This window comes from Vitis vinifera, chromosome 14, assembly GCF_030704535.1.
Source record: "Vitis vinifera cultivar Pinot Noir 40024 chromosome 14, ASM3070453v1".
In the NCBI taxonomy this organism is placed as follows: domain Eukaryota; kingdom Viridiplantae; phylum Streptophyta; class Magnoliopsida; order Vitales; family Vitaceae; genus Vitis; species Vitis vinifera.
The window spans coordinates 21,371,395-21,443,483 of NC_081818.1; the positions used below are offsets into that span (position 1 = coordinate 21,371,395).

General features: G+C 34.3%; 3 protein-coding genes and 1 long non-coding RNA gene across 5 annotated transcripts in view; 1 reads left to right on the plus strand and 3 right to left on the minus strand.

Annotated features, from left to right (window-relative positions):
* The first annotated feature begins 20,264 nt into the window (after positions 1 to 20,264).
* On the plus strand, positions 20,265 to 22,945 carry LOC100249716 (uncharacterized). Its single transcript, XM_002280060.5, has 5 exons — positions 20,265 to 21,017; positions 21,105 to 21,205; positions 21,323 to 21,494; positions 21,570 to 21,692; positions 21,803 to 22,945. The coding sequence occupies exons 1-5, from the start codon at positions 20,832 to 20,834 to the stop codon at positions 22,787 to 22,789; spliced, it is 1,569 nt and encodes a 522-aa protein (XP_002280096.2). The 5' UTR covers positions 20,265 to 20,831; the 3' UTR covers positions 22,790 to 22,945.
* A 5,536-nt stretch (positions 22,946 to 28,481) lies between these two features.
* On the minus strand, positions 28,482 to 29,703 carry LOC100254839 (small ribosomal subunit protein cS23). Its single transcript, XM_002283580.5, has 2 exons — positions 29,286 to 29,703; positions 28,482 to 28,882 (listed from the first exon to the last, which is right to left on the minus strand). The coding sequence occupies exons 1-2, from the start codon at positions 29,532 to 29,534 to the stop codon at positions 28,601 to 28,603; spliced, it is 531 nt and encodes a 176-aa protein (XP_002283616.1). The 5' UTR covers positions 29,535 to 29,703; the 3' UTR covers positions 28,482 to 28,600.
* A 906-nt stretch (positions 29,704 to 30,609) lies between these two features.
* LOC100259949 (NADPH-dependent diflavin oxidoreductase 1) lies at positions 30,610 to 54,817 on the minus strand. Of its 2 annotated transcripts, XM_002280023.5 has the most exons (12): positions 54,276 to 54,815; positions 53,849 to 53,926; positions 53,642 to 53,746; positions 52,652 to 52,743; positions 50,947 to 51,131; positions 50,106 to 50,203; positions 46,619 to 46,693; positions 46,387 to 46,497; positions 38,290 to 38,424; positions 32,346 to 32,465; positions 31,489 to 31,705; positions 30,610 to 31,381 (listed from the first exon to the last, which is right to left on the minus strand). In XM_002280023.5, the coding sequence occupies exons 1-12, from the start codon at positions 54,423 to 54,425 to the stop codon at positions 30,852 to 30,854; spliced, it is 1,896 nt and encodes a 631-aa protein (XP_002280059.1). In that variant the 5' UTR covers positions 54,426 to 54,815; the 3' UTR covers positions 30,610 to 30,851. The 2 variants fall into 2 exon arrangements, with proteins under 2 accessions (XP_002280059.1, XP_059598489.1); XM_059742506.1 differs by lacking the exon at positions 46,619 to 46,693 and having other exon boundaries at positions 54,276 to 54,817.
* A 2,639-nt stretch (positions 54,818 to 57,456) lies between these two features.
* The window catches only part of LOC132255029 (uncharacterized), a 15,083-nt gene continuing 450 nt past the window's right edge, over positions 57,457 to 72,089 (minus strand). The window contains exons 1-3 of the long non-coding RNA XR_009467584.1: positions 71,158 to 72,089; positions 57,880 to 57,957; positions 57,457 to 57,787 (exon numbers count right to left, since the gene is read on the minus strand). The exon at positions 71,158 to 72,089 is cut by the window's right edge and continues 450 nt beyond it. This is a non-coding gene — a long non-coding RNA (uncharacterized LOC132255029). The remainder of the gene's footprint in view (positions 57,788 to 57,879; positions 57,958 to 71,157) is intronic.

Genomic DNA, 72,089 nt, shown 5'->3' on the forward strand with positions numbered 1-72,089 from the left:
TACAAACGACAGGACTCTCAACATGAACCATAAACCACGACTCTAAACCAAAATCGGACTCAACAAGGAAAAAATGACTCTGATGAACTAAAAACTAGACTCAACAAAACGAAAATGACTCTGATGACAACCATAATCAAAATGAAAAGTGCTCTGAGCTAAACTGCTGCAAAGTGATATACCCATGTCAACTGGACCAAGTCCTCAACCCGGAATATCCTAAAATACCATATGACCATCAGTACCATCAACATCCAAATCAATCTACTGAAGATTAGGAGGAGGATGAACTGCATGTGTAGAATGTGTAGGCATGGGATTGATGGTCACACTTGGCCCAGACAAGTTGACCAACCCTGAATCAATCAAATCCTGTATCGCATGATGGAGTGTTGCACAATGCTCGGTATCATGCCCCTAAATATGATGATATAAGCAATGCTCATGTAAGCGGAAATGAGAAGGAATAGGATGTGGCAAAGGTTGTAGCGCCAAAGGAACAATCAAACCAGCGTCTCTGAGCTTCTCAAAAGCTCTAGTCAAAGTCATGCCTAATGGAGTGAACTGTCTCGCGGGCCTCTGTGCATATGGTCTAGGTGGCGAGAGAGTAGTGGCTTTCGAATGTGGCAATCGTGGTTGCATGCTAGTCTGACCAATGTAAGGCTGCTGAACATAAACCGGTTGATATAGATACTATGGATGAGAGAAATGAGCTCTGATTGGAGGAGGCCTGTAAGGTGAGTGATGTGTGGGCCTCTGATGTTGATAGCTAATAGCGTCAACCTCTCTAGCTGCCGGTATGCCATCCCTATCATCCCAAGTCAAACCTCTATCCTACAATCTGATTTGTCTCATCCTAGACTCAAGCCTCTCAACCCTGGCCTCCTGCTCGGCCAATCTAGTATTGTTAGTAATAGTAACAATGGGAGGTGGTACTGTGACAATGGGTGGTGGAATGGTCTCATAATGATCTGCCAGATAGAATGGAATACCAAGTGAAGCCTCAGGTGGAGGAGTATGTGCTGTCTGAGATGCATGAGGAACTGTCTCGTCAGTGACCATGCCAACTGGATGAGGATCCTGGTGAGAACTCTCTATTTGATCCAAGCGTATACTAACTCCTGCCATGAACTCCTGGATAGAAGCAAGTGTAGAAGCTAGCTCGTTTGAAATCTCAATTGAACTATCTGAACTCTGATGTGAATATGCTCTAATCAATCGACCCCTAACTCTCCTCCAAGAAGGTGACTCTAGACTCAACCAACTCCTAAAATGACTCCCTACAATGCAAACAAAATGAATGAAGGATACTAGATAGAACCTTAAAAGACAACTGTACAACATGCAAGCACATGGTCCTAGGGTGGCAATCCGAAATCTGGATGTATGATGAGAACTCTGGAGTCATAAAGGTGTCCACTATGAGATGGCTACAAATGTGACTAGAGAATTCTTATCAATAATCCAAGATAAAAAAGGTGTGAGAAACACACTATCACGAGATCGATACTTCATCTATAACCACATATCCTTAACTCAACCTTCAACTCGAGCTCCAAAAAGAGTAAAAATGATAAGGTGATCAAGGCGAATCTCTAAAAAAAAGTGTGAATGTAAAAACGTGTCTTTCACTTTTCTATAATAAAAATATGAGCATTGAGTCAACAATCGAATAAAGGATCAAACGAAGAATGAGGTATTGGGCCCGTGATAGGTGTACAGTGTAAAAAGATGATCATGATCAATGAAGATATCTTAAAACATCAAGTAAGTGACGACAAAGCGAAAGGATGTGCCAAGCTAAGAAAGGAAGACGAAAGCCCTAGGGAGAAAACATGCTAAACTCATCGAATGAAAAGAATAATCTAAGGCGACATGACAAAAGGGATCCAATCGATACTTAAACTCATACTAATCTTTGAGCATTCTTAACTGGAAACCAAAAAAGAATACATTGGATCCAAATGGTGACTAAGGCAACTCTGAAGGCTCTCAGATGCACCCACGTGTGAGGAAGGAATCCTAATCAAATGATCTAAGCTCATCCTACAAGGTCAAGGTGGCCCTAAAATGAGATGAGTGGACTTTAAAAGATCCCTAGTAGAAGCGATCGTACCCTCCGCCGGTACGCAACCCTCTGCACACCTCCAAATAGACGGGGCACGTGCTTCCATGCAAGGTGGTCATCACCTCCACACATGCACTGCCTCGACATCCCAGGGTGTTTCCTATGGTAAAAGGTCTCACAACTCTCAACACTCAGTGGTAATCTAAGGTGCATAGTTAATGGTGTGGGTGCATTCAAAAATCTTACGAAACTAAAAGAAAACACAATGGCCACACAAATATCTCAAAACCTAACTATGGGTTATACAGGTCTTCAAAAGTTGGACTCCAATCAACATCAATGTATCGGCCACCTCCAGAATGCTCCCAAACATAGATATAGCCCGTCGCTAGACCCTACTCCTAACCTTTAGCTCGGTTAGAGAAACAAACACACACAAAGCCTCACACTTGCAAAAGTAAGAACTGAAATGAAGGAAATGACCGAAACCAGAGGGTTGGAGGTAAGGGAATAGGTGTGCGACCCGCACAGACAAACAACATGCAATCACACAGGAGAAGAGCAGTCATGCAAAACAGATGTATATCATCCAAATTTACACACAAGCTAAGCAAGAAATATGATAATCGAGATGAATATCTAGCAAGGATAGGATGCTCCAAGATGATCAAGATAATATACAAGCAAGAGAGCCAACACTAAGACAAACAAAACATACAACAATGTGAACATACATGTCAAAGTGAGCAAGATAATCATGGCAAGAGAAGATTCGAAGCACTAAGATAAGCAAGATAATCACTTAATATCATCAACATGTCAATGTCGCAAATGGATATGGCAATCAAGCATAGAAAATCGCCACATCAAAATCCTCAAAATGCTATGATCACTCAAGCATAGAAAAACACAAAGTGAAGGTATCCATCAACCAACTAATCAAATGCCACATTTGCCTCAACTTAAGTTCAAGTTTGACCCTCAAAACGTCCCTAGTGGAGTCTCTATTTTATGGACCCCATATTTGTGCTCGATGCGTTCCTACTCAATAGTGCAACTCGCTTTTCATTTATTTTGTGAAAATATGGTTTTTAGAAAAGACTAAGAGTCGCCACTTATTTTTGTTTTATTTTTAAAGGGAAAACAAAATAAGAAAGAAAAACCCTAAGTGTATCTCCTTATTTGGAAAAGCAAGTCTGTGAAAAACTGAGTCAAGTCCAGGGGTCAAGTTACCTATTGGGAAGGTACGGTGGTGAGTCGTAGCACCCCTTTAAGTCCCTAAAAACGAGTCTCTACTAAATAAGGTGAAGCAAGCATGACAATTAACTAGGAAATCAATAGATACCAATGAAATGATCAAATAATAAAATGAATCATGTATGAGAATAAACAAAGCAAGAGTGAGATCATACCTTAACAACAAGTAATAGTGCGTTATCATGGAAACAAAGTTAGCTCAAGCATAAAATTATCACATGCATGTCAAAGATCAGGACAAAAATCAAGCAATATTCATTAAGTATAGTCATTGACAATCAGAAGAGAAAACTCATATGTAGAGCTCCCACCAAAGCCTAATTTATTTTGCATGAATTAATCCCACAAATTCCATTGTTTTGGAATTATGAGAATTGTCTTCATGCTTATTAAAAATCAAGGAAAGCATGAAAATCATTTTAAAATCAAAGAAAATTTGTGAAAGTGCTTACCTGAAAGGAAAGATAGCAAGTTTATTTAAAACAGGATTTTTAGTGACTTAAAACCCTAATGAAAGATGAAAAGTGGTAGAAATAAAAAAATATTTGAAAATTGGAGTGAAATTAAAATTATTTGAAAAAGTGAAAATTGAAAATTGAAGTCTCGAAAATTGGAGTTTTGAAAATTAAATTTAAGAATTAGAATTTTTAAAATTATTTGAAAATGGAATTTTTAAAATTAAATTTGAAAGTTGGAGTTTTGGAAAATTATTTGAAAATGGAATTTTGAAAGTTAAATTTAAGAATTGGAATTTTGGAAACTAAATTTGAAAGAAATTGGAATTTTGAAAATTAAATTTAAGAATTGGAGTTTTGGAAATTAAATTTGAAAGAAATTGGAATTTTAAAAATTATTTAAGAGTTGGAGTTTTGCAAAATAAATTTAAGAATTGGAATCTTTAAAAAAAAATTAAATTTGGAAATTGGAACTTTGAAAAATTATTTGGAAAATAGAAATTTTAAAAATTAAATTTGAAAATAATTAAAGTTTGGGAAGTTAAAGTTTTGAAAATTAAATTTAAAAATTGGAGTTTTGAAAAATTAAATTAAAATTGGAGTTTTGGAAAATTATCTTAAGATTAAAATTTTGAAAATTAAATTTTTGGCATCAAAAGTTGAAGAAAAATAAGAAAATAATAAAACAAAGGACATTTGGCCTTAGCATCATTGACCAAACGTGTACAGGCATATCCTTAAGGAATAAACAAATAAATAAATAAAAACACCACAAACCCATTTTCCATACCCTTTACCACCATAGCCATCATATCCTATACCACTATTGGCAAGACCATACCCATAGCCAGGTGCACTGTACCCAGAAGAACCATAAGGTGGAAAAGCACCTCCTGCACCACCACCCATGAAACGACTTCTCTCACCAGGGTTGGCATCTTTAGGAAGGACCCGCTTAACTTCCACTTGCTTACCATTCAAATCATGAAAAGTTTTGTATAAAGTCCTATTAACTACATCTTCTGTTTCAAAGGAAACGAATCCAAACCACGAGGTCGTTGGATACTCTGGTCATACATTACTACTATATCGGTCACATGGCCAAAAGCTTCAAAATATTGACGAAATCCTTCTTCAGTCAGGGAGGGAGGCAACCCTCCAACAAATATTTTCTTGGTCTCGAGATTTCCACCACCTCTAAAGTTCCTTGCAGAACTAAAATTTCCAACTCTGGAAGAGGTTTGTTGTTCATCTCTTTCTAAAACTTAAGGTTAACTCTCTGAAAAAATAAAATGGGAGATTTGGATTTGGGAAGGATGGGTGTAAGGTCGGTTGTTAATGGTGGGTATGGTGGATATGAGGATGTGGACATGACGATAGGTATGGTGGGTATGGTGTGTATGAAGAGTGGCCAAGGATGCATGATTCCCATGTAGGAGCCAACGTAGTTGGGGCATATATCTGTGTGTATAAGAGTTCTACAGTTTTTCCATTTTCGACTGGAAACATGGTAAAGACTTCAAGGCTCCGACAATCCTAGAACCAAGATAGACGATCTTTGAGGATCTTTGCAATCTTTGAGGGTTCTAAACTTACAAGACCACATGCTTGAGCTATTCTTTAAACTGGAACTCTTAGATGGTGGTACATAGACCAATGCATTTCCACAACCAGATAAATAGGAGCAAAAAAAAAAAAAAAAAAGTGTGAAGAAAGAAAATTTCTAAAGACAGAGCAAGAACGAGAGACTTGAAGATTTATTAGGCAAAATCTCGTTTTATGAGTGATAAACGGGCTGAAAATCGGTAGGACAAACTGAAAGTAACAACATGACTATCAAAACACCAAACCTAAAGATGAATCCGATTATTTACAGAGGAAAATCAAGAATACAAAAGGGGACCAAAACAGAGCATTACATGCAAACAATGAGATTGAACCAAAATAACCAAGAAACTTTTGATATCCAAGATGAACAACAAAACAATGCTCATAAGCCAACAAAAAAATGAAATAGAATCTTAAGAAAAAAAAGAAAATATCAAGCTCATAGTGACCTTACCTGGAAGTCCACAACAAAAATCCTTTTATTCCTTATTTCCCCTGCTCCTAAATCATCTTGCTAATGCCTCATTTCAGCTATCCTTCTCCATAGCTATTGCCCCTCCAATGATCTTTCATATTTTGCCTCCCAAGCTATCTTCCCAAGCTGTCTTTCTCCAGCAACAACCCCGCTCCTCCATAACCATTTCAGAATATCCCCATGGCAACATGTCACTCCCTGGTTGCTTAAAAAAAAAAAAGCCACTGCTCTCCCCAGCCCACTCTCTCATATCGGTTGCCAAAAAACCCTCAAAAGTTGTCTAAATGTGTTCCCAAAATAAATAAAAAACCTAGACCAAAATAAGGGTGTATAGTATGACATGAGTGTACAATTCTTGGGTGATAAGAAAAATAAAGGAGTGATTCAAAATCGATTGAAATCTTTCACAATGGGTAGCCTTGTACACCCATGTACACTTAATATATTTTCCTTGTACAGTTAGTATAATACCCTTGTACAGTGATACAAATTCTATATCCCTCCTAAGTTATGTGTCCACGTAGGTGTGTTAATCATGTTTTTAATGGTTTGGTTGAAAAAATATTAGATAACTTAGGGTCAAATTTTTTTCCCTAAAAATCATTACGGGGGAAAGTATTAGAATTTCCACGTGAAAGTTAAATAAAGCGTATTACATGAGTGTACAATTCTTAGGTGATAAGAAAAATAAAGGAGTGATTCAAAATCTATTGAAATCTTTCACAACGGGTAGCCTTGTACACTCTTGTACACTTAGTATAATACCCTTGTACAGTGACACAAATTCTATATCTTTCCTAAGTTATGTGTCCACGTAGGTGTGTTAATCATGTTTTTAATGGTTTGGTTGAAAAAATGTTAGATAACTTAGGGTCAATTTTTTTTTCCTTAAACATCATTACGGGGGAAAGTATTAGAATTTCCATGTGAAAGTTAAATAAAGTGTATGACATGAGTGTACGGGGGTGACGAGGAAAATAAAAAGGAGTGGTTCAAAATTGATTGAAATCTTTCACAAATGGTAGCCTTATACACCCTTATTACATTTTCCTTGTACAATTAGTGTAATACAATTGTACAGTGGCACAAATTTCATATCTCTCCTTAGTTATGTGTTCGCATAGGTATGTTAACCATGTTTCTAATGGTTTGGTTGAGAAAATGGTGGATGATTTAAGGTCAAATTTTTTTCCTTGAACATCATTACTAGAGAAAATATTGAAATTTTCATGTGAGAGTTAAATAAAATGCATGACATGAGTGTACAATCTGTGAGTGATAAGGAAAAATAAATAAGTGGTTTTGAATCAATTGAAATCTTTCACATAAGGCAACCTTGTACACCTTTTATACGGTTAATGAATACCCTTATATAGTGACACAAATTTCATATCTCTATAGTGAATGTGTGCCTATAAGTGTATTAAACATGATTCCAGTAGTTTGGTTGAGAAAATGACAAAAAACTTAAATTCAATTTATTTTTTTGTGAATATATTATATTTTTATAAAAAAAAATACATAATTAGTCAATTCCTTTGTTTAATTGTGAACATATTATAGTTTTTATTTTATTATTAAAATAATTAATAAAAAATTTTAAAATAATAATCAATAAATGAAATTTAATTTCTTTCATCACATCATTTACCTATTACACCAGGTTGAGGACCCTATAGTGCTTTCATGCTTTGATTAGATACGTCATGAGTTCTAGACTTGACATACATATTCAGGCCTTATCTCTCACTCTTCATTGTGATATTTTCCACTTTGACATTATCTCATCATTTTTTCTAGCATCACATATCACTACTTGTGATATTCGTTCTCTGTCTTTTATTTCATCATTGCTTACTCGACATTATCCTTGTTTCACCTTGAGTGATGGTTTTTCACACGTCACTACATGGATGATTGCCACGTTCTTTCCCTTCGTTCATCCCATGGGCAGTGGTTCAGAGATCTTAGTTTGAGAGATTGTCTTGTTAGTGAGGATTCATGTTACATCTGTATGTGGAGAGGGTTTAATCATTTGGGTATATATTTTCATGGGAGATCATTCATTATTGATCAGAGTATGCAAAAAAAAAAAAAAAAAAAAAAACAACAACAACAAACAAACAAACAAACAAAAAACAAAAAAAAGATAGCGTATTCTTCATTGTATCATTCTCCATTGGGCATATGTATGGACACGCCAATTTGCTTCATTGAGTTTATGTGTTAGAGAGAGTTCGTATGAGAGTTTTTTTCTAAGATTCTATCTTGGTATATATTTTGGGTGAGAGTATGAGTCGCTCATTCAATTTTTGTGAGAGAGGCGAGCGAGCTTTCTTCAGGATTTCAAGATCTTTGCCCTATTCATCATTACATCCATTTTTATGTGACTTATCTCCATGCTTTGATGCAGGTTGACCATTACTCACTTTTCTATCTCTTCGCCTTCTTCTATCTTTATTTTTTTTTCCTCCATTTCACTCTACCTTATCTGATTTCTTTCTTTTCTCATCATGCATGATGTTTGACTTGGGTTTAGTATCCACACTTTATTCTTGCTTATTCGATTTGTCCATTCCTTTATCAGCACTTTTCGTGTAGGAACTCCGAAGTCTGCAACTCATGACGTTTTCTACGCATTTCATCTCATGCATGAGGGGTATGGGGATTATATCATTGGAATCTTGAGCTTAGCTTCCTTTCATTTCTTTCACCCTATGACCTTAGCCTACATTATGTCCCGTGTCTTAAGACCACCTTGAGACCATGACTTCACATTGTGTTTGACAACTCGCACGTAGGCAATACTCGAGATTGGTTGGAGATGATTTCTTAGAGCATGATGGGTGAGGAGCTATGATATGTTTTACACTAGGGCATACCCTTCTTATCAGTGATGGATTTTCGGAGGTGAAGTGATCTACACTAGGGCATACTTCATTCATCGATGACATTTTCTTTCGGGATGATGCCTTGCACTAAGGCATAGTCAGTTCACTTCTTCACTTGGATTATGATGGATTAGGAGTTATGGGATGGCCTTACATTAGAGCATAGCCATTTTCAAAGAGTACTTTTATATAAGATACAATCACTCTACTCGATATTCTACATTGGGACACACTCCACTCATTGATGGTTGATTTTTGAGATGATGGTTTATTTTGAGACACAGTTGCTTCATAGATTGTACATGCTGAGACATAGCTCTCTCATTGGCTATGGACTTCGGTTTATCTTGGAGCATAGCCACTTCAGATGGTTTATACTGGGACATAGTCACTTCATTCACACTCATAAAGCATGGGGATTCTGATTCGTATGGATTATGTTGAGATGTTTCCATTTTTTGGTACCAGGAGTAGAGATTGATTGATTTGTTGACACGCACTAGACACGGTCTTCCTCAGCAATTGTTGACTCGGATACACTACTTTATACTAGGGCATAGCTAGGGTGGAGAGCATTTTTCATTGGAGTATAGCCACCCTATCGGATCCTTTATACTGGGGCACATCCATCTTATGAAAGGAGATCAGGTTGATTCTTTACATTGGAACATCTGACGGGTGATATAGAGATCATTGGATTGTTTCATGTTGTCCTCATTACATACTGGGGCATAGCCACCTAGTCGGCTATTTTGGACATCGAGACTTGACTTTCTATTTACGATTACTGCTTTCAATAGATTATGAAGCTATTGACACCTTGGGTTTAGTTTTCTCGGCATACTTGGATGATCTCAGATACCTACCTACCTTTCATTTCGTACTCAGACATTTCACCTTTGATACTTTCATGCTTTCTATCTTATTTGAGTTTGATCATTACCTTCTTTTATCCCACACATCTCACCATGACACATGACCTCACACCCCTTTCTCGATTAGGAGAAGATGTAGATCAGTCCTCGATTTCTTTGATTGTGTTTTTGTACATCTTTTGGACTTTAGGTTCAACATCTTCCATGATGGTAGGGCCTAACAGATTGTTGATTTATTGGTGATGATGCTTTCATTTTGGAAATTGGCATACTAAGTGTCGATTTGCCTATTCTTTACATTTTGAGCACTGGTCATCATTGTTTTTATTCATTAGTTAGTTTTGTTTTGTTAGCACGGTATCATGATACATGGTCTTGTTTGGCATTACCTATTCGAGGTTGGACATTTTCATTACATGATGGATGAGCATATTTCATAGCACAGTAGTTTTGAGGCATTTCATATCTCAGTTTGTTCACCGTCATATACTGGGGTATACCACATTTTCTGAGAGCACCAAACCTTTCAGCAGACTTTCATTCACCTTTCAACTTAGTTGTCGACCCCTGTGAGTTGCATACTAGGGCATGCTCTCCTTCCCTGGGATCATCGGACCTTTCATAGGCTTCATTATCTTTTAACCTAGTTGCCGATCCTTATGAGTTGTCATACTGGGGCATATCTCCTCCTATCGAGTTTGCTTGCATCATTATCCTAAGTTATCCTTCAGCTTTGAGCCACTTGATCATATCATTCTTCTTTTCAGTATGAGATTGAGTTAGGGTCACACCTATATCGATTAATCATTCATCATATCAGTTCAATTAGAGTTTTGGGACCGCACCTATATCGATCAATCATCACCTTATTAGTTTGAGTTTGCATTTTTGGGACCACACCTATATCAATCTTTCATTCATCTTGTCAGTATGAGTTTGAGTTTTTGAGACCACACCTATATCGATTGATCATTCATCATGTCAATTCAGTTAGAGTTTTGGGACCGCACCTATATTGATCAGTCATCGTCTTGTCAGTTTGAGTTTGTGTTTTTTGAGCTGCACCTATATCAATCAATCATCTTTTTATTAGTTTGTGTTTAGTTCGAGTTGGGATTACACCTATATCGATCGGTCATCTTCATGTCAGTTTCGTGTCAGTTTGAGTTTTCGGGATCGCACTTATATCAATCGACCATCTCCCCATCAGTTTGTTAGTTCAGTTTGAGTTTCGGGACTGCACCTATATTGATCAGTCATTTTCCATGTCGGTTTGAGTTTAGTTTAAGTTTTTCGGGACCGCACCTATATCGATCAACCATCTCCCTATTAGTTTGTGTTCAGTTTGAGTTTGGTCTGAACCTATATCGATTGGTCATTCATCCTGTCTTGTCAGTTTGAGTTTTAAAGTTTTGGGGCATCACCTATATCGATCGGTTATCACCTTGTTAGTTTGAGTTTGAGTTTTTTGGGACCGTACCTATATCGATTAGTCATTTTTCCATGTTAGTTTGAGTTTTCGAGTTGGGACCGCACTTATATCGATCGATCATTCTTCATGTCAATTCAGCTTGAGTTTTTCAAGACCACACCTATATCGATCGGTCATTCATCATGTTAGTTCAGTTAGAGTTTTGGAACCGCACCTATATCGATCGGTCATCTTCCGTGTCAATTTGAGTTTTCGAGGCCACACCTATATCGATCGACCATCTTCCTATTAGTTTGAGTTTTTGGAACCACACCTATATCGATTGGTCATCTTCATGTCAATTTGTGTTCAGTTTGAGTTAAGACCACACCTATATCGATCGGTCATTCATCTTGTGAGTTCAGTTAGAGTTTTGGGACCGCACTTATGTCAATCGATTATTGTCTTGTCAGTTGAGTTGAGTCTTGTTCGGCTTCGAGCCACACCTATCCAGTTGAGTCATTCGGCCTTAAGCCACACTGTGGACCCCGCATTTCGGCTCATGCGTTTCCCACTCGATGGCGAGCTCGATTTTAATTTGAAAAATGATTTTTATTGATTAAGAAAATGACTTGGAGTCGCCACTTATTTTTGTTTTATTTTTAAAAGGGTAAACAAAATAAGAAAGAAAACCCTAAGTGCGACTCCTTATTTTGGAAAAGGTGATCTTACAAAAAACCGGATCAGGCTCAGGGGTTAGGTTACTTATCGGGAAGGTACGGTAAAGACCATAACACCCCTCTAAGTCCCTAAAGTCGGGTCTCTACTAATACAATGAAACTGACGTGGCAATCAACGAGAAAGTCAATGGATATTCACCTAAATCATGCACAATATGAGAATCAAAACACGCAATAGAGATTGACTAGAAAGGGAGTGGATGCGTACCTCGGCCACGAGCCACAATGTGCTATCAAGAAACGGGATTAGTGCACAATTAATGAATACAAAACATAGCTCATACATATCGGAGTGCAAAACGAAGCTCAAGCAAAATACAGTAAGCACGATAATTGACAGTCAAAATGGGTCAAACATAGGGCCCCCAACAAAGCCCGATTTATTGTTCATGAGCTAATCTCACAAATCCCGTGTTTTAGAATTATGAAGGAATCACTATTGCTTATGAAAAATCAAGAAGATCAAAAGATTATTTAGGAACTGAAATGTGATTAAAAACTATTCGAGTGAAAACTGGATTATTGAAGCTTATTTGAAAATTGGAGTATTTGGAATTAAATTTTGAATATTAGAGCTCCGATGATTAAATTGAAATTTGTTAAAGAAAATGAGAAACGGACTTTAGGAAATTGAACTGCGAGACCATAGACTTTTGAAAGTTGAATTTATAATAATGATAGTAATAAGGTCTTGAGAGTTTGAATTAATAATAATAATAATAATAAGATTTCAAAAGTCTGAATTAATGATAATAATAATAATAATAATATTTTGAAAGTGTGAATTAATAATAATAATAATAAGATTTTGAGAATCGAATTAATAATAACAATAATAATAGTAATGATAATAATAAGATTTTAAAAGTTGAATTAATGATAATAATAATAGTAATAATAGTAACAATGATAACAATAATAATAACAATAATAACAATAATAATAATAATAATAATAATAATAATAACAATGATAATAATAACAATGATAATAATAATTAATAATAATAATAATAACAATGATAATAATAATTAATAATAATAATAATAACAATGATAATAATAATTAATAATAATAATAATAATAGTAACAATAATAACAATAATAATAATAACAATGATAATAATAATCAATAATAATAATAATAATAATAATAATAATAGTAATAATGATAATAATTAATAATAATAATAATAAATGATAATATGCATCCATCAAGCCCAAGTCCATAAGCCTAAACCCACTAATAAGCCTCATCTTCATCAAGCCCGGTCCATAAGCCTAAATCCATAAGCCTAAGCCCACATCCATTTATTAAATAGAGCCTTGGGCTCCATCTTCAGCATAGGTTTGGGTCTGGGCTCCAAATTCAAACCCAAGCCCAAAGCCATCATGGGCAGCACTAAGCCCGTCACCAACACAAGATCCTTCACAGCCCCAGGCACCCTTCTCCATCTGGGCAACTCTTTCAGGCGAAGCTTCCACCGGCAACGACATAGAGGAGAGGGGTAGCGGCAACGACGCCGAGACGGTGAAGTTGCATGGCTTTCGAAGCCACGACACTAGCAGGTGGACGTCTCCGCCGATGGCGCCGTCGACCACGCCGCAGGAGTAGTCGAAGAGGACGGCGAGCAGGCTGCCGTCGACAGCCTAGAGAGAAGTGCCCCGAACTGAAGCAGCAATGCCGAACCCCGATGGCGACTTCGGCGAGGCCCATGAGGAATGGAAGGCTGCTGGGCTGCTGCCCATTCTCTAGCCACTGAAGAAAGCTCACGTGCAGAGAAGTCTGAGTGATGGTGGGTACGAGGATATAGAGAGAGAAAAGGTGGTGAGGGGAAGGTTAGAAGAAATGGGTATGAGATGGGCTTTAGATGATGGGTTTTGATAGGTATGAAAGAATGAATAATGGGATGAATTGTGGGTGGAGGCACATAGTGGGTTCATGCATGATGAAGGAAAATGGGAGTAGTGGTGGAGTGGTAGATGGGGATAATGGCGATTAGCAGGGTGCTTGCATGGGAAATGGGGATTAAAAGTTGTGAAGCATGTATACAGGCAGTTAGAAAATGGGCATGAAGGATGCTTTGTGGAATGGGTATTGGATGCTCAATAAGAAAATGAGCCCGGCGGGTGTTGAGAGAGGAAAGACTTAGGGAGAGACATGGGTTTAGTAGTGTGGTTAGGGAAGCGAGCTTGATGGTGGAAGGAAAAACTGAGATGAGGGTGTGGCAAATGAGGAATAATCTATTATGTATTTAATCGAACATCAAACTCAAAGAAAATAAACTATGTTTCAGTCATTTGAGGGAAAACAGAGAAAACAGAGAAAGAAAATAATAGAATGAATATCATAACAAAAACCATCAAACTCTGCCTAAGATCAACGATGTGAAGAGAGGAAAACCAAATAATGTAAAGTAAGAACGCTCATCATCGTCATACCTGAGTCCTTAAGCGAGTGCAAAATGGCTTCCCCTCTGCTCAGATCCTCCTCCGTCCTCTTGATCCTTCTCCCTTTCTTTTCTTTTTTTTCTTTAGCTTCTCCTCCAAGCCATGTCCGTATCCCGTCCCATCTGCCGCTCGAGAGCAGCCCACTTGAGAGCAGTCAGAAAAACAGCAAAAAATAATAATCAAAGAAAGCTCCCGCTCCTCCGGGGGGGTCTACACACACCTTATCCTTCATTTGAGTTCTTCCGTGTGTTGATCACTTCTTGTCTTAGTCATATTTACATTGTTCATTGTATCACAGTCTAGTGTTATTCATTGCATATACACCCCTCACATTGGTAGTATCTTTGGCTAGAGTCTCACCTCCCTAGTATGTGTCATTGATCTCAAGCTTATCGTGTTATTGTGTTTAGACCAAAATTTGGGGTTTTTTCTATTATTCGATACAATTCACTTCATTCCATTCATCTCTCTCGTATTCGTGATCTATTCATTACACTCGTGATCTCTACTAAAGAGGGGCATATTTGTAGACCTTTATTTTGGTCTAGGTTTTTTATTTATTTTGGGAGCACATTTGGACCACTTTTGAGGGTTTTTTTGGCAACCAGTATGAGAGAGTGGACTGGGGGGAGCAGTGGCTTTTTTTGTAAGCAACCAGAGAGTGACACATTGCCATGGGGATATTCTAAAACGGTTGTAGAGGAATGGGGTTGTTGCTGGAGAAAGACAGCTTGGGGAGCAAGATATGAGAGAGCATTGGAGGGGCAACAGCTAGGAAAAAGGATAGCTAAAACGAGGCATTAGCAAGGTGATTTAGGAGTAGGGGAGAGGAAGAAGAAAAGGATTTTTGTTGTGGACTTCCAGGTAAGGTCACTATAAGCTTGATATTTTCTCATTTGTTTAAAGATTCTATTTCATTTTTTTACTGGCCTATGAGCATTGTTTTGTTGTTCAGCTTGGATATCAAAAGTTTCTTGGTTATTTTGTTTGAATTTCATTGTTTGCATGTAATGCTCTATTTTGGTCCCCTTTTGTATTCTTGATTTTCCTCTGTAAATAGTCGGATTGATCTTTGAGTTTGGCGTTTTGATAGTCATGTTGCTGCTTTCAGTTTGTCCCACCAGTTTTTAGCCTGTTTATCACTCATAAAACGAGGTTTTGCGTAATAAATCTTCAGGTATCTTGTTATTGCTCTGTTTTTAGCAATTTTCTTTCTTCATACTATTTTTTTTTACTCCTGTTTATCTGGTTGTGGAAATGCATTGGTCTATGTACCACCATCTAAGAGTTCCAGTTTAAAGAATAGCTCAAGCATGTGGTCTTGTAAGTTTAGAACCCTCAAATATTGCAGAGATCCTCAAAGATAGTCTATCTTGGTTCCGGGATTATCGGAGCCTTGAAGTCTTTACCATGTTTCCAGCCGGAAATGGAGCAACTGTAGAACTCTTATACACACAGATATATGCCCCAACTACGTTGGCTCTTGCACGGGAATCATGCATCCTTGGCCACCCTTCATACACACCATACCCACCATACCTATCGTCATGTCCACATCCTCATATCCACCATACCCACCATTAACAACCGACCTTACACCCACCCTTCCCAAATCCAAATCTCCCATTTTATTTTTTTAGAGAGTTAACGTTAAGTTTTAGAGAGAGATGAACAACAAACCTCTTCCAGAGTTGGAAATTTTAATTCTGCAAGGAACTTTAAAGGTGGTGGAAATCTTGAGACCAAGAAAATAGTTGTTGGAGGGTTGCCTCCCTCCCTGACTGAAGAAGGATTTCGTCAATATTTTGAAGCTTTTGGCCATGTGACCGATATAGTAGTAATGTATGACCAGAGTATCCAACGACCTCGTGGGTTTGGATTCGTTTCCTTTGAAACAGAAGATGTAGTTAATAGGGCTTTATACAAAACTTTTCATGATTTGAATGGTAAGCAAGTGGAAGTTAAGCAGGTCCTTCCTAAAGATGCCAACCCTGGTGAGAGAAGTCGTTTCATGGGTGGTGGTGCAGGAGGTGCTTTTCCACCTTATGGTTCTTCTGGGTACAGTGCACCTGGCTATGGGTATGGTCTTGCCAATAGTGGTATAGGATATGATGGCTATGGTGGTAAAGGGTATGGAAAATGGATTTGTGGTTTTTTTATTATTATTATTTGTTTATTCCTTAAGGATATGTCTGTACACGTTTGGTCAATGATGCTAAGGCCATATGTCCTTTGTTTTATTATTTTCTTATTTTTCTTCAACTTTTGATGCCAAAACCTTAATTTTCAAAATTTTAATCTTAAGATAATTTTCCAAAACTCTAATTTTAATTTAATTTTTCAAAACTCCAATTTTTAAATTTAATTTTCAAAACTTTAACTTCCCAAACTTTAATTATTTTCAATTTTAATTTTCAAAATTTCTATTTTCCAAAGTTCAAATTTCCAAATTTAATTTTTTTTAAAGATTCCAATTCTTAAATTTATTTTGCAAAACTCAAACTCTCAAATAATTTTTAAAATTTCAATTTCTTTCAAATTTAATTCCCAATTCTCAAATAATTTTCGATATTCCAATTTCTTTCAAATTTAATTTCCAAAATTTTAAATCTTAAATTTAACTTTCAAAATTCCATTTTCAAATAATTTTCCAAAACTCCAACTTTCAAATTTAATTTTAAAAATTCCAATTTTTAAATTTAATTTTCAAAACTCCAATTTTCAAATATTTTTCGAGACTTCAATTTTCAAATTTCAGTTTTTCAAATAATTTTAATTTCACTTCAATTTTCAAATATTTTTAAATTCTATCACTTTTCGTCCTTCATTAGGGTTTTAAGTCACTAAAAATCTCATTTTAAATAAACTTACTACCTTTCCATTTAGGTAAGCACTTTCACAAATTTTCTTTGATTTTAAAATGATTTTCATGCTTTCCTTGATTTTTAATAAGCATGAAGACAATTCTCATAATTCCAAAACAATGGAATTTGTGGGATTAATTCATGCAAAATAAATTGGGCTTTGGTGGGGGCCTTACATATGAGTTTTCTCTTCTGATTGTCAACTGATATATTTAATGAATATTGCTAGATTTTTGTCCTAATCTTTGACATACATGTGATAATTTTATGTTTGAACTAACCTTGTTTCCATGATAGCGCACTTTTACTTGTTGCTAAGGTACGATCTCACTCTCACTTTGTTTATTCTCATACATGATTCATTTTATTATTTTATCATTTCATTAGTATCTATTGAATTCCTAATTAATTGTCATGTTTGTTTCACCTTATTTAGTAGAGACTCATTTTTAGGGACTTAGGGGAGTGCTACGGCTCACCACCGTACCTTTCCAATAGGTAACTTGACCCCCGGACCAGACTCGATTTTTCGCAGACTTGCTTTTCCAAATAAGGAGTTACACTTAAGGTTTTTTTTCTTATTTTGTTTTCCCTTTAAAAATAAAACAAAAATAAGTGGCAACTCCAAGTCTTTTCTAAAAATCATATTTTCACCAAATAAATGAAAAGCGAGTTGCGCCATCGAGTGGGAATGCATCAAGCGAAAATGCGGGGTCCACGCATGCACTTTATTTAACTCCCACATGAAAATTTCAATGCTTTCTCCAATAACGATGTTTGGGAAAAAAAATTTAACCCTAAGTCATCCACCATTTTCTCAACCAAACCATTGAAAACATGATTAACACACCTACATGGACACATAACTTAAGAGATATGGAATTTGCACCATTGTACAAGGGTATTACGTTAACTGTACAAGGAAAATGTGTCAAGTGTACAAGGGTGTACAAAACTCCTAATAGGTTTTGTACGATTTTTAAACAAATTGAGCTTGACGTTATGACGATAATTGACAGTTTTCTTTTTTTTTTACCAAACTTTGTCATTAAGACCTTTCCTTCCAAAATCAACACATAGGAAATAAGATTAAAATTAATTATGTTTGAATTGTTCATTACAAGTAAACTAAATAAAATATTTTTTTTTTACTATTTTACCCTTATAAACATAATTTCACTATTATCAGAAAAAGATTAAAAAAATCATATTTAAATGGAATTAAAAATAAACAAAAATTATTTTTGTAACATTTTTATTTTTTTAAATCATTAATTTTAATTATGAAATTAGTTTTAAAATTAAAAATATTTGTTGTAATTATAATTTTGAAGATTTCCTGATTTTTATCCTATTACATTTAAAAAATTGCTTTAATAAGAAAATATTTATTTTAATGGTTTTAAATATTTAAATCTTTATTTTAAAATATTTAGGATTAGTGTGAGGAACAATTAGGTAATTTGGGAATGGAGAAATTCTGAATATCTTGAAGTGCATGTAAGTGTTTACATTATTTTCGAAATAATATAAGAAATAATAAAATACTATGTGTCTAATTTGCAAGTTAGAAAAAAAAAAGAATAATAATATTTTATGAGGTATTTAAAAATTATTTAATATATATGACAAATAATATACAACATATTTATTATTTTGTAAGTAAGAAACAAAAAAATATTTGCTAAGGTATTTAAAAAATATTTATTATATATTTTATAAGTTTGAAAAAAAATTTGATGATGTCTAATTTGTAAGTTAGAACAAACAAAGAATAGTAATTTTTATGAGGTGTTTAAAAATGATTTAATATATATGAGAAATAATATAAGTTTGAAATAAAAAATAATATTTATTATATATTATATAAATTTTCAAGGCATTTAAAAAATATTTGTTATATATTATTTAAATATTTTTTAAAAAAGAATAATATTTAATGAGGTATTTAAAAGTTATTTACATAAAAAATGTATTGGGCAATAATAATTTTTAACCATTTATTTCTCATATTTAATTTATTAGAGAAAAATGATTGTGAAATTATTCAATTTGATTCCACTAATAAATAGGTGAGAGGATAATAAGAAATGTGAGGGACTAGTTGGTTTTTCTATTTAACAACCAATAGTATTTTAGGAATTTTTTGAAAGTAATATCCTTCATAGACCCAATTATCCCAAAACACAATTCTTGTGGTGTCCTTCGATTCCAATTTTCAAATTTGTCGCTGTTCATACAGGTGTCTAGTCACATCCCTAACCATCAACCATCACCTACCATGGTTGTGGCTGTGGACATGTGTCGCTTCCTGTTACAACATTCACTTTGCCTATTCAAAGTTCAAACTGACTAAAAAAAGGAGTAAATTTTCTCAACATGGTACGGCAAATATTTGGGTTTTTATTGTTCGGATTTTGTGGTCATTTTCTTGCGAAGTTTGAAGTTTTGTGATTTGAGGACACAGCATGCCAGAGGCCGATCCCAGTATGCTTGAGTGGAGAGCTGCCCATCATTCATGGACATGGGCTTTATTAAGATTACTAATTCTTAGTTATAATAATAGCAATGGAGTTGCAGGATGATATCCATCTTGCAACCATACACATGCTTTCCCCTCAAGCACTCATGTGCTTACTTTTAAATGACAAGCTTCCATTCCTTTTTCCCTCCCAATTCCTATTTCTAAATAAAAAATATTTGATTGAAAGGATGAGATAACATTTTAGAAAAATAATTTTTATGTAATAAAAAGAGTTATTTAATTAAAAGGATGAAATCATCCACATTTCGTAAATCTAACCCTTGATTTTTTATCAAAAAAAATATTTATTTTGGAAAAAAATATCTTTACCTTTTTACATATAAATAATCAATATATTAAGAGACATTTATATAAATTTATTTTTGAAGACAAAAAATGAAGATAGATTTACAAATATGAGACTTTTTTTTATCTCTTTTAATTAATTAATTCTAATAAAATTGATGCATATAACTTCACTTTTAACATTTTTTTTTTTTAATCTAAAAAGAGGTTTGATGTGAGATAGAAATTAGAAGAATTATTGAATGGTATTTTTGTCCAAAAAAATATATATATATTTGATATTTCTAAAAGATGGTGAATCTTCTACATATGCATTCGTTTTGTCCTGGCGACATCCGGTATGTGACATTATAACACCGGTCATGTGGACAAGTAATACTCTAGTTGATGAAAAACCAAAAAAGGAAGCCCTGAATGCAGCATTACTTGATCAAAATAAGCCACACATGCGATGCTTTAATGGTTTTCTTATTTTCACATGGCCCATTAATTAAGACCCACACGTTTCCCATACAAAAATGTGGACTTTTCAATTAGTGTATAACAGTCGTTAAAGTCGTTAAATTCAATTAGTTTATAATAGTCGTGGGATTAGGGTCAAGTTGATGGGTTTTTCTTCTAGAAAAATAAGCCACCAAAAACTGACCATTCTCTGAGGCCCATTCAAATGACAAAAACCTTGTTACTATCACACCCAGGGTGACTTTTTCCAATACTAGGGGTGAAAAATGCCCTTGCCAGGCCGCCACCTGATCATCCCGATATGTCATGTGGCGTCTGTCGTGATAAAAGCATTACAGGCAACCATCAAATATATACAAGCATTTGTTTGTACCAACCTCTTGTGTGTGGTTCTTCAGGAACTCTCTGTATCTTGTTGAGACCACCAGAGAAGAAGCAGATAACATGGGGAAGAAACTTGATTACCTTCTTGGAAGATCCTTCAAAATCTCCAAACTCAAAACCCTTGTTAATCTTGCCATTTCTCGGCTTGCCGTCCTTAAGAACCAGCGCCAGGTTCGATGCTCCCATGCCCGGACTGATGTCATTCAGCTCCTCAACCTTGGTCACCAAGAACCTGCTCTTCTTCGCGTAATTTTCTGTCTCCAAAACACGCTTACATATATATACATACATGCACACACATGCCCTTTTCTCAATTGATGTGTTTCTGCACAGGTTGAGTATGTGATCAAGGAGCAGAACATGTTGGATGTATTTTTGATGATAGAAGCTTACTGCCATCTGCTGATCGAAAGGATCACGCTCTTTCAAAACAAGTTAGTGTTATTGTGTTTGATTTGAAGTTAAAGTCTTGGTAGTTGCATACTGGTTATACGATCATGGTGCTTGTTTTCTAGTTTTGATTTTCCATGGGTGTTGATGTGTTTATGTAGGGAGTGCCCTGATGAGCTCAAGGAGGCCGTATCAAGCTTGATCTTTGCAACTTCAAGATGTGGAGGGTTCCCGGAGCTCCAACAGATTCGTGAGATGTTTGTGTCAAGATTTGGCAAAGAATTTGCTGCTCGCGCTGCTGAACTACAAAACAACTGTGGGGTGAATCTTAAGGCAAGGATTTAATGTTTTTAGAGGATCACAATTGTCAGAAGTTTTCTTCTAACCATCAATGTTGGGTTTTTCTAGATGATACAGAGGCTTTCAACCAGACAAGCAAGCTTGGAAAGTAGGTTGAAGGTGCTAACAGAAATTGCTTCTGAAAATGGAATCACTCTGTCTCTTGAGGAAGATGCTGCCCTGAGCACCGAGGTATGAATGGCATGTCAATGAATAATAATAAAATTGATAATTATTTGTATTGATCAAAGTATTGAGGACTATTTTCGAATGACTCAATCGTCAATCCTTGATGATTGCAGGAGAAACAAGATGTCAACCAGAAGCAGAAGCGGAAGCAGCTTGAGTCTAATGAATCAGCTAACTTAGACAATCCTGAACTCAAAGATGACAATAATGATTTCCCAGAACTGATAAACTGTGGAGAGACACTTTCTGAATCAGTGAAAGCACGAAAGTATAGGGATGTAGCATCTGCAGCTCAAGATGCTTTTAAATCAGCAGCCTATGCTGCAGCAGCTGCAAGGGCTGCTGTTGAACTCTCTCGAGCCGAATCATGGGACCAAGATCCTGATTATTATAGCGGTTCAAAGCACCAACGAAGAATCATGTCATCTTCTGATGGGTCCTCAACATCTAAACTTCAGGTTGATACGAATGCTTTCTTGCAGGATATCGAGAAATCAAATGATGGATTGGGTTTTGACATGATCCATCCTACTGACAATTTGAGTTCTGAATCAGAACGTGATGAGATGGAAGACAACCTCGACAGAAGTCATCTCCAAGAAATGAAAGAGTGTGAGAGGAAAGCAGGAATGGAAAGGACATTATCTGGTTCAAGTTCAGATTCAGACGGGGGCAATTTGCATGGGAGCCAAATGTCTTTGAATATACCAGACTGGAATGAGCAGTCGGTTAAGGGAACAGCATTTGATGGAAATGATAATCAATCTGAGAAGCCACAGGTCGATACCTGGTTGAAGCACCATGATTTGGGTTCTGGCAAGAAGTTTAGCTTCCCTAAAAATGAATTATCAAAGGGCAGACAGTTCAATGCAGTAGCAGATGAAGATTTTTCAGATGAGGATGGAAATAACCTCTATTATAAACCTCCAACAAGAATTCTACTAAAATCTCAAGCTGATTCCCCTGCATATTCTGGGGAAGGAAAATCTACATTTGAAAGTACATACAGCTCAAGCTCTGCAGATGAATCACATTCAAAACATTCACACATAGGCAGGAAGCCCGCTTCATTGAGGACTAGACGCATACGTAGAGACTGAGCAGTATCTGAGTGAACTGAGGAGATTTTGTTTCAAAAGTTGTTCAATATTCAGTAATTGCGTACCCATTTTCTTCATTTCATTATCCCAAATAATTTGCAGCCATATATCTTGCACACTGATTCAGAGTAAGAATAAAGATTTTTTTGAGCAGTATGTTGAATTTTTGTTTATAAACTTGCAACAATTGAGCTTTTGAGGTTTAACCTTGGAGCACAAGTAACTTTGGTTCAGGAATTGCATTTCATGACAGTAATGTTTTAAAAGTTCCAAGTTGTCAGCTCTTCCTGCAATACTCTTCTGTTGGAACTCATGCCATAGATATGGAGATGTGGATCATGCAATCATCCAATGCAGGCAAGCCATTAGCCTCACCCAGACAAACTAAACTCACGAAGAAGAGCAGCAGAGATGGAACATTCAACTTAAGTTACTTGTATAATTGCATATTGAAAAGAAAAGTAAAAGATACAGGGAAAAAATCATAAGACTTTTTCCACATGCCTTAAAAATTGAAATGCTTCAGGAAAAACAAAATAGTAAAACAATTATCAAGGAATCATTTAGGCAAATGAACTCTCATTTTTTGGGTAAAAGCTAAAATGACTCAGATTTATGTGGATTCTACATGCCTCCCAATCTCTGGAGTTCATAACCTGAACTGCATCAGCCACACTATACTTGACCTAATGCAACTCAGAGGGCATAGGACAAGCTTGCAGACAAGGGTAAAATGAACAACTGCAGATCATCCAAATAATAGATCATATTTTCTGGACATATCTTCAACTGAAAGTTTGGATGAACAGCATCTGACAAATGCAACTTTGTCTGGTAAGCCTTAAGTGGAATCAGTTGGCATTGGTGGAAATGGCACAAGACAAAATATCTTCGTATTAAAAAAAGAGCAGGCCAGAGCAGTCTCAGGCAGATTATCATTGGGCTTGAGTTCACATTCAGATGGCAACACGATTTTGGATGCCTTTCACAGGGTTCAATACAGAGAATGCATGTTCCAACCTGCAGCCAAATAGGGATGACAGACCACAACCCATTCCGCAGAATAGATACATGTGAGAAGGTAGCAAGTATACTTCTAATTTAGCACTTTTGCAATGTAGGACACTGTTTCAAGTGCTAATACTATAGTCAAAATTCTTTTTTTTTCTGAGGTTTTCAAACTCAGAAACATGCACCTGTGCCAGACATGGATATTGTGTGAGTCTCCATGTTGGATAGGTGACTAGCCTCCTTAAAGATAGCACCATGAACCACTCTCCACAGGAAGTGTTTTACCTGAGGGCACTTTGTTATAAATCAAAATGTTTTGGTACAATTGGGGGAGTAGGGGGAAGAAAAAAATTGCCAAGATAGTTATTAACATATGACTAGGGCAGGGTCCATGGTGGAAGCAAAATTACTATTGCATGTATAAAAATTCTACCTCTTTAAGTCATGATGAATTCCTAAAGAACATGCTACAACGGTATATACGTACAGGAGTATTAAAGAAGCTGGGTAAAGTGTGCTTTTTGAACAGTTGGAGCAAAAGGCTAAAGATCAATTATGCATAATGGTGCTTTTTCTTAGAAACTTAAATAAGAGCTTAAGAAATAGGTAATTGTCGAACTATTTAGTAGCTAGTAGAAGGAAAAGGAAGATCTTTGGAAGAGAGTCTCCATAGGAGGATGATAAAACATATCCTTCCTCAGTGGCTGAGCTCAAGGAAACAACATTGGGGCACATGGATCAATCTCAGTGCTTATATGCTGCTTGCGTAAAAAGAATATATGCAACCAAACACTGGAAGGGGATGTAGAAAGAGAGAGTGCTTGTGAACTGTTGTTTCCTGTAATTCCTCAACCTCGGCTTGTTCTTTATGATCCTTCTCTGAAGTCTCCTGTAGGCCCTCAACCTCAGCATGTTCTTTCTTATCATCCTCAAAAGTCTTTAGTTCCGTTTGATTATCCCCAGCAGACCAAATCCTTAGAGAAAGGTACAAATACCATAGACAACAAAAAGTTCTGATAGATCTATCTCAGGGGTGCAAGAGATAAGAAAGCACCTCTTTACTCTCCATGTCAGTTCAAGTCATCAAATCCAGGCCTGACTATCTCAGGAAATGATTCTCCCTCCATAAACGTTCCCATTTCTTCTGTCCTTGTTAAAAATGACTTGAGTTAATTATTGCTGTTTGTAAAGAAGTTTGACTTGCACTAAGTATCTAATCTCTAAGTTTGCTTTGTAACAGTTTTCCTCACCTTCTTATCATGCTTCTCCTGCTTCATTTTCTATATCTATTCCTCACGGTCAGAAGATGCAACAGCAAGTCCAAGGTGGAAAGGAAGCTATGGCAAAGGAGATGAGAACTTGGATAAGAATAATACATGGCAAAGGAGGTTATGGGGTTGCAAGTGGATATTTACTTTAAAGTACAAGGCTGATGGATCTATTGAAAGGTAGGCGAGATTGGAGGCCAAAAGGTTTCCTGAAACCTATGGTGTTCTCTCCTGTGGTTCCCCAACTTCAAAATTTCTTTATAATCCTGCTCTGCAGTCACCTGCAGTTTTTCAACCTTAGCTTGTCCTATTTTTTGTCCTCAACAGTATGTGATCCTTGGGCTAACATGCGTAGATCTCAAATAATCAATGTAATCCAGTAAGACCATAAAACCATCCCCTAGAGACTTCTTAAACATAAGAACTTAAGGGACTCCTTTAGCAATTGATCTGGAGGCTTCCAATCTTCAATTCTATGATTCAGCTCTTGCTAATTAGTCCAAAACAAGCAGAGGTGTAGTCCTCCAAAAACTGTTCTGCACTTCTTATCAACAAAACTTCCATCCATCCCAATAAGACCTCTCTCACCATCCAATGAAGCACCCAAGAACGTATGAAAGAGAGAAAAGGAGATGCCAGGCCTGGCTACAGTAAAGATCCTCACACTATATGCACTTTCAATTGTCCTAAGCCTGTTATTAAATATGAATCTTCTTATTATCGTTTGCTAAAAGCATTCAAACTTGAACTCAATAGCCTATATATTGATTGGCATAAGAAGATTATATAGATACTCCTCCCTACTTCACATGTTCATCCATGATCAACACACTGTGGGTTGTGGAAAGTAGCATACAGATTAAAGCAGTCTGGTTTGAGAGATTCCATGAGATCATATTGTAGTATGGCTACACACATGGCTCACACTTTGTAAATTAAGCAAGTTCAAGACAAACTTACGATAGTCATTGTTTATGAGGATGACATTCTGGTATCTGAAAGTGATCTTGAAGATATCAAAATGCTTAAGTTAAAGTGATCTTGAAGATAACCCATAAATTTCAAATCAAAGAGTTGGGCAAGTTAAAGTATTTTCTTGGAACTAAAGTTACTAGGTCTAAAAATGAGATCTTCCACTCTCAAAGGGAATGTGTGTTAGATCTTCTATGAAAGACAGTTATATTCAGGTGTTAAATTGTGGAAACTTCTCCTGACCAAATTATAGATTGAGAGCAGATACTCATGATGAATGGATAGAAGATACTAAAGTTGAGAATCTTATTTATATTTTTCATAGCCATGCAGATATTGCCTGTGCGGCAAGAGTGATCAGACAATTAATGACACCATGTATACTTCTGTGTGCCTTTTTTGGTGCCATTTAATAAAATCAATCTTTACTATAAAAAAAACAGCAGTCAGCCAATTTATGCATGTCCCCAGGGTCTCTCATCTAGAGTTAGCATTTAGCATTCTCTTTCACTTGGAATTTCCCCAGGAAAAGGTCTTCCATTGGTAATCATGGTCATATGGGGGTAGAGGCTTTCACTGATGTTGATTGGCTTGGTTCACTTGATGATAGAAGGTCTACCGTTGGATATTGTACTTCTATGGTAGGAAATCTATTAACACGGAGGAGCATGAAGCACTCTTTGGTTGCCAGATCAATTGGCAAACCTGAATTTAGAGTAGTGGCTCATGAGATTTGTGAACTCTTGTGGTTGAAGATTCTGATATGGGAGTAAGATTTTGACTTGAAGAGCCTATGAGATTTTATTTGTGACAATAATGCAATCATAAGCACTGCTTCTAATCCAGCTCAGCATGATAGACTATGGAACACATTGAGGTGGATCACTATTTCATCCAGGAAAAGGTTCCTCATTTAATAACCTCTGGCTTCTGATTGCAGAGCAACTGGTAGATGTCTTAACCAAAGAGGTGACACCTTTTCATAGTATTTTAAGCCAGGCCTCCATGATATCTTTATACTATGATGGAGATGAAAAGAAAGTCGACAGTTGACACTTCACAAGTCAAAAGCATCCATTTTTCCTAAGATTGACTGGCTGAAATGGATGCATTGACACACATTGACACCAAGCATACACAAGGCTCCATAAAATAGGTCAATTAGGAGTGATAACCAACTGGATCTTTCCAACTAAACTGTCACTTTTAAAATATGGTAATGAAGGCTTATTTATGCTTCCCATCGTAATTATATGAACATGTGAGACGTGATTCTTACCTCAAGCTAAGATTTCTTATAAAAATTTAGGAAACTGCACTTTCTCTAAACCCTTTCTTTGGTATTCGAGGTGGGTTCCTGAAAGAGCTCCCTCTTCCTCCTTCTGTGGCTTGTGTGTGACAAAAAACTTCTTTAAAATGGCATCTCTTGAATCAGTTACAAAGGTCAAAGAATGCTATTTATTGGTGAATATATTTCCACATGCCAATTGGAGGTTGTGAAGGTTATACAGGTCAAAGGCCAGCCTTGTAAGTAAACCAAGAGTTGTCTTTTCTTTCTATATACTTGGGACACTTCTATCAAAACATAATTATCTTATGCATGTGGCGCCAAATGAGGATTAAAATAATAAATAAAAAAATTCAGATCTTAGGTAAATCCAGTACATGTGTGTCTTAAAATCCAAATCTTTCACTTTTTTATTAGGTACACCCCTTTCGTTTTGAGTTGCAGCTATAGCAATTCAATTTCACAAAAGGTCGTACTGAGGTCTTAATTGACATGCTATTAATGTACATACTAAGGGAGAACTCATGATTAGCACATCAGAACTCCTTCTTTGCAGCCTTGGAAGGAGCCTTAGTTGATAGGTATTCAAACTAGAAAGTTATGACTACCAACCATGTGCTGCTAAGATGGAGAAAAAGAGGTCATCTTCTTTTAGTACGAAGAATCATATTGAACTAATCAAGAAAAGCAAAATCATATTGATGCTTAAATGTGCATTAAAGTGAGGGCAACTTTGTTTAGTATCTTGAATGTAGACACAATCTAGGATCATCTCAAGCTCCTAAAAATAATTTCTCTGTTCATTGTCAGTTATCACTCTACCATTCACGAAAAGTGGCTTTGGATAATTCTAGGGTAGAGTGGAACCTTTGTGGATTCCAGAGAGTTCCTTAGCTGCCAAGGCACATTTGTGCTCTCCAATATTCTATTGATCCCATTATCAAGAGTCCAAAACAAAGTAATTTTAGATCAATCTTAGTAGCCACTATGAATAAAAGAACCTCTATAACCCACTTAGAAAGAGTAACATTCCCAAAACCAATACATATGATATCAAGTCATCAAGACAAATCCTTGTTATCTCAATTCCTAGACAATTAAACTCTAGAAAACTAAAACAAACACATACAAAACATAACAGCACAAAAGCAAATAGAAAAACCATATTTCATTTAATTTTAAGGAAAGCAATACAAGAAGTCCAAGAAACTTTAATTAAACAGTTTACAAACAACAAAATTTAGAAAGCACAAAATTTCGTACATTAATTGCTCAAGCCAGGTTGCCGCCACTCTGCTGCCACAAATTGATAATATCAGTTGCTTGGTTAAGAAGAATAATCATCTGCTTCTGAGATATCCAAGGCTTGCTCTCCAGTAAGACCTTGATCTCTTCCCAAGCATCCTTTCTAGGCCAAAAGTAGTAGGGACTCAGAGGAATGGTGCCATGGCCCGGAATTGCTTGATCGAGGGCAACACCAATGTTCTTCTCCATCCATATGAACTTCAACACCAGCCTTGGTTTCTCCATTGGCTTCACCACAACTCCTAGCTTCTACAACACAAAAAATTAACAATATTCAACAACATGAAAAAACGTCTCTGCCACTGCTGCTACTGTTTGGGAAAAACATTTTGAGGTACTTCTCATGCTCTTAATTGCGAAACCAAGGCAAGTTAAAGCTTTTCTAAGCAAGAAAAGGGCTTTCAAAATGCCAATCAAACAGGTCTTAGAAGAGAGATTAAAAAATTTCAGTAAAGCCTCTGTTTGGCTATCAAGAAAATAGAGGAAAAGAAACATGAAGTCCGTTTTCCAACAAGTGGACCGTACATTTACATGACCACTTCATAGAGACAAGAATAAATAGGATTCCAAATTCAATTCCGATTGAAATTCTCAGCAACCAAACAGCATTTAAAAAAAAAAAAATCGTAATTGAGAAAGGAAAGGAAAGAACCTCAACATCTAGTGGAGAGGCGGAGAGAGACTCCTGCGGAGCGGAAGATTGTTCAGAAACAGCAACAGCAACAACTGGAGCAGGTGAAGCACGGAGTCTGAGATTTGTGGAAGCGGAGCGAGTGGAATATAAGGACAAAGCATTAGAGGATTTGAACATGAGTCTGTGATTCCTATTACTACTCATAGGGAATGTATAGGACTTGAGAGCGGCATTGGGATTAGGTTGAACCGCCATTGATAGCATCATCGTCTCCTCGTATTTCCTCTTCCTCTCCTCTTCTCTCCTGCCTTGGGTGGTGGTGGGTTCGGATAAGGAAATTAATAGAGGGTCAGCCCATTTTCTGCTTACAGCTTACCCATCATTTCCAAATTGTTTGCTTCTTCTGATGGTGTAAAAAGGTGCGGGAGATTGAACTAAATTAAATTTAATTAAAATTTGTTTAATTGGATTTAAACAATTGATTGGATTGGATGTAAATTAATTTACATATTAAAAATAATTTATTTTTAGAAGTAATTAGATTGTAATAAATATATTTAAAATTGATTTACTTTTTTTATAATAACAATGAATTATTTTCATAAAATTCACAAAATAAATATAAAAAAAAATCATCAACCACCAATTATAAATAAGAGGATAATGAAGTTTTAGAATGTGAGCTTAGTTCGATTATTATTAAGACATAAGAAAATTAAAAACCAAATTAATAAAATCTTTTGCAGACAAATAAAAATTCTTTTGCACCTTCCTCCGATGGAACTTTCTTTTTCCACAATTTCTCCTACTTTGTCTTCACATTCCTAAGTTCTTATGTTTATGGAAATGTGATTTAAAAATAGATTTTTGTTTTTTAAAATAAAAAATTATTTTAAGACATTTATGACATCATTTCACTTTTGCTTTTTGGAAATCATTTTTGAAATGATTAATTTCATTCATATATTCTAAGATTTGGATTAATTACATCTATTTAAATAATAATAAAGATGCATTTGATGAAGTTTCAAACTCATTTGATTTACTCTTTAAATTTAAGTGAAAAGAAGAATATGTTTAAAGATAAAGTATTGTTTTTGAAATATAAAAAAAACATATAGAAATAAAAAAATTACAAAAAAAAAAAAAAGCATTAAAAAAAATAGATGAAGTAAAACATATGATTGTTATTTAAATAGTAAATGTTTATTTTAAAAATAATAATAATAATAATAAATTCTAACTTCTCTAAATTTTTTTCATTTTAAAAAATTTAGAACACTGGAACAAAATTTTGTTGTGAAGAATAATTGAAAATGATTTTCTAAAAAATTACCAAACATAACCTCAATTCTTGAATTATATATCTCAGAAAATATTAAAGATATCGTACATGAAATCAAAATTTAATTCTTAGTTGATTGGCAACTCCATATCCCAGCTGTTACCATGAATCAAATGAAATCAAATCATCCAAACTCCTGCCTGATTTTTCCAGACTCTGCACTTCCATGAACGCCCAATGTATAAACTCAAAACACGTAGTGTACAACATAAAAATTGGTACATTGTAGAGAAGTCTGCTCAAGACCATGCTTCCACATGGTACCTACCAGCCCTTTCCAGTGCCCTAAGCCATCTCACAGCAGATTCCCTTGGAACTCCATTTTCCTTGGATACAATTTCCTCAAAGCAAGAAAATACATCAGAGGGCATCTTTGTTGAAGAACCAGCAACATAGATGGAAGCTCCCTCACACAACAAATTCCAGATCCTCTGGCTGTTCTCTCGCATCTTATGCTGCACATAGACCTTGTGTGGCTGGTCCCTTGAGAAGGCCACACAAAAGCCTCCACCCTTTTCTTCTGAAAGCACACCGCCGTTTCGTGAATGGGACAACCAGAAATCTCTGTATAAGAAGTCATTATCCTCGTTCCAACAACCAAAGAAGAAAAGCACGGGAGCAGTTGAACCAGATCTACTTTGTATGGCCCTTTCCTCCACAAATCCACGAAAAGGCGCACAACCAGTCCCAGGTCCAATGAGAATGAGAGGAAGTGATGGTGGTGGGGCAGGAAGGGAACCTTTAATAAACCATGCAGGAATAATCACCCCTGTTCATAAGAGAAAGAAGAGTTAAGCACCCCTTGACAGGTAGTATTTATATAGTTGCTGCATTGAGTAAATTTTACGAGTTTTATGTGTTATGGTGTACCCATACCTTGTTGAGGATCAAGTCCAGCTAGCCACTTTGAACAGAGACCAGTTCTTTTCCTCTTAAAAGGTGTTGTCCATGGTGTCACATTCACAGTTAGGTGCAATTGATTAGGGTGAGCTAATTGAGAAGAAGAAATGGAGTAAGCTCGTTTTTTTAATGGAGGAACCAGCTGCACCAGCCACTCAAATGGCATTTGCACTGAAGGGAAATCCTCTAATACCTATAGCATACAGACAATCCGATAACTGAAAGAAAGAATATACTCACTGGGTGGATGTAAAAGGAAAAGGAACATACATTTTCAGATCATTCAGATATTTAATTTGGTTGTCATAAGTTAGTTTATGTGAGGGACTTTGTTTTCCAGAACCATAAAAAAAAAAGGCTTACTAAAACATTAATAAATTGCTCAGGATTTCTCATTCATTAAGAAACTTGTCCATGCAGCAGTTAAATATGCAAATAAAGCACCAGCTGCCTTTTCTAAGAGGGGGAAGAGAGAGAAGGCAAAGCACCAATCATTCACTATCTACATGGTCCATTCTTTTCCTTTCCCCAAAGGCCATCAATAAATTCCCTCTTTTTTTTTTTTTGGTTTGGGGGTGGGGGGGGGACGGGGAGACTTATTGAGGAAAATGTTGAGTGAAATAGGATACTTTGGATCACCTAAAATCTTATCTTAGAATGAAAAAAAAAAAAAAGGCTTCATACTTGTACAAAGTTTGAACCAGTTCTTTTGTCAGTGTGTTTTCATGAAATAATGCATAGTGTAGCGCAGAGACTGTAAAAGAATGGAATGGAAAGATGCTCATCAAATAAAACACAAAGCAGATATGTATCAGTAATTCAAAAAATTTAACCTCCAGAACAGTTCTTCGTTCCCTCTGGTTGTACTGGTATAGATCATCTCTTCCTTCAGGTGAGGCAAAATATTGAAGCCTTTCCTTTTCGTGTTCAGCAGTTGCAAAAAAACTCATGACCTGAAAGGACGAATATATCAGGATAGCTAGTCACCTAAGTGAACTGGCATCTTGCAGTCGGAAGTAGAAGGGCAAGTGTAAGAAATCAGATTGCACTATACATTTTGGAAACAAATTTACAACATATTTAGTTTTTTCTTTCAATTCTTTCAACAAATTACCAAGGATTGAGAAATTATTAAGCATCAACTTAAATTTCTTCCACATTGAAGAAGAAATCTTGCATTTATCTACCTGCTTATAAATACACAACTGATCCATAAACTAACAACACATGCAAAGCATACATAAGTTGAGGCAGCTACAATCCACTCACATGGTTAAATTTAACAGACTTGTGCATATAAATACACAACTGATCTATAAACTAAGAACACATGAAAAGCATGCACAATTTGAGGCCATAATAATCCACTAACATAGCTAAATTGAATAGCAACCTCTCTTTCCTAAATGCACAACTAATAAATAAAGAATGCATGCAGAGGATACACAACTTGAGGCAGTTATAATCCACTCACATGGTTAAATTTAACAAACTTGTGCTTTCTCTTTCTGTCACATATATTCCGTTGAACTATAATATATATCATGCTTTCTAACATTTCTCTTAGTTATGGCCCCAGACCTGCCTGGGGAGAGTCAAATAGACCCACAGACAAACAAATCATGGACAATCTCCTTTAGGTTTGCATGTGGGCTCACTAAATTGGGGGAAATAATCATGTGGTAAGGTTCAAACTCATAATCTCCCCCTAAACAAGGGTCTGATACCATGTTGGACAATCAATTTCATAGAAGTTTAAACTGTTAGAATTTGGGCTTATAATATATCTCATGCCCTCTAACAATACTTTTTCTTATTCTTCTTATAAAACAGTTGTTTCTTCAGAATTACTACTAATGAAGACACAAAATAAACAGTGGTTTTTGGCATAAGATGAAGAAGAAGAGCAAATTTTGCCTCTATAGACCTGCCTAAAGATACATAATTGATCTACAAACTAAGAACGCATGCAGAGGATATAAAACTCGAAAGTATAATCCACCCACATGGTTAAATAAACAGAGTTGTACTTTCTCTTTCAATCAATTTTTTTTTTTTTTATCAATAAGTATAAGATTGTATTGCAAAGAGGCGTTAAAATAGCGACCCACAGAATTATAGTATAAAGGAACTCACCCTCTTACATAAGGGCCCATACAATAAGGAAAAAAACAAAAACCTTCTCCCTTATCGCAAACACACCCAACCTATAAAATCTATTAAGGTCGAAGGACCATTTTTTATCCACAAATTGGTTTCCGACCAAAGTAAATACACAAAAGAAGCTTTCAGCCTTTGAATGGACAGCGCGCAATCCTCAAAAGCAATTGAATTTCTAGCCTTTCAAATGACCCAAAACAAACATAACGGTCCCACTTGCTACGCCACCTTCCTCTTCTTACCCACAAAAGAGCCCCTCCATCCTACCGAAAGAGGAAAAACCCAAGAAACTCCAAAAAAATAAAGGAGCAACATCCACACTTCCCTTGTTTTTTCACAATGAATGAGGAGGTGGTCAATTGACTCCTCACACATATGGCACAGAAAACATCTATTTGCCAAAGCCCAACCTCTCTTTTGCAAATGATCCAAGGTTAGAACTCTTCCCCATGAAGCCTCTCACGTAAAGAAGCTTAATTTGGGCTGCACACAAGAGTTCCAAATAATCTTCGAAAGGAAAGAAACAAGAAACACCGGCTGCATAGCCCTATACAAAGATTTTACCAAAAAAAACCCATCCTTTGAGTCCATCCACCTCACCCTATCCTGCTCATCCACCCTAACCTTTTTTCCCCTCCAAACAACAAAACGACCTTTCCACTTCTTCCAACTCCCAATCATTGAAAGGTCTATTGAAACAAGGATTCCAACTTCCCCCCTTTCCCCCTCGGCTGTCCAAACTTCATTTACCCAAGCCTCTTTGTAAGATGCTAAAGCATATAATAAAGGAAAAGCCTCACACAAAGGGATGGTTCCACACCACTTGTCTTTCGAAAACCTCACCTTCTTACCATCATCCATCACAAAGCCAAAAAAAGGGGTTACTAGATGTCTCATCTTACTTATTGCTTTCCACAACCCAACTCCATAGGCCTCCCTAGTCTCACAAGATCTCCACCTTCCTCTTTCCTCCCCGTATTTCCCTCTAATCACTTGGTTCCAAAGGACCTTTCTTTCATTTGCAAAGCGCCAAACCCATTTTCCAAGGAGAGCCCTATTGAAAGACCCAAGACTCATAACTCCCAACCCTCCTTTTTTTCTGTCTAAACACACTATCAGCCACCTTACTAAGTGTGGTTTTTGCTCAAGAGCCCCACCACCCCATAGGAAGTCCCTTTGAATCTGCTCCAATCTCATTCTAACTACCCTAGGCAGTTGGAAAATAAACATAAAATAGATCGGCAAATTGGACAAGGTACTTCGCATTAAGGTAATCCTCCCCCTTTTGAAATGTACTAACGTTTCCACATAGTCAATCTCTTTCGGAATCTTTCTTCTATTCCATCCCAAGCTGCAACACATTTAAAAGGAGCACCCAACGACATTCCTAGGTAGGTGGAGGGCAATTTTCCCACCTTATAACCAAACTTATCAGCCAACTCTTCCACATTCTCAACTCTACCAACCGAAATCAGCTCACTTTTCTCCAGAGTTGCTCTTAACCCTGAAATTGCCTCCAACCACATTAACAACCAGCACAAGTACGTCAACTACTCCTCCTTTGCCTCACAAAAAAAATCAACATATCATCAGCAAACAACAAATGAGAGACCTGGACCCCTTCACCCCTTCTTCCCTGAATCGAACAAGGCATCAAAAAACCCCCAACAACTGCTCTCTTTAGCAAACAACTAAAAGCCTCCATCACAACTACAAATAAGTAAGGCGACAGGGGATCTTATTGCCTTAACCCCTTGAGCTTTGGAAAAATCCAGTAGGGCTTCCATTCACCATAACTGAAAACCTAGCAGTGGATAAACACCACTTTATCCATCTGCACCATCTTTCCCCAAACCCCATCTTCTCCAACACCGCTAGAAGAAACGACCAATCCACATAATCATAGGCTTTTTCAATGTCTAATTTGCAAAGAATCACCCCTCTATTGCTTTTCAAAATAGAGTCTATTGCTTCATTAGCAACCAGCACTGCATCCATAATCTGCCACCCCTCCACAAAAGCATTTTGAGACATTGAGATCACCTTAGCTAATACACCCTTCATTCTATTAGCCAACACCTTAGCTAGCCACTTATACAACCCTCCCACCAAGCTAATTGGCCTAAAATCCTTCAAGTCCTCTACCCCCCCTTTCTTAGGAATCAACACTAGAAAGGTTACATTCAGACTTCTTACAAAACTCTCAGTCTCACGAAACTGTCTGAAGAAGTTCATTACCTCCTCATTTACAAAATCCCACGAAAACTGCCAGAATGCCATTGAGAAACCGTCAAGGTCTGGCGCTTTTTCTCCACAAAAACCTGACGGCGCACCAAAAACCTCCTCCTCCGAGAAAGGCTTCTCCAGCCCCTCCACATCCCCCTCTTCCAGCCTCTCAAAATTCAAACCATCTATACTGGGCTTCCAATCACCAGGATCTGCTAGTAGACCTTGAAAAACTCTGCACACCTCCTCTTTGATCTCCCTTTCCTTAGTGTACCACCTCCCATTCACTTTAACTCTAGTCATCTGATTCCTTCTTCTATGAGCATTAGCCATATGGTGAAAAAACCTTGTGTTTCTATCCCCCTCTTTCAGCCATATTTTCCTGGACTTCTACCTCTACGACACTTCTTCTAAAAGGACCCACTTTTTATACATCTCTCTTACCTCCTTCCTAGCCTCTTCTTCTTCCAAGGACAAAGAGCGAACACTCTCTTCCTTATCCCAAATCCATTATATTCCAAGCATTCAATCAAATGTATACCTTTTCTTATTCTTCGTTAGAACAGTTGTTTCTTCAGAATTACTACTAATGAATACACAAATGAAAGGTTGTTTCTAGCATAAAGAGAAATCATTTTTTCAAAGACCATATTTTATTATCATCTTTTTGCTGAGAAATAAGAGGCCATTACCCAGCTAAGGTCCAGTTTGAGTTATGGGAGGCTTGGATTGGAAATGGTAGCATTTTTACATAAAGTGGCCATGGGCAGAATTGAACCTGCACACACTTTAACATCCTCCACCTGTACCTCGTGATAGACCCTTGTTTTACCAGAAAATGGGAATTTGAAAACCCAGCAGTTGTGTTCCATGAAGGATCTCTCATCCCTCTTTGCACTTTGTTTTTCTATTAACAATATTTTTGTTTTCCATTAAAAAAAGGAACCTTCAGTGTCCCTTTTTATTTTCAATCTTCAATACAGAACAGGTGGTCTAGCAGATGGTTTAAACATGTTACCAAACACGTCTCATCAATGGATTAGTTCAGTTTCTCCTTATGGTACCAGATTATCTTAAAACCCCTTTGATAGTGTAAAAATTCCAATCATCTTGTTTTATAGTGTAGCAAGGAAACCGGATTTTTCTCTCTTCAAGGAACTAAATTAACCATAATCTCACCCAGGAAATAAAAAAATGGCCAGGCTCAGAGCCATTATATAATTCAAGCCAACTCAGACAATGGTAGAAGAATGAAACTGATAAAGCATTTAATGTGATGACAATATATGGAAGACTCTTATACATTTCATCAGACAGCCATTTATGAAAGACAAAACTGTACCAACAATAAATCAAGGCAAATATATATATATATATAAAAAAAAAAAAAAAACTGTTCAGAAGGTTTATAAAAATAAATAAATAAAATAAAAATAACTTATCCCCATGCCACGAATTGTGCACTAGGAACCTTTTTTTTGGACCTCCTAAGGTTTTTCTAGAATTCAACCGCACCTCTGGTTTATATGCTTGCCTACTCATACATAATGTTGATTGACCAACCCCCACCCCCAACACAAAAACAAAGCAACATCTTAAATATCTCATTTAAGATGGTTTCACATTTTGTTAGGACCTTACTCTGCACTACAAGCTTCAAGATAGGTAGAGAGTTGCATTAGGTTGATGGCTAATAACAAATCTTAATCAAACTCCTATGAGCATGAGCCCAAGAAAATTTTAAGCTAGACCATCCCAATAATTAAGAAAGAATCTCTTATTGGAATAATTAAGAAAGGTTTTCAGATTAATCTAACTAATTGCTCAGATAGAGATCATGTCATGATGGTGAAGAACTGATTAGTTGTCTTGCGAGTGCGCTACAGATAGATGTCCCTCAAATGTTTCAATTACCATGGTAAGGGATGAAAGTAAAAACTTAGACCAGAATCCCAACCCAATTAGCTGTTCTATGTAAAAAAAGTTCCTAAAACCCATTCCATCCTCTGAGAAAACCCAGAATGTCAAGGTAGTTTATCATTAAAATCCAAACAATATGTTGATTAATGGGATTTCTTAATTCATATGTATATAGGTAATATGCCCAGTAGAAATTTATGAATACTGGTTTATCACTGTCATAATTTTATCTACTTCTCCAATTCATTTTCTGAAAAATGTATGGATGCTGCAACACATCTAGTGATCTAAAAAATTCAACAATATAACAAACTGAATAGATCATATACCTAGAGATTGAATTAGCGAGAAAGAGGAAGCAAAATTAAGATACCTGGCAAAGCTAGAAGTCTAGTTACAACATTCACCCCAGAGAAGAAAAAATAAGTAAATAATAAAGAGCTAACTGAGCTAACCATACAGGATTCTTGCCTCAAAGAAATAGCGCCGGGGAGAAGCTGACGCAACATCCATCGTCAATTCTACAAAGGTTTTTAATTTGATTGGGATCTTTGAATCATTTATATTAGCATTGGGAAGGTGATTCTCCATCTCTCTAGGATGAACCTGAAATCAAACATTTTCATTATTATAAAAAAATAATAATAATAAATACATAAATGAAATTAAGGTGAACCTCCAAGCAATTGGATATAATACTTGTTGAAGTTCATGATAAACAATAATCTAGATTAGAATCTGGATGTATCAATGAAATCGAAACAAGCTCAACAAACTCTCAATCCCAACTGTTTGGGTTGGAATCCTTTCTGATATGCAAAGGAAAATTTTATTGGCAGGTCCCTAACAAAAAGAGGCACAGCCTAAGTACACAGAATGCATAAAAAGAGCGCTGAAGGCAAGCAAGGATAAAACAACACCTCATCCTCTTCCTATACAATATAACTTAAGAAAGGAGCTGAAAGTAACAATCCAAAACAACATTAGACCAACAGTACAAAGAGTTAATGAACAAATTTTCCCACATCAATTGTGAACTCTTCACCCATTCAAAGGATGAGGATCCATCCTCCAAAACCTCCTTCCACTCCTCCCCACAAACTTCATGACTGATCAAGGAAGCAATTAAGTCCAATCCCTCTCTATAAATAGATAAAAGAAAAAAGAATATTATAGATGGCATCACCTAACAAAAGAGGGCCTTTCTCATGTCCTATGCCTCTAATTTGCACCATAATGATATAATCTTATTGGTACCGTTAGAAAATATCTCAAATTCCTAATTGATATATGTTTCTTTTTGTAAAAAACATTTCTTATATTGTTATATCATTGTAATATTAGATTTTCTTATAGAATAAGAAAAATTATTAAAAAAATCTCTATAAATATTTTAGGTCATGAAAGAAAAGGTTATGAGATAGAGATAAACTTATGAAGACAATATGTGGTAGATAGAGATGTAAGGAAGAATGAGAGACACTCAGTGGAGTGAAGACTAGAGGTTCAGGGTATAAATACAAGGAGCAAGGAAACATGGGGTGTTTCAAGGCTCAGTAGTGGTATCTATTCTTCTATCATTTTTAATATTCTCTATAGTATAGTGGAATAATATCTCGTCCATAGATGTAAGCATGGTTGGTTGAACCATGTTAAAAGCCTATGTACTTTTTTGTGTGTGGTTGGTTTTTATTTGCATGTTCTTACACTAACATGTTAGCATTAAAGCTTCAGCATACATAACAAATAGGTATCAAAGTTTAGGTTGTTAGACTTGGAATGACAAGATTGGGAAGTCTGATGGAAGAAACAATTTTAGTTTATGGTTGTATTAAAATGCATGCCTTATTGGTTTGAAAGGGGTTAGCCAAAGCATTGAGAGGTAGAGAGACTTTCCAACAATGATGTTTGATGAAGAGGAAGATGAACTTAGAGAAGGCACACAATACTAGTCTACTATGCTTAGCTAATGAGATACTTTGTGACGTACAAGAGGATTCGGCTGCCAAGTTATGGTTAAAGTTGGAAAGTTCGTATATGATGGAAATTTATTGCAAATTGCTTGTATTTGCAGAAATGGTTGCTCATTGTCCAGATGAAAGTAGACATTCATTAAAGACCACCTTGATGAGTTTAATAAAACTCTTACAAATTTGAGGAATGGTGAGAGAGTTTGATTTTGGTCTTTGAGATATTTTGTACATGCCTTTATCTTTAGTTCCCCTTGTATAGTGGAGAAGTATAGTTTTACTTTGATTAGGTTTTGAATTGCATGGGAAGAACCTCTCATCCTTCTCTTGAACCGTACTATTATCAATATATATTTTTTTGATAAAAAAACAAAAGAGAATAAAAATAATTTTGATTTGTTTTTTACCAAATTCATATGAGCACTTTGTGGATACTAAGATATATAATAGAGACACTCTCAATAAAGGATGTTAGGGGCCCTGAACTCAAAGGAGTTAAAGAAAAGGGTGTTTGAGAGTAGAAAATAAAATTCAAATGAAGATTGGTGGCTAGAAGGAGAGCAAGAAAGAAAAATAATGGCAATAAAGGTCGATCAAGACCTAAAACAAAGTGTAAAGGAAACAAGTGTTTCAATAGCAACAAAGAAGGAACTATGTGAGAAATTGTCTAGAATGTGAAAAAGAGAAATTTTCTAATTTTGGTGATGCAACAATTATAGAAGAAAATTCTGATACTATTAGGAATTCAGGTAATGAGTGATCCTTGATTCAGGGTGTTCGTATCATATATCTCCCAATAGGAATTGGTTTAGTACCTACCAACTTATAGATTGTGAGAAAGTTTTTATAGGAAACAATGTGGCTTGTAAGGTTGTTAGAATAAACACAATTCAGATTAAGATGCATAATGATATTGTAAGGACATTAACTAATGTAAAATATGTTCCAAAGTTGAAGAAAATTTGATTTCTCTAGGTACCCTTGACTTCCATGGATGCACTTATAAAGTTAGAGATGGAGTTACGAGAATCTCAAAGAGTGCTCTTGTTGTGATGAAAGAATAAAAAATTAATGGGCTATACACATCGCAGGATAACATATTTATAGGTAAAATTGTTGTTTCAACCTAAGAATCAATCTTAGAGACTACCAGATTGTGGCTTATGCAATTAGGACATATAAGTGAAAGAGGATTAATTGTTGAAAAATATCTCAAATTCTTAATTGGTATATATTCCTTTTTGTAAAGAATATTTCTTATATTGATATGTCATTGTAATATTAGATTTCCTTATAGAGTAAGAAAAGTTTCCTTTTTTTATTTTTTTTATAAGTGTAAGTGTATTAGATTAAAAAAGAAGTATACACGATGTATACAAAACAATCAAAAAACCAAAAAGAAGCATGGTAACACAAAAACCAATAGTCGTGTCCTACAAAAAGCCTATCCTTTCCACAAACTCTAAACAACGATAAAGATCTATCCTTAATATACAATCATACTCACTCCAAAAAATATTTAAGAAAGAGTTAATTGATTGTTCCAAACTTTCACAATTATAAAAAACTCACCTATTTCTCTCCTTTCATAAGTTCTATAAAACAAACATGTAATGGAGCAACCTTCCAAACCTTTTTTCTTTTTTTCTTCTTTCCAACAAAAGAACCATGTCAACTTAGGAGAAACCCCATAACTGAAGAATGCATCACGCACTGTACACCAAATAGAGCAAAAATCAACTACCACACAATACTCGTGCTTTTGTGCAATGAAAAAGAACATGATCACTCATTTCTTCTTCTTCTTTGCACATGTAGCATCTATTAGGAATCTCTAACCCCTCATGAGCTGATCCAGGATCAGAATCCTGGCCCAAGTTGCTTCCCAAGCAAAGAAGCTAGCTCTCATTGGGACCTAGGAATTTCAAACTATGTCATGGGGGAAAGGCTTTGACTCCAACCACACCATAGAATCCTCAAAGTCCAAGCTAATGGAGTGGTCATACAATCTCCTAAAAAAAAAAACCATTAACCTCCTCCAGCTCCCAATCATGCAATTGTTTAACAAACCTTCAACTCTAACTACCGTTGTCCCAAACATCCTTCGCCCAAGCATCCTTTGAGGAAGCTATAGAATAAATGGTCAAAAATAAGTCCTTAAGGTTGTGTCTCCACACCACTTGTCTATCTAGAACTTTACCCTATTGTCGAAGCCAACCTTGAAACCTGTTTAATCTTTGAGCACCTCCCAATCACTTCTGATTGCCTTCCACACCCCCATTGCACTCTGCTCTTTTACTTCTTTAGCGCACCACCCCCTTCTTGTTGCCCATACTTCCTTGCAATTACCCATTTTCAAAGAGAGTTCCTTTCACAGATAAAACTCCAAGACCATTTTCCCAAGGGAGTTTTATTAAGGATTGATAGGTTTTTGATGCCCAAACCTCCTTGTGGTTTTTCCAAGCAAACAACTGTCCAATTTGCCAAATATGACTTGTGAAGCAATGCCTCCCATCCCCAAATAAAATCCCTTTGAATCTTTTCCAATCTCACAACTACTCTCTTTGGGATAGTAAATAGGGACATGAAATAAATTGGTAAACTGGATAAAGTGTTCTTTATTAGAGTCTATCTTTTCCCCCTCTGAAAGATACTGTCTCTTCCAAAAAGCAAGCTATTTTTGAAAACAGTCTTCCATCCTTTCCTAAACCATACAAGACTTGAAGGGGCACCCAAAAAAAAGCCTAAACAGACGGTTAGAATAGTACCCACCCTATAACCTAAGATCCCAGCAAGCTCCTCCTTGTTAGGGACCTCCCTAACAAGGATCAATTCACTTTTCTCCAGGTTGATCTTTAGTCTTGATAACGCTTCAAACCACATAAAGACCTAACTCAGGTGTTCTACCTTCTTCTTGTTAGCATCACAAAGAATGAGGGTATCATCTGCAAATAACAAAAGGAAAACCTCCGCCCCTAACCCATTTCTACCCCTTACTAAGAAACCATCAATGTAACCCCCTTCTTTCACCTTGCTAAGGATGCGGAAAAGAGTCTCCATTGCCAAAATGAAAAGCTTAAGAGGGGAAAAGGTTATGAGAAAAAAATAAACTTATGAAGACTATATATGGTAGATAGAGGAAGAATGTGAGACTCCCAGTAGAGGGAGAGGATTCATGGTTCAAAGCATAGATACAAAGAGTAGGGAAACATGAGATATTTTAGAGCCTAATAATTGTATTTGGTTTTTATCTTCTATGATATTCTTTATAGTATAGTGGAATTATTTATCTCATCCATGGTTGTAGTATGGTTGGCTGAGCTATGCTAAAATCTTATAAACCTACATGTGCGGATTGTTATATCATTATGTTCTTGCATTGACATGTTAACATTAAAGCTTTCACCCATACAAAGGTTTAATGTTAACAAGTTGGAGCAAGACTATAAAGATAAAACAATCTACATACAAAGGTATACGAGGTTTTAATGTGATTCAACCGACACTGCCTACATCCATAAATCAAAGAGATCATCCCATTATACTATAGATAATATTACAATGAACGAAAAAACATGATACAATCATTGAGCCTTGTTTTCCCATTCGTTGTATTCACACCCTAAATCATGAGTCTTCTCCCTCCACCTAGAGTCTCCCATTCTTCTTCGCCTCTTTATCTCCCACGGATAGTCTTCACAAGCTCATCTCCACCTCATAATCTTTTTCCTCTCATGACCTATAATATTTATAGAAATACTCCTCATAATTTTCCTCATTTTATAAGGAAATCCAGTATTACAATGACATATCAACGTAGCAAATATTCTATACAATATTATTTACAATATATATATATATATATATATATATATATATATATATACCAAAATATTATTTACCAAAAAAAGAAAAAAAAGTGTATACCAATTAGGAATTTGATGTACTTTCTAATATTCCCTATCTTGCATTAAATTTCATTAATGCAAAAAGAAAAAAAGTGTATACCAATTAGAAACTTGTTTGAACTAAATCCTTACTCCACACCACGATTTCTTTGTGTGCCATTCTCTCCACAGTTCCATCTGTGCATCACGATCCTATCATGCACCATGATCCCCTTGTGTGCTATGGATTAAAACCATTTAGACACTTCACAGTTTCCACCATTCAAGATATAATAAGTGTATAAGAAAAACTACACTTATTCTGGAAAATGACAACTTGCTTCTTGTATCACATTTATCTCAATTGACTCTACTTTCAACTAAAATTCCTTTCGTAATCTTCTTATGTGCTTTGTTCTCTTTGACTCTTTTAGAAATCTTCAACCAAGGCTTTCATATCAGATGTTATACATGGAGAAGTTTTAATGCTAACATGTTAGCGTAAAAACACAAAGATAAAACAATCTACACACAAAGGTATGCGAGGTTTTAATGTGGCTCAACCAATTATGCTTACATCCACGAATGAGAAAGATTATCTCATTATATTATAACAAATATTATAGATGACAAAAAAACATGATATAATCATTGAGCCTTAAAACATTTCATGTTTCCCCACTTCTTATATCTACACCCTAAGATTTGAAAGCTCTAGGGTTGTAGTTTTCTTGAACAATGGTAAAAGTTCTTCGTCTTCACTTGTAGATGTAGGCTTTATGCTAAACCATGTAAACCGTCATGTGCTTTGTGTGTTTTTTGTTTTCAATCTCTTAGTTTCTTCTCACTATTATTGTTCTTTGTCATGGTTTCTAGTATCAGAGCCAAGGTTGAGATTTCTAAAAGAGCCAAAGAGAACAAAATATACAAAAGGATTACAAAAGAAATTTTGGTTGAGCATGGAGTTAATTGTTCTCTCCTCAAAATGAGATACAAAAAGTGTGTACCATAGAGAGTTTTAAGATTGACTTTATTGAATTGGATCTAAGATGGAGATTGTTGGAAAGTATCTCAAATTCCTAATTATATATGTTTTTTTTTTTGTAAAAAAAAATATCGTATAGAATATTTAATACATTGATATGTTATTGTAATATTACATTTCCTTAGGGAATAGGAAAATTATTAGGAATATTTATATAAATATTCTACGTCACACGAGGAAAAGGTTATGAGATGGAGATTGGCTTATGAGGACTATACGTGGTAAATAGAGATGTGAGGAAGAATAGGAGACACTTAATGGAGTGAGGACTCGATGTTTAGGGTATATGTATAAGCAACAAGAAAACAAGGAATGTTTCAGGGCTCAATAGTGCTATCTATTTTTCTATCCTTCATAATATTTTCTGCAGTATAGGGAAATGATCTCTCTTTTCTGTGAATGTAGTCATGGTTGACTGAATCATGTTAAGACCTCATGTACTTTTGTGTAGTTGGTTTTATCTTTTTGTTCTTACACTAACATGTTAGCATTGAAGCTTTCACAAGTATAACAAGTGCAATACCTCATCTTTTTTGCCTTGGTCAAGTCATATTAGACTACTTTTTCCACTATAAACCAATTATTGTTGCTACTTACAAGTGCATGACATTCCAATTCCAACCTTTTTGCCTATTTTTACAAAATTGTTTCTTTATAGCCAAAAGCAATACCAATCTTATAACCATCTTATTCCTTTATAGTTTCTATATTTCATAAACCTCTAAGAATCTAATGTCTTTTTTGGTAACACACCTGATCCTGTCGAAAGCATATTTGTGTAACCCTTGCCTTGGGATCTCACTCTTGTTCTAGTGAAGTAAGGGAATATTCTTCCAATCACTGCTTTTGTAATGGGTGATCGAACCTCGATAACAAAAATGACCACTCATGGATATCTCTACGTTGAAAATTTTGAAATTTCCCTCATTTATACTCCTTAATGAAATTAGATTTCATGTATTGGAAATAAGTTATCTAATCATGGAACCTTCTTTCTAACAAGAAAAACTTTATTTTATCAAGGAATGAAACAATATGTACAAGGAAGTTTCTTATCAATAACTGTTAGAATCACAGTAATGATCCTTCACCAAAGAGGAAAATTTATGAAAACATAATATTTAATAAACACTAAAGGCCCTCAACTCAAAAGGAGGGGGGAGAAAATAAGGGAAAAGTTTCTTAAGATATGTAACCCCCTCTTAGCTCCACCACTGGCTTCTTGATTAACTTACACAGGCCTCAGAACTAAAGAGTCCACACACCCCAAGGAATTTCATTTGTATCAATTATTAAGTATAATGAAGGACAAGATATCCTTCAAAAAATATTTAAAATTTTCTTTTCTTTGATAGACAAAAATATTTAAAACCTAATAGGAGGTGGGGAGGAAAAAAAAATCCATACTACTCCAAAAGAAACATAAAATAAGCTACAAAAATGAGAGACAAAAGGAGAAATATAAATCCTACAAGCAACCTACATAATTCAGGGAGGTAGAAAGTCCATAAATTTCCCTAGGAAGTGGAAACAGGATAACTATCAAATAAATGCAATTTTCTAAAATATGCATTTATACAATGTTGATATCTATCCAGGCATAGTTACATACAATATACAATGTAGGATAACCAACAATGAACTGAGATAAAAAAGAACTACATACTGTGATGAATGATTCAGGGTTCAAATTACACCGTTGTATGAAAGTGTCTATAGCAATGGGACTCTGACTGGGGAGAACCTCAACAATGTCACCAACTGCATATTCAATAGCCTGAAAACATAAAACACAACATTTCATTGTAAAGTAAGAAAGACTATGGTTGACACCAACTCATTTGTGGAACTAATTACCTGCTTTAAATCCAAAATGGAAAATATAATCTATAACTTACAGATGAAAGAACTTCAAACTCAATGTGGAGCACATTTTTTTCACAGCCTGCTCTAGTTAAGGAATGGTTCTCAACCTACATAAATGAATTTCGAAAGAACCAAAAGTTATATATGAGACAACAAATAAAAGCCGATAGTTTATATATATATATGCAGTGTTGATTGCTAATGAAGCCATTGATTCGATCTTGAAGAATAAAGAACGTGGTATCTTGAGCAAACGTGACATAGAGAAGGCATATGACCATGTGGACTAGTCTTTTTTTTCTCACAGTTATGCAAAAAATGGGTTTTGGGGAGAAATGAGTTAGGTGGATCAAATGGTGCATTTCCACTACAAATTTCTCTGTGTTAGATTCTTTCAAAGCTCAAGGGGTTTGAGGCAAGGAGATCCACTTTCGCCTTATTTATTTGTAATTGCTATAGAGGTGTTTAGTTGTCTCCTAAAGAGAGCAATGGATGGAGGTTTTTTGTTAGGCTATAGGGTGAAGGGAAAGAGTGGAGAAGGGGTTTAGATATCCCATTTGTTGTTTGCTGATGATACCTTGGTGTTCTGCCAAGCTTCCCAAGATTAGATGACCCATCTTAGCTGGTAGCTTATGTGGTTTGAGGTCGTGTTAAGAATAAATTTGGAAAAGAGCAAATTAATCCCAGTGGGTAGGGTGGAGAATATTGATGACCTTCCTATGGAATTTGGAAGTAGAGTCGGCAACCTCCCATCCACTTATTTGGGTCTACCTTTGGGTGCACCGTTTAAGTCTGTAACAGTTTGGGATGGAGTGGAAGAGCGGTTCCATAGAAGGTTGGCTATGTGGAAGAGACAATACATTTCCAAATGAGGGAGGACGACCCAATTCGAAGCACGTTGTCGAATTTACCCATTTATTTTATGCCACTGTTGGGTATGCTAAGCTTAGTTAGATAGAGACCAAAACATATTCAAAGGGATTTTCTTTAGGGAGATGGAATTTGGAGTGAAAACTGCATTTAGTAAGATGGAAGTTGGTGTGCTTAAGTAAGAAGAAAGGGCATTTGGGGATCAAGTGTTTTTCCACACTCAGTAAGACCCTTCTTTGTAAATGGAATTGGCGGTTTGCGAATGAGAGAGAGGCTTTGTGGAATCAAGTGATTAGAAGAAAGTATGGGGAAGAAAGAGAGGTTGGTGTTCTTAAGAAGTGAGAGAGGCATATGGTGTTGGGTTATGGAAAGGAATAAGGATGGACTAAGACATTATGGGCACTAGGATTTCCTTCTTTGTAGGTAATGGGCGGAGGATGAGATTTTGGAGGGATAGGTGGTATGGGGATTCTCCTTTGAGTGTGTCCTTCCCATCTTTGTTTGCTTTAGCTATTGATAAGGAGACGTGGGTGGTGGATATTTGGAGCCCCTTGGCTGAGGGGGGTCAAGGATGATGGAAACCCTTGTTTCTCAAGATCCTTTAATGATAGGGAGGTGGAGGAGGCAAAAAGCTTCTTGGGGTGGCTGCATGGGAAGAAAGTGTGCGGTGATGTGGAAGACAGGGTGTTTTGGACCGAAACAAAGAGTAGAAAGTTCTCGGTCAAATCCCTCTACAATGCTCTAGAGCAGGGCAACCCTTCTTTGTTTCCCTCAAGTTGCATTTGGAACATGTAGGTCCAGCCCACAATTAGCTTCTTTGCTTGGGAGGCTACGTGGGGCAAGCTTTAACTTTGGATTTGATTCAAAAAAGAGGATGGGTCTTGGCAAATAGATGTTTTTTGTGCCATGAGAAGGAAGAGATTATAGACCACCTTCTTCTTCATTGTACTAAAACAAGGGTCTTGTGGGAATTGTTCTTTACATTGATTAGGGTGTCATGGGTGCTATCTTCTTCAATTAGAGAGACTCTCCTTAGTTGGCATGGTTCTTTTGTGGGCAAAAAGCATAAGAAGGGGTGGAGAACAGCTCCTCTATACATCTTTTGGACAGTTTGGAAGGCAAGAAATAGATTGACCTTCAATGATGATGTGCTTTCGATCCAGAGACTCAAATGCATTTTTGTTTTTTCCCTTTGGTCAGAGGCAAAGTTATTTATAGTTGATCGCCCTCAAACTTTAGTTAGTGTTATTGATTGGTTGGGGTTTAGTTAAGGTTGTTTTTGTACCTGACTGGGCGCTTATTTACTTGTACTTTTTGGGAGGGTGGGAAAATGAAAAACTAACAAACTATACCACTATCCATCCCATACCCAAGCTGTCTACAAGTTTGATAAGAAGATAGTTCACATTCATATAATATAGAGTTGCAAGTTCTAACAGTTATAGAAGCTTCTTAATGCATACAAGACACACAGGCATGTGTACACAATTATATTTGCATATTTATTTCATAACTGAAAAATAAAAACAATTTTTTTATTGTATACGTAAAAATAAAATAAAATAAAAAATCATTCAAAATAGAAGTCAGAGAATCCAAGATTAATTGAGATTAAAACAATGTCACTCCACTAAAGATTAGTACAATATTAGGTCAACTGTGCATCAGTAAAGCCTCTAAATAATCTCTAATGAATGGATGGTACTAAGAGAAACAACTGGAAAGAATTTAAACATTTCCTTTTTTTTTTAATCAGAGACAAGAACTTAAACAATAGCCTACAATCGATATCATTTTTTACTGAATATTGTCTTAGAACCATTAAACTGAATGTTGTCATAGAACCATCAATCAGTAGTTTCAGGCCTTTTTTACAGGAAGCAGGTTCCACAAGCTTCCTTCAGAAGCCTTTCATGGAGCACAATGCATCAGAAAACCCCAACAAGAGGCTCAGAATCAGTGAAAAGTTAAATCTTATCTTTGGACAGCATTAACAAAGTGAAATTAATTCACTCCCCATTTATTTATTTTCCTTTGTACGAAGCTCTTTTCTTTCTTAAATCTTTCTTCCTGCAGGGAATTGAAAGTCATTTCTTTTATTTTATTTTATATTTCTCATGGAAATTTACATCCATTAAGAAAGTTCAGAAATATGCAGAGAAGAATATACAAGAATCTATATCTGATTTTGATTAAATGGGAGCTGTGCTCCAAATGAAACATTCCACGTTATTAATAATTCAATCAACAAGGCTACTTGATACAGATGTCAAGAGAGCATCTTGATACATTCAAAAGTCAACTAATGTCAGCACCTACCGCCATCGGAAAAGCTATATTTACTATGCTAGTCTACCCTTGCCAAAGTTGCATAGCAACATGCTAGCACAACTGATTTACACTTTAAACAATACTGAAGAACTTTTTCCACATCATGCTGTCCAATAGGAAATAGCCATTTCAAAACTTCATATGGGACAGAATGCAATGTCCAACTCAATTAAACAGAAAAATATTAGAAATTCCAAATATCAAACACACCAATCACACTATGTAGGTGATGTATGTTAACAATTCAAATGATGCCAAAAGTTGGAAGAATTGACTAAGTGTAAAAATACATTCAACATGTGTAGTAGCTAACAATACCATTCTTAAAAAGCAGTCTGGCCTATTCTTGTCACGAGAAAATTTTCCAGGATGCATTGATCGAACTCTCTCAATCTGCATCTCAATACACTTCAAATCTGAGTCAAGAAAAGGGAATATTTTGCTTTCAGTAAATGAACCTATTATCTGCATATTAAAAATATACAATAAAGATTGGCTCAATCCTTTGGTTTGGCAATAGGCTATACTGCATCATAGCATGATTTAAAACCAACAGGAATTTAGTCTAAACCAAGCTGACCAAGCAGCAATATGATCTTCGGCAACATATTGCCAGCAAAAACTCAATTAAGTCAATCAAGCCCTAGATTGCATGTGACACTTAGATGATGTACATAAACTTGATGAAAAATAAAAAATGTGAGATGTCTAGCAGAGTTAGTCTTTTATAGTTAATGTATTGGTGTGCAGGTAATGTATTCCTTCACTTAAGGGAAAAACAAACAAAGTGGTTTATTGACTCACCACTATCTAGTAATAAGATAGTTTCTAATGTCATGTGATAGAGTTTCCAGAGAACAGATCGATGGGCATATGGCTCTTTTAAAAGTAGCATTTAGAATATAAAGTCCTTTTGCCATTGCTTATATTTATTTTTCCAAATTCCAACAACCACAAACAATTAACAGATTGTGTTGTTTCCTCAGATCTCCATCATTTCACTGGTGGGGTACAAGATAAATGCACTGTTTCAAACATATGCATCTAAATTATTCCACTTCAACAAAGTCTGAGTAAATGATAACAAATTATAAACAACACAAAAAAAGTCCATGAAGTTGGAAATTAATTTAACCAAGAACTCATAAAGACACGTTACCTGAGTCAGTTGAAAAGTGTGAATGCACCTTGTCAACATCATGATATGTGATTTGAACTTTTGGTGGATCAATCAAATGTGCATCTTGAATCAGAAAATCTATACCATTCGGGAAGAATTTTGGATTCATTTTACTCAATGTATTCCACAAGGAGGACATCCAAGGATCTAAAGCACCTTCATACCTATGAATGGGAAAATAAAAAGAAAAAAAATGCTTCTGTCAACCCAACTTCATCCAAATTCAACATCAAAGTTAACTTGGTAGAACAACGCACCCCACATGAACCCAGGCTCACTCAGTTAAAAAGGCAAAAAGTTACAAAAATTGACAACCTTTTTTTTCCCCTTTCTATTGGGACTTGAACCAGGAGCCTTCCACATCTCCACCCTAATCCCTCGCCACTTGAGCCAGGCCTCAAGGTTGAGGCTATTAGAATTGAACAATTTTGAGATAGGATAAAACATTTTCATTCTTTTAGAAAGGATGTGCTTGCCTTAGTTATTGTATCTGAAGCTAAAATTGGAAGATAGGATTTAGCTTATAGTGAAATTGCAAAACTCTGGTGCACGAGCAGCACGAGTATATGATCTTTGAGACAACCACAAATGCCTATACATCCGATTTTTCCTCAAATAATAGCGCATCCAGTCAGCAATCTCATTATCACTCCAAATTAGGTGATCTGGGACTTGTTGGAAAGCTTTGAGAATGTAAATTCCAAACTTCCAATAAAAGTAGGCTCAACATATAACACAATGCATTCAAAACAATTTGACCTCTTTGCCAAGAAAAGATCAAGCTTGGCAACAGTGAAGTTGACATAAAATGCTATATTTTTCCATAAAAGAAAATTTTCAGTACACACTACTTTATTGGGAGCTGTTTAACGGTCTATGTAATTCTGTAAAAGTGAGCCTCAAGGTAGACTGTTCTCTGGAGGCTATTTTGCACTTTCAAAGCAATGGACATTTTTTACAAAAAGGAAAAAGGAGGGGGGTGGCTATTTCTCGGTGAAAGGTTTGGTAATGGTTTAGTTTAAGGATATAAATGCTGGAAGAGTAGGTTTTGGATCAATTTAACTCTGATTAGAAAGAAGAAGAAGAAGAGGAAGAAAGAAACAAAGAAAGAAAAAGGTGTTTGGTAGAAAAAAGGGTAATCTTGGTAAAAAAAAAATGGAATGAAGAGAATGAATCGCTTTACGAAGAGCATCTGTGGATTTCTAAATTTATAGATTTAAGAAGAGCATTAATAAATTTCTAATTTTGTATATCATTATTAGGCAGCTGGCGTTTATTTTACTTACACTGGTCAATAAAAAATGAGTTGCACTGAGTGTGTGCCTATGTTGTATTATATGGGTTAAAGTTTTGGATCAATTTAACTCAGGCAAGAAAAAAAATAAGCGTTTGTAGAAAAAAAAAAAGGGTAATCTTGGTTAAAAATGGAATGAAGAAAATGGATAGCTTTAAGAACAGCATCAGTTAAAAAAATGAGTTACACAATTTATTTGCCTAAGTTATGTATTATATAGGTTATATTTCAGTAGAAGCTAGTTAGTCTTAATTAACCAATCCAGAAGAGCAGGTAGACATCAGAAAGAAAATGGAAGATAAACTCAGCAAGATCAGGGCACCCTACTATCAGATTAAGAAAAACTTCAGTATGTACTATGTAGACATTAAGACATAATTGTAATCATACCCTGAAGGGTGCTGATCATCGCCCAGACCTCTTTCAACAATAGCCACTGCTCCAAGATCTAAAAGTCTTTTGTCAAGCTTCTTTGCAACAAACTGCAATCCTTGACAGAAAGTCAGTTCTTTTTTATTTAAAACAAAGCAAAGTCCATTTCATTATCATTAAAACATTCCACATTCGCTAACTCTGTATCATTGTCTCAAAAGAGCAATATCATTCCACAATTTGTGTGAAACAACCAGAACTTTTGACAGAAAAATGAAGCAATCAATTTAACAAAACAGCTGAACAAGGCATCATTTTTCTGAATTAATAAAGAAAATTGAAAAGGACATATAATTCTGGGATAATTTATGAACTATTTATAGCTGCAATATGTACATAAACCTAACAGGCTCAAAAGTTAAAACTAAAAATATACTTCTATGTTCTATCAAAATGGTATGAAGATCAATCACTGCATAATGAGGTCTTGAAGTGTCATATTTGAAAAATAATATGCCAAATAAAAAAAAAATTATATATATATATATATATATATATTTTGTTCTTTTTGGACAAGAAACAGAAATATCTAGCTATGAAAAAAGAGAATACAATGAAAGGTTCCTGCCCTTCAGCAGAAAGCAAGTTAACTAGGGAAATTTATAAACAGAGGGAGAAAGTGGAAGAAAAGAAAACAAGCACACAAACAAAAAATATATATATCTTAGATAAAATGCTCATGTTTGTCTGAGAAATTCTCAGAAATGTTTAAATTTCTTCGATAATTTTTTTTTTTTTTTTTTGACCCATAGCAAACAAACAAATTTCCTCATATCTTGCATGACCTTGAAACTCTGATATCAATTTATGCCTTTAATCCTCTATTTAATATCCATCAAAATGAAACTAAAGAACTAAAGAACTATAATATATAACTTCTACATGTCAACAGGGTTACTAGAGATGAAGTACCATAGTTTCCAAATAGTATATAGAAAAAATTATTACATTATATTTCTGGTAGCCAGAATCACCCAACCCAAACACAGCATAATGAACTCCTTCTAGCCACCTCTGACTAAGATTTCTCTGCAAAAGAAACTTCCAAAATGCCTGCAAAATAAATGAGAAATTAGGAAAAGCAAAATAGATTACTGACCATCGACACTTGAGCTCCTCCAATTTTTTTATATTCACAATAGAATCCCAACAAACCTTCATGGAATCTGGTGTATCTCCCTGGCCTGTGGTGGAAACAACGAATATCACATTCTCCTCATAAGGTAGAGAACCCTGAAACAGTAAACAAAAAAGATGCTGATAAATATTGGATTCAAACCACTAAAAAAATGGCGTGTGAGTTTAATAACAGTATGCACAAATTTTTGCATCCTTAGAAAATTCTCAAAGGTTCATGATACTTCGTATCCTATGGTCGTTTCCCAAAGGTCTCCTGGCCATTAATCACCCAAGAAAAACCTGATGCCTCTATAATTCTCTCATCAAAGAAAGTGTGCTCTAACTACGGGAACCGTCGAAATGAATTATTTGACGCAAAATTCCAGACTTTCAGAGACCAAAACCACATAAAAGCAGAAAATCAAGGGGAATTGGCAAGGAAAGAAAGAAAGATTGGACATACGGCATTGAAGCAGTCGATGGAGAGAAGTGTTACAGGGCAGCCTCTGCGCTCGGCCTCACGGGCGATGCGCTCCGCTGCATCCAATGCATTTCCAGTTTGGGATGCGTATAGTATCAGTAGCTTCTGCTTCTGCTTCTCCCTCCCATTCATGGCTGCTCCCTCCCTCTGCTCACATGAACACACGGAGACCGAGATATGGCGCTTCTAGGGCTATAGTGGGTTGGGCTGGAGAATGACTACAATGGGCTACAATGGGGTATGGCCTCATACATCTGGGCCAGCGATCTTATCCAGGTTTTTACGATGCCTTGGCCCATTCTAGAATCCTCAGCTGCATTTGATGTACTTTTATATAAAGACACAGTCTTAAAAGCCTTGAGTTATAAGCAACGAAGTTTGTATTTCTTTTTCATGGATAACCGAGTAACCTCCCATGACCAAGCCCCTGGACTCTTCATTGGAACCCAAACTTTACGGTGCTGCCATCCCACAACTAGGGGTAAATTTAAGGCATTATCAATGATAGATAAAATTTTATCCCAATATCATGTGTAATTTATTGAGACTACATTTCTCAATATTCGTCAGACCAATTGGGCTACCTGGCTAGTAAGAAATAAAGCTTGTATTAAATAAATAAATAAAAATCTCCTTTATTTTTTTGGTTGAATGGGATATAATAGGATATTTGGTTTAACATGATATCATTTGATATAATATATATATTCTAAAATATTATTCCAATAATATATGAAATCATTTTATATTATATTGATTTATTGGATTTGATAATAGAAAATTTTGAAAAACAGTTGAGAACATCAGGAAAACATTATTTACTCAAAATGAGATACAATAATCATTAAAATTTAAATTTAACAAAATTACATGATTTACTCAAAATGGATGATGTTTATCCTTAAAAGAGATCAATTTCTATGTTTTTCATGTTTTTTTTTTATGCAATGAAATGCAAATGATATCTCAAAAACTTTGGTTCTCAATTTATGTATAGTAAGTCATACAGTAAGCCAAAAGGACCTTAATGGAAAACCAAAACAGAACCTTCTAATTTGGATATGAAACAATATTAGATATAGATAATACAGAAGACCTTAAGAAAACTATAGAAAATTGGAAACAATTCTTAAATTCAACCGGTATAGCAATATCCTTTGAAAATCAACAAGAAATTTATGAATTTTGTAAAAACACCCTTAGAGGAACCGTATTACAATTCTTTAGAAACATAGAACAAGAAATCAATAGTTATTTTCAAAAAGTTAAAATATTTTTAGCATATCTATATTTATAAATTTAATAAAACTATCTTTTTTAGGAACAACTCAAGAAGATATAAAGGAACCCGCAATATATCTCCATAAGTTAGAACAATTGAAATTATGTAACATTTCTTATATAAAAGAATATTAACAAAAATTTAGGAAATATGCAATCCTTGCTAGAGTAAATAGAACCCTTGAATATTTAAATAAATACATATTAAAAATACAAGGACTTATAGGACTTAGATTATGAAATGATTTTTCAACCTCTGAATATAAAAACTCTCTTTATATAGGTGCTAAAATAAAATTTGTAAAAAATTGGTTAGAAATAGAATGTGTAAGCATAGGAGAAAGAAGTCAAATAAAAAAACAAGATATAAATCAACAACTTTGTAGAAAATTACATATGGGAAAAAATCTAGACATAGGATGTAGAGAATGTAAGTTCAGAAAACCTAAGAACTACAATAATTTTTTAAGAAGAAAGTCAAAAACCTTTTCTAAAAAATGATCTTATCAAACAAGATATAAAAAACCTTGAAAGTTTTGGATAAAGAGAAAAAGAACTAAGGAAATAAAAAGATAGTATAAAAGAACCTTAGTTTTATAGACTTAGAAATTGAAGCAATAATCTTAGTCTTAGAAAAATTTCAATTATTTTTAAACCAAGAACAATTTACTTTAAGAATTGATTGTGAGAATATTAAAAAATTCTTTGAAAATAAAAATTCTTCAAAATTGTTCACCAAAAGATGGATAAAGTTTCAAAACTCTTTAATTGGTTTCAAACCTAAATTTGAACATATTAAAGGAAAAGATAATATATTAACAGATTAGTTAAATAGACAAATAATTATTAATAATGTTGATAATGCTAATGATTGATCTTATTTCACATGAACATGACTCAAAGAAAACCCACTAAAGTTAGAACCTTTCAATTTAGAAACATATGTTTGAATGAAGTGTTAAATCCAAATTTGAGGTTTAACTCTCTATATTCTCAAAACCTTTTTAAAGAGCATAAGGTTATTGTAAACAATTTTTGGTCTCTAAAACCATAGAGTTTTCTAAACCAAAATCTAAAATATGTTTATAGAAAAATCGTGTAAGCTCTTGCCCAAAATTTACAAAACCTTCAGAATCAGCTTATTGCTTTAGAAACGCAAGAATTTCAAAACCTTAAAATCCAAGAAAATCAAGAAAGACTGATAAAAGATTTGAAAACCAGTATAGTGTCAACAAGTCAAACTAATTGTTTAAATAGTCAACCTGAAATGCTTAATTTAATTAGGAAATTGGCTCTTATATCTAAACAATATGAAAAACTTGTTGTTAAAAACCTAATTAGAGTTGATAACTACTCTTTAGTTGAACCTTCTTTCTGCAAACCTAATATAACAAAGTGTTTAAAAATTAAGAACTCTTGTATAAACATTTTACAATAAAAAATGTCAAGATAAAAATAGGGTACATGGCATATCATGACCCTGCATTTTTCTTTGTTATATATTTAGCTTATATGAATATGTCTGTTATAAATAAAGAGATTTTTGATCTAGTACCCTCATTTATGGATTAGTGAATTTTAAAAAATGTTTTTCATAAACCATGTATCTCAAATCCCTAAAAATTTTCCAGATAAATTAAAAGATATTTTAACCTATATTTTCAAAACTGAAAAACAAATTGACATTTATTTTGAAACCATTCCACCATTATTTCAAACCAATGGATCAATAGTGCTAGCCTATCACCATGTTTACATAAAAAACAATAAAGAACCACACATCTCTCAACAATAACTAGAATGGGAAATGACCCCATTCAAATGAATTTCCAGAATTTTTTACTCGCTTTAAAGCCTTTCAAATTTATGATCTTAGACCAACTCGAAATAAATTATTTCATCTCATTGGAGAAACATAAAAGTGTCTATATGAAGAAACAAACCTTTAGAACACATTATTGTTCCAAAACCTTTCATTACTCCTAAAGAATAAGATTTTATAACCGAACTTAGTGTAGAGTTACTAGAACCATTTTCTTACCTCAGCGATGGCGCATCATTTTGGAAAAACCTTGATGACGAAAGTTATTATAATATGCAAAATGTAATAGAATGTTGATGTCAGCAATGATGATATTGAAACATTAAATACGTCTCCAAGTACAAGAATTTAATGCAGCAATAGAAGTCTAGAATCAATAAAGCCACGCATTCTGCATGTGAAAAAAAAAAAAAAAAAAGACAAGGAAGAAGCCATTAGATCGGTGCTAAAGAAGAAAGAAAAGTCAAATCTCATAAATCTTACCATCTTTACATTTATTGTTAACCAAACCTCTGAAGACTTTGTAAAACTTTGTAAATATTTTTGTTTGCCATCTACCAACTGCCAACAACCCCAATTAAATTTAGTTTGTTGTATTGTAAAAATTTTGTCTATAAATGAGTTGTAAACTAAGAGAGAAAGCGAGTAATCAAAGAGTAATCAATAGAGAGATCAAGAGAAATACAATCAATTGTATCTTCAACTTGTAAATTTCTATATTCAACAATAAAAAGTAAGAAATTTTTGTTAAATTTTGTTCTCATTTTATTTGCAATTTAATTTATTTGTCTTTTTTCTCATCCTTACAAGGTAAAAGAGGTAAAGTAGGGAAATGAAAATTACTTGAATTATAGTTCTATTTTTATTAATTAATATATGCAATATACATAGATCCTCTCTCTCTCTCTCTCTCTCTCTCTATATATATATATATATATATATATATATATATATATATATATATATATATATATATATAATTATAGTTCTAAAAGTTTATCTACTTTTTGGTTAAGCTTTTATAGTGTTTCTTTTAAATTTTGTTGTTCTAACTTTATTTGTTATATTTCTTGTCTAACAATTTTTTGTTCTTTGACTAATTGTTCTTTAATATAATCTAGGTTATTTCTTAACAGATTATGGTTCTTAAAGTCTTCCAACTTTTTTTCTAATTCCTAGGATTGTATTAAATTTTTCTAAGGATTTGCTTTGTCTTCTCTGGATTTCTTCTAAACAATTGATATTATTTTGGTTTTCTTCATGAATTTGTATTTTATGTTCTTGTAATACTACGTTTGTTATCTTTAATTGTGTTTCTACTAAAAATTTAATTGCTTTACCTTTTGAGTTTGTAGATGAGGGTTCATTAATTTTTAATGTTTTCTAGTTAGATGAACTAGCATATAAATTATCAATATAATATTTTATAATTTCTCTTTTAATTAGGGTTTCTGTAGCAAAAAGTTCGTCAAATGATTCTTGTATAGCTATTTCTCCTTCGTTCAGATATTTAAGAGAGGTTAGGTTTTTTATATCTATGGTTAAATCTTTTACAGTAGTCCTTAAAGTATGTAGTTTATCACAAGTTTCTCTAAATTCTTTACATTGAGCACATAATCTATTATTAAGTTTTTTTACTCGATCATAATCTAAATTATATATACTAGGAGGATAAGGAATAAAAGACATTAATTCATATGAAATTAGCAAACTAAATGAACATATTAAGTAAATATAATAAGACTTTTAATGGGATAAGATAAAGTTCGTTACTTTGAAAATTAATTCGAATCAAGAGTTACTTTTCCTAATTAATATACTAACAATATACATAAAGCTCTTATACCAACTTTTTCCATCAACTTTTCACAATCAAAGCAAATGGTAGAAACTTTGAAATTTCTCATTCAAAATCAAGGTGTAAATGATGAGAATCAAAGTTTAAAACCAAAACCAGTGTGAACGCATTTATTATACAATTATCTTAAAATAAAAACTTTCAATATACAATGTGAAAGCATTTATTACATATTATTATAGCATTAATTTAAAGTAAAACCTTTCAATTTGCAATGTGAAAGCATTTATTACATAGTAAACATGTTTTTTGAAGAACGGATATCTCAAAGATTTTTTAATGTTTCAGAATTTTAAAACATCACTTTGTGCAAAGATAATACCCCCCTTTTAACCAAACAAAGTCTCATTAATTTAAAGTTAATTTTCCAGTAAAAAGGGTTATAGGTCAATGGTTAAAACTAAAAACTCTAGTTTTAAATTTTCTAACTTTACACCAAAAAGGCAAAAACTTTCGATCTTTTCTCATTTTAAAGGTATACCAATAAAGTTTAAAATTTGAAAACCTTAACAACGATTATACATCCTAATAAAAAAGGATGGTAGATGGACAAAAATTAACTAACTCATTTGATTGTATGATGAAAGATAAAAGTAGGGTAGTTAAGTAATTTTATGGAATAAAACGGTTGGGAGAACCAAATCTTCCCAATGCCTAATTAATGGTATAGACGATAAAAGTATCATGCACTTTTATATGTGGTACAATTTGTTAACCAAATCATATATTAACATATATATATATATAGATATATTATGTGGTTAAAAAATCATTATAATCCCTTAATCTATGGAATGTACCAAGAATTTATTAATCAAAGGAAAGAGAATGATAACAATGGTGAAGGTCTCACATTTCTCTTAATTGTGGCTGCACACTCTCTAAAAGAAAAGAAAAACCTTAAATCATAACATGATTAAATATATAATAAGACAAACTTCTCATTTATCGAATAACAAAAAAAATTATTCGATGGACAGCTTAATCCCTACGAACTTAGCGGGGAGCTTGACCCATACATCCCCAACGAAGCGCAACAAAAGTGAATTAGGTTTCACAATCCAACTCAATTTCACAAATGATTCTCCATATTTTAATTTTTTTAGAATATTTTTTTTAAAAAAAAAACTTTAAAACACTTTCTTAAAATGTCATGATTTTAGATTAAATTATTACAAAACTATTTTTAACTAAAAAATGTTTAAACTTTTCTTTAAGCTAGGAAACTACTTTTTTTATTATTATTTTAAAGAATATAAAAATAATTTTCAAAAATAGTTTTGATGCATATAGACTTTTTATTCTTGTCCTTACTGAAGTCTACTAAATGGCAAGTTTAACTTGTTTGGCTAATAAAAATACATGATTAGCATAAGGGAAACACTTCCAAGAATGAGCACATTAGTTAAACATCCATATTAGTTCAATACTTATTATATTTCAAATGGTAATATAGGTACATCGAGTTACAAAAAATATGATCGAGGGACTAATGTGCAAATATGATAATTTTTTTTTATTAAAGTACAAAATAAAACATTAAGGTATTAAAACACAAAAATATTATCAAGATATTAATGTACAAATATAACCTAAGTACAAATAGTGTAAATATATGAAGAATGTGACATAAGTATTAGATGCAATCTAAATATGAAAATTATAACTTACTAAGGTAAGAAAAAGGTGGCACAAAGAATATAACTAACATACCATGGTATGAAAAAGATAGCCTAAGTATGAAGAATATAACTTAGGTATTATTTTATAAAAAGAGTTACCTAGGTTCAAAGGTATTAAAAAATGTGACTTAGATATGGAAAATGTGACTTGACAACTAAGGTATGAAAAAAAATGACTTAAGCATATAGGTATTAAGATACAAATAATATGGCCTAGGTACAAAAAACGGGATTTAGTTAATACGTATTTAGGTAAAAAGAATATTATCTGGTTAAGAAAAAAGGTAATATAGGTAGTAAGATATGAATGATATGATAGAGATATACTATTAACCATGCATAAGCGTGAATTTAATAGTATGTTATTATGATGTCATTCTATAAACAATTATTTCTTTGTATTTAATTGGAGATTTGCATTAGATAAATTAATCTTTCGGCATAATTTAATAATAATTGTGTTAGTATATTTTATATATAACTAATTGGACCAAGTAGAGAATGGATGTTTTGTACTGACTATTAAAACATATTCTCTAGGACATTAGAAATAAGATTTATGTTTTTAATCATGATTTAATTAATATGAACAAATATAAAATATCTTGTGTTTTGATTCGTTAAAGAGTGAGTTTCATTTATTGGAGCGATATGACTCGATGAGTTGGACAAAGACGCTTTATGTTTGCGATGTATTAAATAATGATTGAATCCACGTCTCGGTATAGAGATTGATGATGCACTTTAAGTAAGCTTATAAGGTTTCATAGTGTAAACCCTGCAGGTGGATTTTTATCCGACACATGAATTAAGTTAAGCGACAATCTTGAAGATCTATTGTTACTCAAATAAATTGTCAGTAATTTGTTTCATGTAAATAGCATCTGTAATCTTAACGTGGGAAACATAAATTATTATGTAATGGAATTGTAAGATTAATAAGGAGTTCAATCATGAATTTTTAGTGGTATAATTTGTGATTAATTATAATGAGAATATACTGGTCCTGTATGAATTCTTATTATAATTAGTAGCCTTGTTAATTTTATTCCTGCGGTCCCTGCTGTGCCTTAATTGTTTGGACTATACATGAATTATGTGTTTTAAATAAATGATAGATTAGTTTTTAATTAAATTTTATTTAATTAAAAATAGATAATCTAATTTATTTAAAATGAGCATTTTAAGGGAAAGAGAGTCACGCTTATATCTTTTTTATTGAAGCAAATTATGTGCTTAAGAGTTTCTAAGAAAGTGGTCTTCTTCCCATCGAAGAGATATATATTAGAAACAGAAAAAAAGAGTTTCTAACAAAGTGGTCTTCTTCCCATCGAAGAGATATATATTAGAAACAAAAAAAAAGAGTTTCTAACAAAGTGGTCTTCTTCCCATCGAAGAGATATATATTAGAAACAGAAAAGAGAGTGAGGTACCCTAGCTATTGTTTTTTCTGCCCACTCAGAAATCATAGTCCGGAAAATTGATAAGGTAAACAGTAGAAGATTGTAGGAGATTGTGGGCGTTTTCAGCAGAGAAAAAGGTTAGTCTTTTACATATGGTTTTGGCTTGCCTTCATGCTTGTTTCATCATGATTTGTTTCCGCTGCGTAAATCATGGTTTCTATCAATTGGTATCAGAGCCTTGTCTGAAACTCGTTTGGAGGTAGCTAAACATCTTTTATATAGATTCTCATATTTACGATGGATTAATTTTTTTTTTTTTCCATCTTGTATGATATGGGTGTTTTACGATTCAAAATCACAAAAAGATTGATGCATGTTTTTTGCTGTTAAAGAGAGATTTTGAATGACGGAAATCGGGTGTTTGCTGTTTGCAACGCAAATGGTTGTTGTTTTTCTTTTCTATTTATGGAAATAGAGGTATTATTCGTACTGTCGTTTCTGATTTATTATGAAAACAGAGTTATATGCGTTGGATTAAAGAGACTCATTTTTTAAAACGCAAGAGATAATGGCTGCAGTTGTTATATGAATATGCATATGTTCATTGATGTTAACACGCAGATTGGGTTTTTTTTTAACATTACCACAATTATTATAATATTATATAGATTGGCATCATGATGGGTGTTTTATATTATAATATTATATTGATTGGCATGATGGGTGTTTTATATTATAATATTATAATGCATGGCATGATGATGGGTTTTTTTATATTATAATATTATATTGCATATAAGGATGTTAATGACTGCCGTTTTCATCAAATGCTTCAATTATAATATTGTATTGTTGAATGCTTCTAATTACCGCAAATCAAGAGTGATAATGGCTGCAATTTTTTTTAAGAAAAAGTGCATAGGTTCACTGCTGTTCATCCGAATGTCATGCATAATTTCATTTGTGATTTTGGTGATTTGCCATGCGAGTTTCTGCAATAAGATTGTGCTATTGTAGACTGCGCAAAAGACATTAATTAGAATGCTACATGGCTGAACATTGGTGTTTATTACTGATTTTTGTAAGGTTATTTTTCTATTGCAAATCAGAACATGCTTGCTGCAGTTTTGGTTTTGATAACATGAATGTTTTAGTAAACCAGCAGCTCGTTTATTTCCATTAATTTGTGAGTATTTCAAGAGTTGCTAGTTGTGATTACTTACATTTTCTTTTTCATTGGCAGATGATATGTTTTGATGTAATCATTGTAACTCTTCTAGTATTGTCTATATTTATTTATCTCTCTATCTGAGTAAATTAATTAGGGACATAGACTAGAAGTTATAATTTCACATTTATATTTAAGAGGCATGTTTTCTCCCATCGAGTGGTACATGTTGATCTTATGTTGCTTTTATATGCATAACATATGTTTAGTTTAAATTCTCCCATCGAGATTACTGTCCATGGATGTTATGATGCATATATGAATTTTGCTGTCATTATTGTTATTATGCAATCTTGATTTAAATTCAGTTTTTGATTATTATTGAATTGCTGTAATTTTATTTTATGCATAATCTTGTGACAGAATGACATCTTTCAATCCCTTAGCCAATATCCTAACCCAAAACAAGCTTGAGGGTCCTAACTATGTTGATTGGAAAAGAAACTTGGACATTTTGCTTACTGCAGAAGAATATAAGTTTGTGCTCAGTGACGTGTGTCCTGAAAAACCCGGTGAAGGTGCCACTCAAGATCAAATTAAGGCTCACCAGAAATGGGTTAAAGCTGATGAGATGGCGCGATGTTACATTTTGGCATCTATGTCAAATGTTTTGCAACATCAACATCAGAAAATGGATACAACTTATGACATCTTAGAAAATCTCAAGGAGATGTTTGGAGACCAAACTAGTGCAGCAAGGCAGAACGCACTAAGGGAGATCCTGACTTCTAAAATGGAGGAAGGAACTCAAGTAAGAACTCATGTTTTGAAGATGATGAGTCTTCTGAATGACATGGAGGTTCTAGGTGCTGAAGTTGACAAGGCTACTCAGATTGAGATGGTCTTGAACACTCTGCCTCCCAGTTTTCAGCAGTTTCGTTTGAACTATAACATGAATAAAATGGATTTTACTCTATCTAAACTGCTGAATGAGTTGGTAGCTGCTGAGACTATAATTAAGCAAGGAGCTGCACCTGTTGTGCTTAACATTGAGCGAGCTTCTTCATCTGTCCAGAAAAAGGGTAAGAAAAAGAAAAATGTTAAGATGAACAACAATGGTGCTGCTAAAGGTGTAAATGGTGTTGTGAAAAAGCCGAAAGGTAAGTGTTTTCACTGCAAGCAACCTGGTCACTGGAAGCTACAATGTCCGACATGGCTAGCCAAGAAAAAGCAAGGTACATCTCCTTTTCATTTACTGGTTGTTGAAACTTGTTTAGCGGTGTTGACTACACACCAATGGTGTGTGGACTCAGGAGCCACTAATCATGTCTGCAATTCATTGCAGGGGTTTCAGGAAACACGCCAGCTAAGTAAAGGGGAAGTGAACATTTTTCTGGGAGATGGCACTGAAGTTGCAGTTTTAGCTGTAGGAAACATTGCTTTGAATTTTAAGAATAATAGAACATTGATTTTAAAGAATGTTTTGTATGTTCCTTCGATTAGAAGGAATTTGATTTCAGTTTCTAGTTTGAGTAAGAATGGATATTCTGTTTGTTTTAATGAATTTTATGATGATTCTGTCGTTATTAAATTTAGAGAACAAATGATATGTTCTGGCTCTTTAATTGATGGTTTATATATTCTTAAAGTTACACCTGAACTGCAACTTACTAATTCTGAAGTAAATAACTTTGATATTGTTGCTCCATTGAAAAGAAAGCGTCCTATTGAATTTAGCTATACTTATCTTTGGCATTTGAGACTTGGTCATATTAATTTAGATAGAATTTCTCTGTTGGTTAAAGATGGACCTTTGAGTTCATTGAAAGTGGAGGCACTACCAACGTGTGAATCCTGTCTAGAAGGAAAAATGACTAAGAGACCTTTTCCCTTAAAGGGTAATAGAGCCAACGATGTTCTTGAATTAATCCATTCTGATTTGTGTGGTCCAATGAGTGTCCAAGCTAGGGGTGGTTTTGAGTATTTTGTGACATTCACAGATGATTACTCAAGGTATGGATATATTTACTTATTGCGCCGTAAGTCTGAATGTTTTGAGAAATTCAAAGCATTCAAGGCAGAAACGGAGAAGCGACATGGAAAATATATCAAGACATTACGGTCTGACCGTGGTGGAGAATACATCTCTAGGGAATTCATTAACTTTTTATCAGAACAAGGGATTACTTCACAGTTATCTGCACCTGGTATGCCACAACAGAATGGTGTAGCAGAAAGAAGAAATAGGACACTTATGGAAATGGTTAGATCAATGATGAGTTATTCAGATTTGCCAATTTCATTCTGGGGACATGCAATTGAGACAGCAGCATACATTCTGAATTTAGTTCCTTCTAAGTCAGTACCTAAAACTCCTACAGAACTGTGGACTGGACGTAAGCCCAGCCTGAAACATGTTCGGATGTGGGGTTGTCCAGCACATGTGTTGAAAGGGAAAACAGATAAATTGGAAACAAAAACAGAATTATGTTTCTTTATTGGATATCCTAGAGGAACGAAAGGTGGTTTATTTTATAGTCCTAAAGATAAAAAGATCATTGTTAGCACCAATGCACATTATCTTGAGGAAGACTATATTAGAAACCATATTCCCAAAAGCCAATTAGCCTTAAATGAGTTGAGAGGAGACACCATACCAACTAGAATTTTTCCATCAGAACATGAACCTGAACCATTCATGGTCGGAGCTGACATTCCGTTACCTCAACGTAATGGGAGAAATGTTAGTGGACCGGAATTTGAAACTTCTGACATTTCATTGCCTGTTGGTGATGAAGAAAATGTTGAAGCACCAGTACATGTGCCGTTTGAAGAACATATTGATGAAGTACAGGATGTGGTCCCACCAGTCATAGACTTGCCGACCTTACAGCCACAGCAAGATGAAGGTGTGGCTGAACAACCTGTAGTACTCCGTCGTAGTGGGAGAACAAGACGACCACCGGTTCGATATACACTCTTGGGAGAAGCATTTGATAGAATCCCTGAAGAAGTGAATACCGAACCAGTATGTTACGACGATGCACTACAAGATAAAGATGCTAATAAGTGGCTGGTAGCTATGAAATCTGAGATGGAGTCTATGTACTCTAATCAAGTCTGGGAACTTGTAGAACCACCTAAAGGGGTGAAACCCATTAGATGTAAGTGGATCTATAAGAAAAAGAGAGGTATAGACGGAAAAGTGCAAACTTATAAAGCTAGGCTTGTTGCGAAAGGGTATACTCAGAAAGAAGGGATCGATTATGAGGAAACTTTTTCGCCAGTAGCCATGCTTAAGTCTATTAGAATTCTCTTATCCATTGCAGCTTATTTCGATTATGAAATTTGGCAAATGGATGTCAAGACAGCTTTCTTAAATGGAAGTCTTGATGAATGCATCTATATGAAGCAACCAGAAGGTTTCATAACAAATGGGCAAGAACATTTGCTATGCAAATTGAATAGGTCCATTTATGGCCTTAAACAGGCATCTAGATCTTGGAATACTTGTTTTGACCAGACGATCAAGACTTTTGGTTTTGATCAGTGTCATGATGAGTCTTGTGTGTATAAGAAGTGGAATGGTAAGAAGGTGGTGTTTTTGGTACTATACGTGGATGATATTCTACTTATAGGAAATTGTATAGGTATGTTGACTTCGGTCAAGGACTGGTTGTCTCAGCGTTTTGATATGAAGGACTTGGGAGAAGCTGCTCATATTCTTGGGATCAAGCTTATGCGAAATCGCAAGAAAAGGATGATAGGCTTATCCCAGGCACTTTATATTGATACTATTCTCAATCGTTTCAACATGCAGGGTTCAAAGAAGGGTTTTCTTCCTTTTAGACATGGAATCGTTCTATCTAAGGATCAGTCTCCTAAGACTCCTGAAGAGATAGAAAGCATGAAGGCAGTTCCTTATGCTTCTGCAGTAGGAAGTCTCATGTATGCGATGTTGTGTACTAGACCCGATATCTGTTTTGCTGTTGGCATGGTAAGCAGATTTCAGTCTAACCCGGGGAGAGAACATTGGACTGCAGTTAAACATATAATCAAGTACTTAAAAAGAACTAGAGATTATATGTTAGTTTTCCAGTCAGAAAATCTTGTGCCCATAGGGTATACAGATTCAGATTTTCAATCTGATCAGGACTCTCGGAAATCTACCTCGGGAAATGTTTTTGTCTTAGGAGGTGGAGCCATTAGTTGGAGGAGTATCAAGCAAACTTGTGTTGCTGACTCCACCATGGAAGCTGAATATGTGGCAGCCTCTGAGGCAGCCAAGGAAGCTGTGTGGCTTAGAAACTTCCTTTTGGATCTAGGTGTGGTTCCTTCGGTTCAATCGCCTATTACACTTTATTGTGATAATAGCGGGGCGGTTGCAAACTCGAAAGAGCCACGGAGCCATAAAAGGGCAAAACACATAGAGCGTAAGTATCACTTGATACGAGACATAGTTCAAAGGGGTGATGTGGTGGTGATGAAGATTGCATCGGAAAACAACCTAGCAGATCCTTTTACAAAGAGCTTATCGTCCACGACTTTTGAAAGACATGTAGAAGGAATGGGGGTTAAAGTAGCAGATGCATGGTTATAAGTCTAAGTGGGAGATTGATAGAGATATACTATTAACCATGCATAAGCGTGAATTTAATAGTATGTTATTATGATGTCATTCTATAAACAATTATTTCTTTGTATTTAATTGGAGATTTGCATTAGATAAATTAATCTTTCGGCATAATTTAATAATAATTGTGTTAGTATATTTTATATATAACTAATTGGACCAAGTAGAGAATGGATGTTTTGTACTGACTATTAAAACATATTCTCTAGGACATTAGAAATAAGATTTATGTTTTTAATCATGATTTAATTAATATGAACAAATATAAAATATCTTGTGTTTTGATTCGTTAAAGAGTGAGTTTCATTTATTGGAGCGATATGACTCGATGAGTTGGACAAAGACGCTTTATGTTTGCGATGTATTAAATAATGATTGAATCCACGTCTCGGTATAGAGATTGATGATGCACTTTAAGTAAGCTTATAAGGTTTCATAGTGTAAACCCTGCAGGTGGATTTTTATCCGACACATGAATTAAGTTAAGCGACAATCTTGAAGATCTATTGTTACTCAAATAAATTGTCAGTAATTTGTTTCATGTAAATAGCATCTGTAATCTTAACGTGGGAAACATAAATTATTATGTAATGGAATTGTAAGATTAATAAGGAGTTCAATCATGAATTTTTAGTGGTATAATTTGTGATTAATTATAATGAGAATATACTGGTCCTGTATGAATTCTTATTATAATTAGTAGCCTTGTTAATTTTATTCCTGCGGTCCCTGCTGTGCCTTAATTGTTTGGACTATACATGAATTATGTGTTTTAAATAAATGATAGATTAGTTTTTAATTAAATTTTATTTAATTAAAAATAGATAATCTAATTTATTTAAAATGAGCATTTTAAGGGAAAGAGAGTCACGCTTATATCTTTTTTATTGAAGCAAATTATGTGCTTAAGAGTTTCTAAGAAAGTGGTCTTCTTCCCATCGAAGAGATATATATTAGAAACAGAAAAAAAGAGTTTCTAACAAAGTGGTCTTCTTCCCATCGAAGAGATATATATTAGAAACAGAAAAGAGAGTGAGGTACCCTAGCTATTGTTTTTTCTGCCCACTCAGAAATCATAGTCCGGAAAATTGATAAGGTAAACAGTAGAAGATTGTAGGAGATTGTGGGCGTTTTCAGCAGAGAAAAAGGTTAGTCTTTTACATATGGTTTTGGCTTGCCTTCATGCTTGTTTCATCATGATTTGTTTCCGCTGCGTAAATCATGGTTTCTATCATGATATGACCCAGATATGAAGAATGTGACTTGGGTACTAAAATATAAAAAATTTGACATATATGGTGGGTCTAACTTAGGTATTAAGGTAAGAAAAAGATAATTTATATACAAAAAAATACGATTAAAATACAAAAATGTTATCAAGGTATTAAAGGGAAAAAAATAGATAGAATAATATGACTAAGATGTAAAACATATGACAAATACATGAAATATGTGATTAAGGACTAAGATATAAGAAATATAATCTAAGTACAAAGAATATAATTGAAGTAAAAAAAAAACTATGACAAGGTATACAAAATTTGAATAAGGTATTAAGGTATAAAAAACGTGAATAAGATATCCAGATACGAAACATATAACCAATTTAGGCATGAAACATATGACAATGAGACCTTCAATTTATATTTTTTTTATCATAAAAATAAAATTCATCTTCATTATGCTAAGTTACAAAAAACTTTAACTTTTCATTATCCATCTCACTTGTGTTAACTAGAATATATTAAATTTTGATAAGTGTTAAAAAGATACATTCAATTAATTTTTACTTAAATTCATGATTTTATTTATCAAGTGATATAATTATATAAATATTTTTGTGGACTCAAGGTAAAAACAAAATAAGAAAGAAAAACTCAAGTGTGACTCCTGAAGGAAAACAGATCTATGAAAAATTAAGTTTGGGTCCGGGGGTCAGGTTACCTATTGGGAAGGTACGGTGGTGAGCCGTAGCACCCTTCTAAGCCCGTATACATACGGTCTTTGCTAAACAAATTAAGGGAATTGTGGCAATTAACTAATTAATTATGGATGCCAAGAAAAATAATCAAGCAAATGAGTATGTACAAGTCATAGTGAAAATCAATATACACAAAAATAATGATGAAACCTAATTAAAAAAATACACAAGATAAATAATAAGAGAATTATGCAAAAATGATTTATTGAACTAAAAAAAATAGTATTAAAAAAAATGGTTTTCAAGAAATTTCAAAGGATTTTATAAAAAATGATTTTGAATTAATGATTTCAATTTATTTATTTACAAAAAAAAGTTAGTTTATTTTATCAATTTCATTGGTATTTAATTTTTTTTTTTTAAAAAAGGGTTATTTACACTTATTGTATCAAAAGAGTTTATTACAAAATTTCAATTTGGCAACTAAAATTATTTTACTTGCTTTTACAAAAAAATGAATGAATTTTTACAATTTTATTTACAAAAGTATTTCAATTTGTTTTCATTTAAGGAAAGTGATTTATACAAATTATTTAAAAAGACATAACTTTATTTGCAAAATTAATTTTAATTAAAAATAAAAAAATTAAATCATCTATTTCTAAAAAAAAATACTTTTAATCCCATTTTAATTAAAGAAAAAGAATTCATTTAAAAATACCTTTTTTGACAATTTTATTAAAAATTAATTTTTGGGACAATTTTATTTACAAAACAATTTTTGGACAATTTTTATTAAACAAAGAAATTTTCGGACAATTATTATTAAAAAAAAATTCAAATTCTATTAAAAACAATTTTTTTTAGATTTTTCTAAAATCATTTTTCTGAATTTTTATCAATAAAAAAAACTTAAAAATATTTTAAAATTATTACTTTATTAAAACATATTTACTGAATTATTTATCTTATTTAAATAAAATTTCTTATTTGTTCGATATTCAATTTTGTACACGCTCAATAAATATATATAAATAAATATTTACAAGAATTAATAAAAATAAAACCAAATAAAAGTGGGAAATAAAATATGTACCCAAATAAGCTTACAACAAGCTTAATGTCTTCCTCCAGCTTTTCGAGTCTCATTTTCTTTCTTGAAATTTCGTGCTTCACGTGTCATAAACTCGTACTTAGCCAACAATATTGTATAATGGGCTCATGTAAAAACAAAAATAGTCCAAATGTAAATATCTGAAAAATATATAAAATTCACAATAGATATTCAAGCCTAAATTCAAATTTCAAATTAGTCCAACAAATTTCATCAATTAAAATGATCCCAAATTAGCAAATATAACCCAACAAAAATATCTCACATGTCATAGGCCTTAATCTAAAATTTCCAAATTAATAGCCAAAATACAACACAATTAGCCAAGCCCAAAATATCACAAAACAAAATAAATTCAATTAGGCCTAAATTTAATATCTCATAATTCAAGCCTAATTTAATAGACACCACAATTGTCCTATGTCCAAATTAAATAATTCAAATTGGCCAAGCTCATACCAAATATTCAAGTCATCTAACAAATTTCATCCACATTGTGGACCCAAAATTCATATCAATTAACAAGCCCACATTAATAATATACATGACTAAAGAAAATAATATTTCAAGTTCAATCCAATAAACCTAAACAAATAACCAATTAACAAGCTCACATTAATAATACACATGGCCAAAAGAAATTATATATCAAGCTCAATCCAATAAACCCAAACAAATAACCAATTAACAAACTCACATTAATAATACACATAGCCAAAAGAAATAATATCTCAAACTCAATCCAATAAGCCCAAACAAATGATCAATTAACAAGCTCACATTAATAATATATATAGGCAAAAGAAATAATATATCAAGCACAATCCCATAAGCCCAAACAAATAACCAATAAGTAACAGGCCCAAATCCAAATCAACTACTATGCAAACCAAAAAATAAAATAAAATAATAAA

Bases quoted from the DNA above. Each gene is read 5' to 3' on its own strand.
- LOC100249716 (XM_002280060.5), top strand. From the start codon at position 20,832: ATGGGGAAGAAACTTGATTACCTTCTTGGAAGATCCTTCAAAATCTCC. The intron at 21,018-21,104 runs GTAATTTTCTGT...GTTTCTGCACAG, and splicing joins AAGAACCTGCTCTTCTTCGC to GTTGAGTATGTGATCAAGGA. The intron at 21,495-21,569 runs GCAAGGATTTAA...GGGTTTTTCTAG, and splicing joins ACTGTGGGGTGAATCTTAAG to ATGATACAGAGGCTTTCAAC.
- LOC100254839 (XM_002283580.5), bottom strand. From the start codon at position 29,534: ATGATGCTATCAATGGCGGTTCAACCTAATCCCAATGCCGCTCTCAAG. The intron at 28,883-29,285 runs GTTCTTTCCTTT...TTTGTGTTGTAG, and splicing joins CCTCTCCACTAGATGTTGAG to AAGCTAGGAGTTGTGGTGAA.
- LOC100259949 (XM_002280023.5), bottom strand. From the start codon at position 54,425: ATGAATGGGAGGGAGAAGCAGAAGCAGAAGCTACTGATACTATACGCA. The intron at 46,498-46,618 runs GTAAGTTATAGA...TTATGTTTTCAG, and splicing joins AGTTTGAAGTTCTTTCATCT to GCTATTGAATATGCAGTTGG. The intron at 32,466-38,289 runs GCAAGAATCCTG...TCGTCCTTTCAG, and splicing joins CCCGGCGCTATTTCTTTGAG to GTCATGAGTTTTTTTGCAAC.